The sequence below is a fragment of the Podarcis erhardii genome (assembly GCF_964252035.2).
Source record: "Podarcis erhardii genome assembly, chromosome: W".
Classification (NCBI taxonomy): domain Eukaryota; kingdom Metazoa; phylum Chordata; class Lepidosauria; order Squamata; family Lacertidae; genus Podarcis; species Podarcis erhardii.
Window position 1 is genome coordinate 26,657,480 of NC_138506.1, and position 72,089 is coordinate 26,729,568.

The window sequence follows — 72,089 nt, forward strand, 5'->3', positions numbered from 1 at the left end:
GTTCGGCCCCTGATGGCAGCCAATAATGAAATCTTAAAGGACACAATGAAGTTTTTCCGCGCCATGGACTTGATGTTTTCCAGCGAGATCGAGCAGGGAGTGGTGCGCAGGCAGTTAATGGCGTGTAAACAGGGGAGCCGATCTGTACGTGAGTACTGGACTGAGTTCACCATGCTGATTCATAGACTTGGGTGGGACCTTGCTAGTGAACCTATTCAAATGCTGTTTGAAGAAGGTCTCTCTCCGGCAGTGAAAGATGAACTTTCCCGGGCGCCTAGGGCGGAGTCTATGGATCAGCTGACTAAATCAGCGCTGTCCATTGGGGCACGCCAGGAAGCTAGAGCTATGGAAAAGCGGGAAGGAAAGGGGGAACGTTGGAAGGACTTCCGCATTCCGGAGCAGCCTTTCCCGCCAGCAGAGCCGATGGAACTTGGAACAGCGCGCGCGCGCGCAGTTTCAAACACCAGTGAAGGGCGGAAGAAGGAGGGAAAGAGCGGCAAGAGATGCTATCTCTGCCAACAGCCAGGTCACTTTGCCAGAGTCTGTCCGCAAAGGAAGGAATGGCAAGGGATGGCGGGAACTGTTGGGGGGAAGGAGGAAGAAGAAATCACGGAGCCAGTAAAAGCCAACGCCTGGTTGCCAACATCAGGGCACAGCAGCCAGGCCAGGGAGTAATGAATGTGCCCACGCCGGGACCTCCAAGACCAGCGCTTGTGATAGAGGTGTTGCTGGAACTGGCAAACGGACACCCACTGAAGATAAAGGCGCTATTGGATTCAGGTAGCTCATGTAATTTCATGAGCAAAGAGTTTGCAGCTGCACACCAAATACAGACTATCCCATTGAGTAAGCCTTTGCAGGTTACCACGATTGATGGGAGGGAGCTGTTGGGAGGAGAAGTGAGCCAACAGACTGTACCAATGATAATGAGGGTGGCACGACACACCGAACTGATAGCGTTTAACGTAGCCACCTTGGGAGGAGCTCCTATTATCTTGGGTATGAGCTGGCTGGCGCTACACGATCCGCTAGTAGGCTGGCATCAGAGAGTGGTTTCCTTTGGATCAGCACATTGCCTAGAACACTGCAAGGAGGGAGAGGCTCAGGCAGGCGCCAGGGGCACTCTAGCAGGGATGGAAGTGATGGACAAAGGGAGGGTGCCACCACAATACGCTGACTTGCTTGACGTATTCAGCGAAAAAGAAGCAGATAAACTGCCCCCGCACAGACCCTTTGATTGTCAAATTACCTTACTCCCAGGAGCACAATTGCCAGTGGGCAAGCTGTATGCAATGTCAGACAGTGAGATGCAGGAGTTAAGGGAGTTCATTGACAAGAATCTCAAGCGAGGTTTCATCAGAGAGTCACGAGCGGTGGGGGGCAGCCCAGTGTTCTTTGTGGACAAAAAAAACACGGGCAAGCCCAGGCTTGTATGTGATTTCAGGGCCCTAAATGCAGTGTCAGAACCAGTGACTTTCCCTATGCCCAGAATTGATGACATTCTAACACGGGTGAGAAAAGGGAAAATTTTTACCAAGCTGGACCTTAGGGGGGCATATAACTTGATACGTGTGAGAAAGGGGGATGAGTGGAAGACCACTATGTTCACCCCCTTGGGGGCCTTTGAGTACACCGTTATGCCTTTCGGATTACAAGGGGGCTCCGCCTGTTTTCAATCATTCATGAATCACGTCCTGGGGCCACTGCTCTACAAGAACTGCGTAGCGTTCTTAGATGACGTTCTGGTGTACTCAGACAATGAGGAGCAGCATGTGCGAGATGTAAGAGAGGTACTGAGCAAGCTGCGAGAAAACCGGCTGTGGGTGAAACTGGAGAAGTGTCAGTTTCATACCAAGGAGGTGGAATTCCTGGGGTACCGGTTGTCTGACAAGGGATTGGCCATGGATCCCAGCAAGGTTCAAGCGGTACTGGAATGGAAAACACCAAAGACCAAGAAGGACGTGCAAAGGTTCCTGGGCTTCGGAAACTTCTATAGGAAGTTCATCAAAAACTTTGCCCATTTAACAGCGCCCATCACGGATTGTCTTAGTAGCAAAAAGAAATTTGTTTGGACGGGAGAAGCGCAACAAGCGTTCGAACGCTTAAAGCAGGCGTTTGCGTCGGAAGAGCAACTCTTGCACGTGGATCTACAACAACCAATGAGAGTGGAGACTGACGCGTCAGACCGAGCGGTGGGGGCCGTTCTTCTCCAGCCGGGAAAAGATACGTCTGAATGGAGACCGTGTGCATTCTTCTCGCGGAAGTTGAACAAATCAGAGAGGAACTACACAGTGTACGACCGAGAACTGCTCGCCATTCATGAAGCATTCCGGAAATGGCGGCACTTGCTGATTGGGGCGCAGCACAAGGTTCAAGTCCGAACTGACCACAAAAATCTGGAATACTGGAGAACAGCCCGAGTGCTGAACCAGAGACAAGTGAGATGGGCCCAGGAGTTCTCCAAATTCCACTTTGAGATTCGTTACGTGCCCGGCTCCGAGAACGTGAGGGCGGACGCTCTTTCCAGGAAACCTGAGTACTTAGAGGGGGAGGGAGCGCCTGAGGCAAGGCATGTAATCCCTGAAGACCGCTGGGTGTGTGGGGCGGCATTGGTGGGGCAGAGGGAACTGATAGAGGGTACGGAGAACGATGAATACGCCCAAGAGAAACTCAGAGAGCTCCGGAGGACAGAGGAGAACACAGGGGGGTTCGAAGAAAAGAACGGGGCGTTGTATTACAAAGGGGCACTGTACATACCCGACGGGGAACTGAGGGGCAGAGTACTCAAGCAGTTGCATGACAGCCCCACAGCGGGACATTTTGGACAGCACAAAACCATGTGGTTGGTTACCAGGGAGTTTTGGTGGCCCAAGGTGAGGGAGGACGTACGGGAATATGTCAGGGGTTGCGACAGGTGCCAGCGAGCGAAAGGAGAGAGGGTGGCGCCAGCGGGGCTATTACAACCCTTACCCACGCCCGAAAGGCCATGGGAGGCAGTATCCATAGATTTTATGACGGACCTGCCAAAATCCAAAGGCAAAACAGCTGTCATGGTGGTGGTAGATCAATTAACCAAGATGTGTCATTTTATAGCTTGTTCACATGCAGTCACAGCGGAGGAAACCGCCAAGTTGTTTGTAGAACATATTTTCAAGTTGCATGGCGCCCCCTTGAGGGTGGTCAGCGACAGAGGGAAACAATTTACTTCCAGGTTCTGGAGGAAACTTATGAGCTTACTGCACGTAGAACTCAATTTCTCAACTGCCCGGCACCCAGAAACCAATGGGCAAGCGGAAAGGGCAAATGGGGTTTTACAACAATACCTGAGGTGTTATGTAAAAGACAGAGAAAATGATTGGGTGGATAAGTTACCTCTAGCAGAATTTGCCTACAACAACGCGGAGAATGTGTCCACAGGGATGAGTCCCTTCCTGGCAAATTATGGGTGTCACCCCCGGGCATTCCCAGGAGAGGGAGGGGAGAGGTGGAGCGTGCCGGCGGCGGAATATTTCTTTGAAGAGATGGAGGCGATCCACTGTCAGCTTCAACTTAACTTAGAGAAAGCCAAGGAAGAATATAAGAAGCAAGCAGACAGAAATAGGAGGGAAGGTGAAACTATAAGGGTGGGGGACCGGGTGTGGTTGTCCACCCAAGGGCTACCGTTCAAGGGCGGGAGTAAGAAATTGAGGCCCAAAAGATTGGGACCCTTTGAGGTCATACAGCAGGTCAACCCAGTGGCATTCAAACTCAGGCTGCCCAGTCACATGAAATTACACCCAGTATTTCACAGGTCATTACTGTCGCCGTACCGAGAGGGACGCGAGTGGGGGGAGCGTGAGAGAGAGGCCACCCAAACGCCCGTGATAGAAGAGAGAGAGCGCGACATGAACGTGGCAGGAATCATTGATTCCAGGTGGAAGGGGAATCAGGTGGAATATCTGGTAGAATGGGAGGGGGAAGCAGAGTCGGAAAACACTTGGGTACCAGCAGAGGTAGTCAATGACGAGGTTTTAATAGAAACATTTCATCAGCGTTTCCCAAGAAAACCGCAACCCGTGGCTCGATTTAGAAGGGAACACTTTGGGACCACCGATGAGGAAGGAGAGTTTGAAGGGTTCCCAGAGTCAGGGGTGGGTGAAGAAGCCGACTCCGACGAAGAAGAGGAAGACGGGGAGAGAGACGGTACGCCGTGGCTGGAAGTGTTAGAATCCTCGGACGACGAGGAGAGTTCCTTCAGGGGCTTTTCGCCCTCACCGCCAGTGGGAGAGGAGGCGGGAGGGGGTGAAGGGGGCCCTGGGGGGGAGGTGGATGTCAGGGAACTGCCATCGGAGAGACAGGTGGTGGACAGGCTACAGGAGAATAGGAGAGAATCTGCAGTAGAAGAGGGAACCAGCAGGGGGAGTGCAGGAGTCACAGCGGAGGGGAGGCTCTGGGATGCTTCCAGTGAGAGTAGTGGAGAGGTAACGGGACCCCCGTTGGGAACGCCCACCCTTCGCCGGAAACTGTCACGCAGAGAGTCTCGAAAGCGCATGTCTGTCAAAGAGCTTTTATGTTGGCGTAAATTCCGTAGACGCCCACTGTCAGATCCTACCAGCGACTGACGGAGTCATGCTTTGGGGGCTCCGTTAGTGCATCGGTTTGGATGACCAACCAAACCCCAGAGGGATCAAGCTTTTACGCACAAGCAGCTCACTATCCCATCACAGCTACCTTTGTCGAAGTAGCCAAGACTCTCAGTCTTCCAGAGGGGAAGGAGGAGTCTGTGAGAAGCACCAGGAGCCCCTGAAACTCTTTTGCAAGGAGGGTGAAGCCCCCATCTGTGTGGTTTGGGGCAGATCCAAGAAGCACCGACACCACGAGGTGATTCCTCTGGAAGAGGCTGTCGAGGAATACAAGGTACCTTGAGGGGGAGAAATAGCTGTGTATTCTTCTTGGCAGGTGATCTTCTTAATTCTCAGATCCAAAGTAGGCATGGTATTACTTGGTGGTTGTTTATTACCTTAGGAGCAGCCAAGGGGAAGCCTGAGGGCTGCTGGGATGGCTGGGAGGAGGGAGTCAAAGTCTTTCTCTCTGCCAGGGGGGCCAAGGGATCTTCCCTTGAAATACAGCAGCTTCAAAGATTTGGGTTGGGACCAAGGCAGGGAGAGTCCCTTTGTAGCTTCTCTATCGGTAGGAGAAAATAACAGAGGCCAACCAGAGAATATTGAGAAGCAAAGCAGCTAGTAAGCCAGACCTTTACTACCTGTTGCAACAGGGTGCTCACCGCCCCCCCCCCCCACGCAGGAGGGAGGAGGAGACCCCGAACCAAGTCCTTATATAGACATTTGAAATTGCCCACCTGGAGCCCAAGACCACCCCTCCATACATCATACATACATCACAGAAGGGGCGGCCTACAGCAGACTCCTGTCGGGCAGGAAACCTGTTGATGGGTTTACCTGGCTGTTGATGGGTTTACCTGCATATTCTTTTGTGATGAGAACTACTTACGGTATTTATGTATGTGTTTATATCTTAGACCTTCTAATTCTCCTAACACCAGGAATTGACCAGATGGTGCAGGATGCCCCCCCCCCAAGTATCTGTTGGAAGCAGATTTAGGAGTGGGGGGTGGAAGCACCTACTGGTGGGGAGCACACTTCTTCTGGGGATGCTTCCTCCTCCTCCTCCTCCTCCTCCTCCTCCTCCTCTTCCCACTTCTCGCTGGGGCCTCAAGATGAGAAGTCAGGCTGGAAATCTCCTCGGAGAAGACAAAGGAGCAAGCATGGCTGCCTTTCCTCTTCTCCAGACCAGTTAGTTGGACTAGAAACCTTTCCCATCCCAGTTCTGCAGCTGGGGTGCCGCGGGAGACACTGGCCTCTGTCCCTCTTTCCTTCCCTCCCTCCTCGGATGCCATCTCTGCCTCCCCAAGGCTTGCCCAGCTGTTCTCCCCCAGAGAATGGTGCCTCTGGGGCTGGCCAGGGGGTGGGGGCTGCCAGGAGCTGAGGCGGCCTCAGAAGAAGCAAGCCAACTGGCGAGGGGCCCTTGCTGTTGGGAATGGACAGGCAAGTCCCAGGCCCCTGGGGGGCAGCGGGGGCAGCTCAGAGACCAAGAGGAGGACTCCTAAGGAGAGGGGAGAGGAGAGGAGGCTGAGAGAGCACTCCGCCAGGGAGGCTGTTCGAGAAAGGGGGAGGGGAGGCAAGCAAGGGGGGACCTAACTGGTCTCCTGAGCCCCACAGGGGTGCCGCAGAAAGAAGGGAGTTGGTCCAGGGAGCCGTGGACCCAAACAGGTTGAAAACCTCTGTACTTTTCTTTCCTCCAGTCAATTACTTTGCTATTATAGCAAGGCCACTGGACCCAAGAAGCCAGTAGAATATTCATCGCCTCTCTTTGTCGCCGCCTGGAGATTCGGAGGAAAGAGAGAGGGGAAATTCTGGCCTATCAAGCAGACCTGGACAAGGAAAGCAAAGACCTCCTTGGAAGTGTCCCTATTCTTACTAGTGAGGGAACAAGCACTTCAAGAAGCAAGTCCGGACTGAGGAGGGAGGGGGAAATCTGCCCATTTCAACTTCTCCCCATTTCTCCTTTCTCCATATCGGTTTGCTATTTATTTATTATTCTGAAAATGAATCAAATGCTAGGGTGGCTACCTTCTCGTATAAATATGTTGATACGTGCTTTGCCCTCATAAATACATTTTTTGTGAACACTACCTGGCTGGGTCAACCTTGAGAAATTCAGAGGTGTGAATTTCAAAAGATTGCTGTTTTGGTCTCCATATTTTCCCAATAATAATAATAATAATTTATTATTTGTACCCCGCCCATCTGGCTGGGTTTCCCCAGCCACTCTGGGCGGCTTCCATAAAAACCAGAAATACACTAAAATATCACAGATTAAAAACTTCCCTGAACAGGGCTGCCTTAAGATGTCTTCTGAATGTCAGGTAGTTATTTATCGCTTTGACATCTGATGGGAGGGCGTTCCACAGGGCGGGCGCCACTAACGAGAAGACCCTCTGCCTGGTTCCCTGTAGCTTTGCTTCTCGTAATGAGGGAACCGCCAGAAGGCCCTCGGCGCTGGACCTCAGCGTCCGGGAAAAACGATGGGGGTGGAGACGCTCCTTCAGGTATACTGGGCCAAGGCCGTTTAGGGCTTTAAAGGTCAACACCAGCACTTTGAATTGTGCTCGGAAACGTACTGGGAGCCAATGTAGGTCTTTCAAGACCGGTGTTATGTGGTCTCGGCGGCCGCCCCCAGTCACCAGTCTAGCTGCCGCATTCTGGATTAGTTGTAGTTTCCGAGTCACCTTCAAAGGTAGCCCCACGTAGAGCGCATTGCAGTAGTCCAAGCGGGAGATAACTAGAGCATGCACCACTCTGGCGAGACAGTCCGCGGGCAGGTAGGGTCTCAGCCTGCGTACCAGGTGGAGTTGGTAGACAGCTGCCCTGGATACAGAATTGACCTGTGCCTCCATGGACAGCTGTGAGTCCAAAATGACTCCCAGGCTGCGCACCTGGTCCTTCAGGGGCACAGTTACCCTATTCAGGACCAGGGAGTCCTCCACACCAGCCCGCCCCCTGTCCCCCAAAAAACAGTACTTCTGTCTTGTCAGGATTCAACCTCAATCCATTAGCCGCCATCCATCCTCCAACCGCCTCCAGGCACTCACACAGGACCTTCACCGCCTTCACTGGTTCTGATTTAAAAGAGAGGTAGAGCTGGGTATCATCTGCATATTGATGGACACCCAGTGCAAACCCCCTGATGATCTCTCCCAGCGGCTTCATATAGATGTTAAAAAGCATGGGGGAGAGGACGGAACCCTGAGGCACCCCACAAGTGAGGGCCCAGGGGTCTGAACACTCATCCCCCACCACCACTTTCTGAACACGGCCCAGGAGGAAGGAGCGAAACCACTGTATAACAGTGCCCCCAGCTCCCAGCCCCTCTAGACGGTCCAGAAGGATGTTATGGTCGATGGTATCAAAGGCCGCTGAGAGATCCAGCAGAACTAGGAAAGAACTCTCACCTTTGTCCCTAGCTCGCCGGAGATCATCAACCAGCGCGACCAAGGCAGTTTCAGTCCCATGATGAGGCCTGAATCCCGATTGGAAGGGATCCAAATGGTCCGCATCCTCCAGGCATGCCTGGAGTTGTTCAGCAACCACGCGCTCAATCACCTTGCCCAAGAATGGAAGATTTGAGACTGGGCGATAGTTGGCCATACTGGCCGGGTCTAAAGATGGTTTTTTAAGAAGCGGTTTAATGACCGCCTCTTTCAGCGGATCTGGGAATGTTCCCTCACAGAGGGAAGCATTCACCACCCCGCAGAGCCCATCGCCCAGCCCTTCCCGGCTTGCTTTTATTAGCCAGGATGGGCAAGGATCCAGGAGACAGGTGGTTGGTTTCACGCGTCCAAGCAGCCTGTCCACATCCTTGGGGGTAATGGATTGAAATCGATTCCATGCAACTTGACCAGACAGAGCTCTAGCACTCTCCCGCCCCAGCCCTGCTCCCACGGTGGTGTCTAGCTCCTTCCGAATATGAGTGATTTTATCTGCAAAAAACTTTGCAAAATCGTTGCAGGAGATCTTGGGGTCTTTACAAAGCCCCGGTGGTAAAGGTGGTTCCGTTAAATTCCGAACCACCTGAAAAAGTCTCCTGCTACTATTTTCTGCAGATGCAATAGAGGCGGTGAAGAAAGTCTTCTTCGCCGTCGCTATCGCCACTTGGTAGGCTCGCCGTTGAGCTCTAACCTGTGTCCGGTCAGATTTGGAGTGAGTTTTTTGCCACCGACGCTCTAGCCGTCTCAGCGATTGTTTCATCGCCCTCAGCTCCGAAGAAAACCACAGGGCTGCCCGGGCTCCATGCAATCGGAGAGGGCGTTTCGGAGCCAGACAGTCGATAGCCCTAGTTAACTCCGCATTCCAGCGGGCCACCAGGGAATCAGCTGAAAGGCCATCAACATGGGATAAAGCATCCCCTACCACTCTCTGGAAACCATTTGGATCCATTAAGTGGCGGGGGCGGACCATCCGAATTGGTCCCACCTCCCTGCAGAGGGGAAGGGTCGCGGAGAAGTCCAGTTGCACCAGGAAGTGATCTGACCATGGCACTTCTTTTGTTTCACTTTTACTTAGCGTCAGATCACCCACGTCACTAGAGGTGAACACCAGGTCTAAGGCATGTCCATGACTATGAGTTGGGCCAAACTTATTCAGGGACAGCCCCATGGAGGCCATGCTTTCCACGAAGTCCCGAGCAGCCCCTTGTAAGGCCGTGTCGGCATGGATGTTAAAATCCCCTAGGACAACCAAACTAGGTGTCTCCAGGAGAAAATCCGCCACGACCTGAAGCAGCTCAGACAGGGAATCCTTGGTGCAGCGGGGAGGTCGGTACACCAAAAGGAATCCTGTACTGCCCCTATTGCCCAACTTCCAGAACATGCACTCAGAAAACTGGATCTTCCCAGTAGGACGCCTGGTGCAAGCTAGTGACTTCCTAAAAATCACTGCAACCCCCCCTCCCCGCCCACATGACCTGGGTTGCTGTGCGTAAGAGAAACCTGGTGGGCAAGCAGCGGCAAGGACAGGCCCATCTGCTTCCTCCAACCAGGTCTCTGTCACACATGCCAGGTCAAGTCCTCCATCCACAATCAGGTCGTGGATGGCAGTGGTTTTATTCATCATTGACCTGGCATTACACAGCAACACCTTCAGGTCATGTGGGTTTCCCCTGTTGATTCCAGTATGTTATTCTAAAGCAGCAATGCTGCAGCAAGCAAAGGCTCTAACAGCTCAGACAGCTGCTAGTGGCTGTAAAGCCAGACAGGATGTGTGTGACTGCTGCCATGGAAACAAAGGGGCAGCCCATCCTTATTGAGCACAGGATATGAGCTCAGTGTGTGTCATATGACCTGTGCAGGATGTACATGGGTGGAGTTTGGAGTTACTCTCTGTTTGTTGAAGAGAGCAGACATCTTTACTGTATGACTGCTATAGACAGGAATAAAAGCCATGTAGTAACATTTCTGTCTGTGTCTGATTCCCCTCCCTGGGGATATGCAGGGAGGAGGAGAAGGAGGAGAAGCAGTTGGTGTGTTTTTCTCACAGCCTGAGGAAAATCGCCGGAACGGACCTCGCCGGAGGGAGGTCAAAGGAATTCAGCCGGTGCCTGCAGATAGGCACATCCCTCTGACCGAGCCTGAAATCCAACAGGCCAGACCCGGAGGCAGGGATAGTCTTCAAACAACGACTAAACCTGCCTCCTCGGTAATGACATGGTCTGGTCTTAGCGTAACTCCGCCTCCTGCCCATGATCACCGAGATCGGGTGTCCCAGTGCTTCCCCCCCCCGTGGAACTTGTCCCAGCCATCGTGTTGGCTGGGGCCCCACTCCCAGGCAGCCCTGATCTCGCCCCTTCAAAACAAAACACAAACTATACAGAACCAATAGAACAACAACAACAACAAAAAGGAACAGAACAATTATATTAAAATTAATCCCCAACCAAATATCCATCCCACCCACCCCCGACAATGGAAATAAAGAAATAAAGAAATAAAAATTTAAATTGCCACCGACTGCTTGAGGACATTTTAAAGCACATTAACCCCCTGGAACAGGGAAGCAATGGCAGAACACTTCCCACCCTTCCCCAAGAGTTTGTTCCAAAAGTTTGTTCCTGGGCCAGTTGGAAAAGGCCCTGGAAGGGAGCAGGCCCTGCAGTTCTCACCCAGCCGATGGTCCCAAGAATTGCGAGTTAGGTAAGTTCTCCTTTGAATGCAGCTAAATGGAGTTGATTTCCCATTGTTGTTTATTATGTGAAAAGCAGTCAAGGAGAAGCCTGAGGACTTGTGAGCTGAGAGGGTGGGAGCAGTTCAATTCAAATCCTAATTCTCTTGCTGATGTTTTGAAGGCTGACCCTCTTCCTCACTCCGACCTCCTCAGAAACGGAGAGGCTGAAGACTGTGGAGGAGTTGAGACAACTGCGCCAGTTCCTGGAAGAAGAAGAAGAAGAAAAGCGCCTGCTGAATCATGTGGAAGAGGTGGAGAAGGAGATTGCAGGGAGAAGGGATGAGCAGCTGGCCAGACTCTGCAGGAAACTCTCCTCTCTTGAGAGGATCATCCAGGTGATGGAGGAAAAGGGTCAGCAGCCTGCGAGTGAACTGCTGCAGGTAAGACGGTAGCAGGAGCAGCCCAAGGCTCCAGGAAAAGGCTGCCTCCCATCCTTTCTGTGCCCCTTTCATGTACGCAAGGAGTGTAGGGGCTCAGTTGACGGAGTGTGATGGCCTGGGAATCCGATTCAGAGGCTGAACCGGAGGAATCCCAGCCTGCACAGGAGTCCCCGCCTCCAGGGCCGGCTGAACTGGGGCAGGGCCTTGATTCTGAAGCGCCTGCACCTGTGCCGGATCCTCAGGAGCAGGCACCAGGTGAATCCACTCTGGCTCCGAGGGAAGATGGCCGCCGAACTAGTTGCAGAGCTCTGGAGGCTATCCGAGGCAAGTTCTTAAACTTGTTTTTTAAACAGGCTCGACACCGTGCCAACTTTTGACACTCCTTTTTAATATACTTTAACTCCTCCAGAGTAGTTAAATAGTTCTAATAGTTCTTTTAGCTTGTTGTTTTTTTTTAAAAAAGCCCTCCCTGTTATCTAATGTCCGGAGGGTTTACTCCTCACGCTGCCGCTCTCCTCAAGCCTGTTCAATAATAAGGAAAACGGGCGACAGCAAATTTATTTCCAACCCCGTGTTATGCTCTGAACTATAAGCTATCAAATTACAAACTGCTATCCCAAACTTTGCCTCAATTTGGACTTTAGTCTTCAGTTGGCTGGAGTCCCTGACTTCCTAAGAGACAAGTTTTTGAAATAGGAAGAATAACCCCTGACTGGTAACAAAGATCTACAAATGGTACTTACTAGAAAGAAACGTAGGGACCTGGGGATAGTGACAAGCCCATTGTTCCAGGAGTGCCCTGAGAAACAGAGTAAAATCACGCAATACTTTTCACATACAAGGGATAACGAGAATGGAAATGGAAATGAGCAAAAGATGGCTGAGATGTTTGAGTTGAAGCAGGATGAGGCCCTTCTCTTTTCCTCTGCTGCTCAAGATCACTCAACCCTCCCTAGAGGAATACAGGACTCGGAGAATAACAACCAAAATAGAAATACAATGAGCCTGGCCCATGAAATAGTCTTGGCTGAGATGTTATCCTCAGAGTTACAGGAAGAAACCCAAAACTCCCAGAAAACCCAGACTTCATCTATGGGCTCCCAGACGGAAAACAATGACTGCTATCCTCAGGACTGGCTGCTCTCTATAAATCTGGACCTGGCAGCTATGAAAAAATATTTAACAATAACAAATGGGTTGCTCCTGACACTAGTGGAAAATTACTCCCTCCAAGCTAAAGGCCCAGAATTTCATGGTGCTGATCCACCAACCATCTTTCAAGAGCCAGAACTTATAAAGCAACCAGCAACCAGCAAGTGCACACAAGGATCATCAGCGGAAAATCATTTACACCAAGGAAAGGACATAGGGTTGTATGTCTCTGTCCCCAAAACTGAATCTTCTACTCAAGTAAATCAAAAGAAGCGAGGTATCAGCAAGAGATCCCACAAGAAGAAAGCTGAAACTAAAAAGAAAAGTAAGAACATAAAAACTACAAGGAAATCTGTCATAAACCGACGTGCATGTAAAGTATGTTGGAAAAGACTATATAAGCTGATTCCAACAAAATCAAAAACAAACTCTAACAAACCTACTACACATGGCAGCAGAGAGAATAACAGTGTGGATCCAGAAAAAAAGATCCAGCTGAAGTCTTTGAAAGAAACACCATTGCTGCCTAACAAAACAAGTGAGGAAACGAAATCACTACTCGGGTGCTCTATGCTAAAACCTCAAGGATCCACAAATATCAAAGAAGACTCACCCCATATCATTGATTATGGCAGATCTCAAGGCGAGCCAGTAGCAGGGCAAGATCTGTCCCAGGATAAAGGATGGAAACTGATACTGGCAGATAGGAAGTTGGCTTTTTTAAACTACCCGAAGCCAAAGGGCTTCCTTACACAGAAAGAACGCTCGGTGCATTTTGTGAACACTTTAGATGATATGCTGCCAGGGAAAATAAGATTAAATGACATTACCTCAGTAGATTTCATATTCTACAATGGATACTCCCTGCGAGTGATTGCCTCCTTCAAAGACCAAAACTTGGCCAAATATATATATAGATCAAGACACTTGCTGTTAAAGAAAAGGATAACGGTAACAAGATTTTTTGAAAACAGCACATGTTTGAATTTGCTTCCTGATGATATTACGACAGCTGAGATAAGATTTACTTGTAAATCAAAGGAGGAGAGAGGACACTCAAAAGACAAACTGGAACACATTGAGCAAGGGCCCTTGAAACTAAGACAGGAGATGAGACTGCCTAATGAGGGGACTGATAACTTCTATCCAGAAGAAAAGGCATTAATAAATCAGTTTGGATTGTTGCCTTTCCTTGCCCAATCTGAGATCTTGGGAAGATTGGAGACCCTTAGAAATAAGCTAACAGAGATGAATGCTCAGGAAAAAGCAAGAGAGAAAGATCCGGCAACGGACCAATTAAAGAAAGAGTACCTCTCTGAAAAAGTCAAGATAGACCCCATGAAGGACTACTCCTATAATACCTCTGCAACTGCAGAGATAAACCTATTAACAACAGATCTAACACAGTGCGCAAGGGACAGTAATAAACTACCATCCAAGAAGGGTAATAAACTACCATCCACTCTGGCTCCAGAGGTGGTTGAGGACTCAGTGCCTGCAGGTGAGTCTCCCCCTGGGCCCAGTAACCCTTCAGCCTCTCCTGAACTGCAGAGGCTCAGGGCAGAGAGGCGAAGGGAACTGGTTTCTCCCAGGAGGAGTGCTCGCCTTAAGGCCAGGAGAGGCGGGTCTCCTGGGGGCCGGGACCGCCCCTGGCCTCAGAGAAGATAAAGGCCAGTCAGCCCGGTCCCAGGTTGCGGGAGCAACGTCGTTGATGAGCTGTTTCGGCCAGCATCCAGTCCTGTTTCCCCCAGAGTTCCTGTCCTTGCCCGGCTTCCCTCTGTGGACCCCGCTTCGCCCGAGGAGGACTGTCTGCCGACCCTCAACTCAGGTCCTGGACCTCGCCCCACGGTAACCTCCTCCCCCCCCTCTACCAGCTCAGTTTGCTCCCGCCCCACCCGCTCAGTTTGCTCCCGCCCCACCCGCACTCCCCCTTCGTTGGGGTGCGTTCGGGAAAAGCCAGAAGCCATGGCCGACCAGGCAGCCACGCTGGTGGCATTGGCCCAGGAGAACCAGGCCTTGACTCACACCGTGCAGCAGCTCAGCGATGCGGTTACGGCACTTCAGCAGCGGTTGGACACCCTACCGGCTCCTGTGGCCGACGCCCCAGCTCCAGGCAAGTACCCAGTGGCCTTGCCAGAGAAATTTGATGGGGCCCCGGCCAGCTTTCCCATGTTCCTCGCCCAGGCCAAGTTGTATATTCAGGGGCGAGCCCGGAACTTCCCTGACGACCGCACCAAGGTGCACTTTTTGATCAGTTTGTTAAAGGACCAGGCGGCCAAGTGGGCATTGCCGCTGCTCAGGCAAGACTCCCCCTTGCTGACAGACTATATGGGGTTTTGCAGCCATTTGGAGGCCGCATTCGGCAACCCCCAGAAGGAGAGTTAAGCCAACCGGGCAATTAGGCGTTTGAAACAGGGCAAGTCCACTGCGGCCGCCTACACCATGGAATTTTGGCTGCTGGCGCAAGACTTGTCTTGGAATGACTCTGCACTTCGGGACCAGTATCTTGAGGGACTGTCGGACGAGATACTGGACCAGTTGGCCATGATGGATCGTCCCACCACGCTGGACGCCCTTATTCAGCGGAGCCTGCAGATAGACGATCGGTTGGAGGACCGTCGCCAGGCCCGGGACCGCCAGCACCCCCGGCTCCTGGCTCCAGTCCTTCCCAGCAGTTCCACGCCCACAGCCGAGTTGCCGGACGAGCCAACGCAGCTCGAGGCTGCGCGACCTCGCCTCTCCCCCTCGGAGAAGACGCGGCGTCGGGAGGGGAACCTGTGTCTTTACTGTGGTGGGAGTGCACATTACGCCCGATCCTGTCCCGAGAAGATGCCAGTCGCAGGAAGACCGCCAACCTCGGTAGCCGAAGGCCCTAGCAACCTGGGGTCCCAAACCATGCAAGAGGGGCCCTCACCAGTGGAATTGCGACATCTCTGTTGGAATCCTGCCTCGGTCAGAGGAATGTGCCAGGCTGCAGGCACCGGCTGAATTCCTTGTTGACCTTCCCCCTACGACTCCCGGCAGGAAAACAGGCGAGGCCTGTGATCGGCGATCCTTCCCAGATGTGAGAAGAACACACCACTCCTTCTCTCTCCCCTTTGCTATCCCCAGGGAGGGGAAAGAAACAGACAGAAATGTATCTACATGCTTTTATTTCTGTCTTTTGCAGCCATACAGATAAACATGTCTGCACACTCTTACAACAGCAGAGAGAACAACTAAACTCCACCCATGTACTTCCAGTACAGGTCACATGACACACACTGAGCTCACGTCCGGTGCTCAGTACAGTGAATGGACTGCCCCTTTCTTCCCATGGTAACAGTCACAAACATCCTGTCTGGCTTTCCAGCCACCTGCAGCTGAAGAGGCTGCTGCTGCTCGCTGCTGCATTGCTCCTTTTTGGTAACATCCTCATGGTTCCAGTGCGTCTCTACCCTCCAGGTGGGCCCTGGATTCTTACCCACGCTCTGGTGGATTCAGGGGCAACCCGCTCCTATATGGACGCTGCCTTTGCCACTCATCATCAGGTGCCACTTCAGAACAAGCCAGAAGCGGTACAGGTGGAGGCAATTGACGGACGGCTCCTGCGTTCGGGTGCTGTCACTCGGGAGACCCAGCTCTTGGTCCTGTGTCTCCAGCAGCACCGGGAGGTGCGAACTTTTGACATTGCCTCCATGCCCCGGTTCCCCCTGGTGCTCGGGATGGACTGGCTGGAGGCTCACAATGTTCAGATTGACTGGGTCAATCGGACTGTGCACTTCCCAGACCCATGTCCCCATGCTCAGTCCGAGATGCTAGCAGCCGCACCCACTGAGGAGGCTGCATCCACGCTCCCCGCCGAGTACCGGGACTACCAAAACGTGTTCGAGGAACGGGGGGCAGACCAGCTGCCGCCGCATCGGTCTTTTGACTGCGGCATAGACCTCCAGCCCGGAGCACCCCTGCCGGTGAGTCGCTTATACTCTCTAACAGAGCCAGAGCGCGAGGCTTTGCAGGACTTCTTGCGCAAGAACCTGGAGCGTGGGTTCATTAGGCCTTCTACCTCGCCCACCACTGCGCCAGTGCTCTTTGTTAAGAAGAAATGTGGGGAGCTCCGCCTTTGCCATGATTACCGGGCCCTGAACAAAATTACCATCCCGGACCGGTACCCCTTGCCCCTTATTTCGGAGTTGCTGGAGCGGGTGCAAGGGGCGCAGGTGTTCACCAAGCTAGACCTCCGGGGGGCCTACAATTTAATTCAGATCCGAGCCGGGGATGAGTGGAAGACAGCATTCGGGACCCGGTACGGGCAGTTCAAATACCTGGTTATGCCCTTCGGATTGTGCAACGCGCCCGCTGTGTTCCAACGGTACATCAACCACGTGTTCCAGGACTTCTGGTTTACTCCCGTGACCCAGCTCGCCACAAGGGTCATGTCCGGACCGTACTGCAGCGCTTGCGGGAGCACCGCCTGCATGCGAAGCTCAGCAAGTGCGAGTTCCATCAGCGGTCAGTGGACTTCCTTGGTCACCGACTCTCTCCAGATGGGGTGCAGATGGATCCTGGGAAGGTGGCAGCGGTTCGGGAATGGGCGGCATCTCGGAACCGCAAGGACCTACAGCGATTCCTGGGGTTCGCCAACTATTACCGGACCTTCATTGCAGATTATGCTCATCGCACCACCCCGTTGACCCGGCTACTGCGCCCCAAGACGCCGTTTTCCTGGGACAAGGAGGCAGAGGAGGCGTTTCAGGGGTTGAAGGCCTGTTTCCAGAGAGCGCCGATCTTGCAACATCCTGATCCCTCTCGACCCTTTGTGGTAGAGACCGACGCCTCCAGTACGGCTCTCGGTGCCGTTTTGTCTCAGCAGTACGGACCTGATGCGCCACTCTTACCCTGCGCCTTCTATTCCCGCCAGCTCCTTCCAGCGGAGCGTAACTATACCGTGTGGGAGCAGGAACTACTGGCCATCAAGGTGGCCTTTGAGGTCTGGCGCCACCATCTTGAGGGGGCACGACACCCGGTGGAGGTGAGAACTGACCACCGGAACCTGGAGTACCTCCAGACAACCCGCAAGCTGAACCAAAGGCAGATCCGGTGGGCGTTGTTCTTTTCCTGGTTCCAGTTCCGGATCCACTACATCCCTAGCTCCCAAAACCAGAAGGCGGATGCCCTGTCCCGGAAACCTGAAGACAACGCAGACACGGTACAGCAAGCAGTACCCACCACGATTCTACCACCGGCTGCATTCCTGGCCACCCAGGAGGCTGAGCCACTGCAGGCTCGGGTGCGGGAACAGCAGCGTGTCAACGCTTGGGCCCAGGAACGACTCCGGGAACTGGCCGAAGGGTCATGCCCTCAGTATCCGGGGCTGGTCTTGCATCAGGGCCTTCTGCTGCACCACGGTCGCCTATACATCCCGCCAGGGCCACTGCGGGCTGAGGTTCTCCAGATGACCCATGATGCCCCAGCAGCGGGACATTTTGGGTGGTATCGGACCACCCATCTGGTAAGCTGTGAGTTTCGGTGGCCCCGCCTGAAGGCTGACGTGGCTCGCTACGTCGCTGGTTGTGATGTCTGCCGGCGGGCCAAGGGCCCTACCGGGCGACCCCCCGGCCTACTTCAGCCATTGCCAGTCCCACCACGTCCTTGGCACACGGTTTCGCTGGACTTTGTAGTGGACTTACCCCCGTCTCGTGGCTGTACCTGCCTTCTAGTTTTCTCCGACCATTTCACTAAGATGGTGCACTGTGCCCCCTGCCCATCCGTACCCACAGCTAAGGAAACCGCTCAGCTGTACCTTCAGCATGTCTTCCGCCTGCATGGCCTACCTGAGCGTGTGGTGTCCGACCGGGGCGTTCAGTTCACATCCCGGTTCTGGCGAGCATTGCACCAGACCCTCGGGACAGAGGTCTGTCTCTCGTCAGCCTACCACCCACAGACCGATGGCCAGACGGAACGGGCGAACGCGGTGCTGGAGCAGTACCTCCGGTGTTACTGCAGCTACCAGCAGGATGACTGGGTTGACCACCTAGCATTGGCGGAGTTCGCCTAGAACAATGCGGTGAATGCGTCCACCCAGCAGACCCCGTTCCAGGCCAGTTACGGTTTTCATCCACGGCGGTTTCCGGATGTGCTGCCGGCATCCGCAGTCCCTGCGGTGACGGAGTGGCTTCAGGAGCTCCAGTCCCAGCAACAGCTATTGATGGAGCAACTGCACCAGGCCAAGGAGGCGTACAAGGCCCAGGCCGACTGCCACCGCCAGGCGGGGCCGGAACTCCATGTCGGTGACCTGGTATGGCTCTCCACTCGCCACCTCCACCCTTCTCGACCTTCGCGGAAGCTGGACGCCCGTTTCACCGGCCCATTTCCTATCGTGGACCAGGTCTCGCCTGTGGCATTCCGTCTCCGGTTGCCCGCAACCCTGAAGGTTCACCCGGTATTCCACAGGTCCCTTCTGAGTCCGGTGGCCCCACCCGACGAGTTCCACCCGAACCGTCCCCGACCGCAGCCAGTTTTGGTTCAGGGGGAGCCTGAGTACGAGGTGGAACGCATTCTGGACTCCCGATACCGCAGGGGAAAGCTGCAGTATCTCATAGACTGGAAGGGGTATGGATCGGAGAACCGTTCCTGGGAACCAGCAGCCAACGTCCATGCGCCTGCCTGCCTCCGAGATTTCCATGCGGCGTACCCCAGCAAGCCGGGTCCAGACCCTCGATTGAGGGGGGGGCCTGGGAGGGGGGATGGTGTGATGGCCTGGGAATCCGACTCAGAGGCTGAACCGGAGGAATCCCAGCCTGCACAGGAGTCCCCGCCTCCAGGGCCAGCTGAACTGGGGCAGGGCCTTGATTCTGAAGCGCCTGCACCTGTGCCGGATCCTCAGGAGCAGGAACCAGGTGAATCCTCGCCCCACGGTAACCTCCCCCCCCCGGACCAGCACACAGAGCCTCAAGTCAGCTTTGTAATGGACAGGAACACCCCAGAGACCTGGGATGCTGAACTCACCTGAATGCCGACTAGAGATTCTTCAGTCTTCTTGAGGGAAGGGGAGGGGATTTTCTGCTCCTTGCTGATGATTTGCCTCCAAATGCCTTCCCGCTGGGCAATGCTGCCTTCCTGCCCTGCCCTGGGCTTCGCCAAGGATGCAGTCAGGCCTCCTTCTGACATGAGCCAGTCTCTTGACCAAGCTTCTCTTCCCGTTCCCTCCAAAACTTCTGGGTGGATCCCCTTCCCCATAGATCCTGATCGGCCCAAAATGGTGCTCGGTCACAGTGACCAAAGAGCAAGACAGAGGGACTCATTCAGATTGCGCCACCTTCTCCACTCACAATCCCATATGGCCAGACGTACAAGAGCTTCTGAACGCCCTCTTTAAGGAGGCTGAGAAGGCTGACATACTGGCAAAGGCAGGAGAAGCCCTATTACAGAATGATTACCAGATGTCCCCGTCTCCCGGGGACAGCCTCCCGATTTACAAATCTGTCCCCAACAGATTGTAGATTTGTAGATTTACTAGTAGGGAAGGAATGTTGCGTGATTGGTTCAACGGCACAAGACACATCATATGGGGACTTCCGGCGAGGCAAAATGGCAGGTGCCACGGCAATGAGCAGCTCCTGAAGCCAGCCAGAGCCAAGTGCACTACCAGGCTGGCTCCGGGCTGCTGAGACTGCCGCCTGCGCTGCCACTGCCGAGGGGGAACCAGGGATGCCCGGCGCGTCAACTGGGGGAACCGCTGACACCCCCCCAGGACCCAAATCGAGGCGGGAGCGAGAGCGCCCGGCCACGTGGCCGACTGCCCAGCGGCGCTCCAGGGCCAGTAAAAACCCCGGAGCCAACCCAGGGAGAAGGAGAAGGAAGAGAGAGAAAGAGGAAGGAGAAAAAAGAGGGGAGCCCCGACCTTGCCGGGCTGCTGCCGCTGAGGAAGAGAGGTAGGAGAGCACCAGGAGGGCAAGGACACGGGGCCGAGCCCAGGCCCGACCCGAGCCTACTCCAGGGCAGATAGCACTCCAAGAGATCAGGCTGGGGCCCAGAGGAAGGCCATGCGACAGAGGAGACCCAGAAGAGAAGGTATTACTTCTATTTATTTTTTTTAAAAAATGATTTTTAAAAAATAACATTTGTTTCTCTTTTGAAAAAGTGTCCCCGGATTCTTTGAAAAAAAATCTGGTAACCTTACCTTAAATCCTAACCTTCTAATTCCAAGTCTCTTCTTTCTCAATATCCCCATTCCGTTAACTGCACCAAGCAACAAGCTGTAAAATACAAGTTTAAAACGCAAGCTTTCCTTTGCATCTCGCAGAACTTTAAACGTAATTCCTGGGTTTTTTCACCTGTCCTCCAAACTTAGGTCTTTTGCCATCCTGTGTGAAGAAGAAGAAGAACGAGGAGAGTCTGGAAAGGAGGGTGGGGAGCGCTCCCACCCCAGCCGCTCCAGGATGGGAAGTGCGTCCCGGGGGAAGCGGGATTCAGGCGGAGGAGGACCTCGGGTTGGGTGGGGGTTGCCAGGAGCAGCACGATGTCCCTCCAACCCCCGACTTCCACTCTCCAGGCAGGCGCCCAATGTGGCCAGCTGGCAAGGGCTCTTTCTTACTCCAGCCTTGGCGTGCAGATCCCGGGTTCAGCCCCAGATCTCTGGAGCGGAAAGGCTCTTGGGCGTGAATATGAAAGGCAGCACCTGTCAGAATAGGTCATACAGAGCCAGTACAGGTGACCGTGACTATTGGTTCGCTTCCTCGGCATCCCAGAACTGTGAAGGTTGCCTCAACTGTTGAGCAGCACAGCTAAGGAAGAAGGAGTGGCGTGTCTCCGGGGGGAGCATAGCTCCCCTTCCCTTCCAAACACACAGACAGGACAGTGTGGTGGCACCCAGGGAATAGTTGCAGCAGCCGGATGGCTGGCTGAAACACACACCATTGCACTCTTTTTGCATGGGATTCACTCTGAATCAGCCAGTTAGTGAACTTGGTGCTCCTGTGCAACAAAGCCACTACAAAACTGCTCTTCCCCGCACACTTCCAGGTCCCTCCAGCTGGGCTTTTTGAGTGTGATGGGTTTTTCTCACTCTAGAGCAGTTTGTGTTTAAGCTGAAGGTCACCAGGAAAGCTAGGGAGACTAAAAAAATTGCATTTGTTAATATAAGAAGGTTTTAATAACTCTAATAATGACTAACTGTGTGGAAATGACTGGAAAAAGAAAAAAAGGAAAATCAAGGCTTTTGTCTCTTGGTTTCCTGGAAGAAGATCAAAAGACTCCCCTGGACTAGAAGAGACATCTCATTAACAACTGGAGAAATGCCAAAGAACTTTGGATATCTGCTTGGGGGGTTTCTGATGCAGTATTAATTTCACAAGGAGCCAGGAGTGAAACCGAAAGTAGACTGACCAGCTAGCTGAATCCAATTATATTGCTATGGGGTGGGGGGAACCTCTAACATTTTACTTTTCGATATTTGTACTTCCAGGGTGAATTGAATGGGTGGAGGGGGGGTGGAGGAGAGGCAGAAAGAAGAGCTAACTTGTCCGTGGCTGGGGGCGAGTTCTGCCGGGCCGCAAGATCACCTAACTACTGCTCTGCACCTCTGGACCAGGGGTGGATGGTGCTCATTGGGACTGGGAGGGTGGAAGGCAAGGAGGCCAACAGTAGGTGGCGCCAGAGCCAAGGAGTGGCAGAGCCAATGCGTTCTGTATCTGAGATGGAGTGGGAAGGGGCTGGCGGCCACCGCAGCCATCCCCTGTCTGCCCTCACGGACTGACCAGAATCCACTGGGCAAATGCTCATCTTGCCAGAGTCTGGGTCTTCTGCTGTTGCTCTCTCAGAAACCGTGCCCAGGTGGGATGTTTCGTTTTTCATAGCTGCTTCATCCCTGAGGAAGTTGGAGGTGACGCAACTCCTGCATCTCTGACGTGGGAAGGTTTGGAGGTATTTCAAATTCTCCCTTGGCTCCCTGGAAAGAAGGCATCTTGACATTTTGAGCGCATTTCACAGGCCAGGAGCCAAGCACCCCTTCCTGAGGGGGAGAAGAGGCCCAGAAAAGATGAGCCCTTCCCAGCCCAAAGGCGTTCCCCTGAGATTCAGCTTCCGGGCTATGGCTATCCAGGTTAGGAGCAGGAATATTGGGAGCGGGAAGGAACTGATGTCATCTGCCAGAGCAGCTGGCTAATTGAAGGGAATGAGGTGATAACAAGGCTTTCAAATCTGAACTCTTGTTTGCGGCTGGTTAGGATAGAGGGAGGTGGAGAACAAGGGCAATCGGAAGCAGACTCTGGGTAGTTGGTTCCTTCTCTTTGTTTGGGTTCCTACGTCACACCAGCAGTTTAAATGGCAACACTCCTTTGCAAGATTGGCCGCCTTTTTAATTCTTTGTTATGGAAAATCAATAAAATGATAAGTTGCCCCTGCCAAAGGGTTGCATGACATCTGGCTGAAGACTTTTTGTGCTAAAAGTTGAAGCTATGCTGGGGTGTGTGGGTGTGGGTGTCCGTCCGTCCATGTGGCCGCTGTGTATTCACTCTCAATAGATTAACCATTTCTCTTTATCCGTCACCCTTTTGTCTATAAAAAGTGTCTTCTGGTGAAACCCAAAATAGAGTCTTTGTGTATAAACTAACTTTATATCTATTTTCAGATTCTTAATACGCCACCCACGTCTAATACAGTGGTTCTCAAGGTGCGCATTTACTCTGACTTGATCTACCACAAATATCCAAGCCATCTAACCCTGAAGTCCTAACCTTCTAATTCCAAGTCTCTTCTTTCTCAATATCCCCATTCCGTTAACCGCACCAAGCAACAAGCTGCAAAATGCAAGTTTAAAACGCAAGCTTTCCTTTGCATCTCGCAGAACATTAAATGTAATTTGTGGGTTTTTTCACCTGTCCTCCAAACTTGTCCCCGTGTCCCTATGGACTCCCAAGGGTATGTGGCTGGCCATTGTGGGAACAAAATGCTGATCTATTTTTTTTTTTTTTTAATAAATATTTATTAAGGTTTTTAAATATAAATGCACACATAATAAACAATCTTACTTCTTTTACAACAATTTCAACACTTCTTTGGACTCCCTCACGTCTCCCGCTCCCATTTACATCGTTAAAAATTTTTTCCAAACAAATTATCAACTTGTTTACAATCTCATGTCAACTCATTCAAATATAATCTAGCACTTCTTCCAAAAAAATTTTTTTATATTTTCTTTAGTCTCACTTATCATCAAATTTAAATCTAGTTTAGTGGTGGCCAATTTTTTATAATCTAGCATCCTTCTTAACATTCAACCAAATTACAATGTTTTTGTAGATACATCTTGAATTTCTCCCAGTCTTCCTCCATCTTCTCTTCTCCCAGATCACGGATTCTGCCGGTCATCTCGGCCAGTTGCATATAGTCCATCAGCTGCATCTGCCACTCTTCCAGTGTGGGTAGATCTTGAGTTTTCCAGTTTTTTGCAATAAGAATCCTTGCTGCCATTGTTGCATACATAAAAAATGTTCGATCCTTCTTTAACACCTTCTGGCCGACAATACCCAGAAGGAAGGCCTCTGGTTTCTTTGTGAAGGTATACTTAAATACCTTTTTCAGCTCATTATATATCATTTCCCAGAAGGCCTTCACCTTAGGGCATGTCCACCAGAGGTCCAAGCCATCTAACCCTGAAGTCCTAACCTTCTAATTCCAAGTCTCTTCTTTCTCAATATCCCCATTCCGTTAACCGCACCAAGCAACAAGCTGCAAAATGCAAGTTTAAAACGCAAGCTTTCCTTTGCATCTCGCAGAACATTAAATGTAATTTGTGGGTTTTTTCACCTGTCCTCCAAACTTGTCCCCGTGTCCCTATGGACTCCCAAGGGTATGTGGTTGGCCATTGTGGGAACAAAATGCTGATCTAACCCAGCAAGGCTCCTGTGTTCTTTAGCATGCACCAGCTACTCTTGCACTAAGACTCTGATACAGTATGTGTCATTCCCCACACCAATACTCTCTCTCTCTCTCTCTCCCTCCCTCCCCCTGGGGGCGGGGGGGAGGGGGGATGAACTGGGTCCTAATCAACAGCTGCCCTGGGGATGAGGGGGTCAAATTCTCCATCCTTGCCAGCTCCTTTTAGTGATGGGCTGCTTGCCATTGCTGTGCTCCTAAAGCTCTCTTGCTCCCCCCTCCTCTCTTTCTCTTTCTCTTGAATGTGGTAGCTTGAGATAGAACTAACCACCCTGAACATTTCTGGAGAGGAAGATGGGAAGGAGGCTGGAGGCATGGTTCACCAGCTGCTGTGTGCTGCATTGCCCAGACAAAGTCGTGGGCTGGGGCTCCAGCTGTTGCTCAGTTTCTACCACTGCCTCTGCAACGTGCTCTAGACAAGGGGTGGTGAACATGTGACCCCATCATCTCATCATGCTGGCTGGGGCTGCAGCCCATCAACCTATGAAGGCCCATCCATGTTCTGTTGCTGTTGTTCTTACTTATTTCCTGCCCTTCACCCTAAGGTCCCAGGGCAGGTTCCAGCAATGTAAATAAAATGTTAGCTGTCAGAGCTGCCCAAGGTCCCAGCTCACAAAGGACCAACGCCAGTTCGTTGTTATATACAAAAGTCTTTATTAAGGTTCAGTTTCGATTTCAAAGCCGCGGCGCGCAGCTCTACGTCTCAACTCTAGACCGCTGAAGCTCCGTCTGAATCTCCTCCCCCTAGACACCAGTTTAAGACTCTAGCCTTGCTCCACCTCCTCCTCTGCTCTTTCCTCCTCTGGGTCCGTCTGCCCGCTGGGGTGTTGCCCTTTCTGGACTCTTCTGACGCTGAGTCCCCGGATTCTTCCCCCTGCCTCCGGCGTGCTTTAGGACCTGGCTCCCAATCCGGGCTTCCTGCTGTCCCACGCGCCTGTACATTTGAACTTGGTGCGCGCGCCCAGCCGGCAACCTTCCTTCTGACCGTTTCACTGCTCCTGTCACTGCTTCCCCCCTGGGGGGGGGGGTAGCTGGACCTGACTTCCCCTCCGTTCCCTCACTCTGCGATAGAGGCGTGGCCAGCTCTGACTCATTTTCTCTCCCTACTGGAGAAGACGCTGGCCCTGATTCATGGGACTCCTCCCCCCCACTCCGCTCTGGTGGGGGAACTGGTCCTGATCTCCCGCTGCTGCTTTGGGAGTCCCCGCTGGCCCCTTGTTTCTGGTGTGTCCCCCCTGGGACCCCCCTTGCCCTGGCCACCGGCGCCCCCCTCTGGGAATCTTCTGAATCGCTGGAGAAGCTCATGGAATCTCTCGGGCCACTGTCATACTCCCCTACTCTGCCCTCAGATTCCTCCCCTTCGCTCTCCGTTTCCTCTCTCCCCTGTGTCTCTGCTCCTGAGCCCCTGACATTAGCCAAACCTCATGTCCACAGCTGCATATTCAGTAAGCTTTGGGGTGAACTGCAGATCCGGAGTGGGAGGATTACTAGCTGCATATTAATAGGGGGAGGGGGAGCTTGGATTTGGGGTGCGAGCAATTTGTTTTTTGTTTTCCCACTTGAGATGCTTGCTGTGGCTAGGGCCGGGCGATACGTCAATATAGATATATTTTCAAATCAGCTTCAAGTCTAGATAGTGAGACTGGTTTCATAATTTCTGACCTGGCAATTTATTGCGAATCATGATGTGTGTGTGTACTATGCAAAAAACACCAGATGGGGGGGAAACTGTGAAGCCAGACAATGCTTCTCGAGATTCCTGCAGCCCCTGTGGACTCTGCCGGTTCAGCTTTCCCCTGCCCTCCTGCAGGGGGCAGCAGAAATCACAATGCGGGGGAAACCGTGAAGCCAGCCAATGCCTCTACATAGCTCCATCTTATTTCAGACATCATGATATATTGGTGTATTGCAGTGTTTAGCTAGTGATATATCACCGTGTTGAAAGCCAGCTATCGCCCAGCCCTAGTTGTGGCCTCAGAGGGCAAGACTTGTCCACCCAGCTGGAGCAAGGAAAGAATGCACACAGGCACACATTCTGTCAGGCTCTCAGGCCAGTCCCGCTTGTCATTGGACCTCCAGGAGAAGCAGTTTCTGGATATCGTACCCCAGGATGGTGATGACTCCACTGAGCGGCCAAGGAGATCTGGCTTTTGGTGGACCACCTCTTCAAGAATGCCTGCCACCAGGTGAGCTGAGGGGGACGGTACCATTGAAAGGATGGGTGTGGGCTGGAATCCAGTACCAGTTTTGGGGTGTGCAGGTTCCAAACGCCACAATGGATTTATATCTTAGCTACCGATTCGCTCTTACAAACTCCTGCTGTGAGAATAGTGGCACCTTGGTGGAGGAAGACACAAGATTTACCCACCCGGGAAGAATGGCAGATGAAGTTGATGGACTATATGGAATAGGCAGAAATGACTGGCAGAATCCGACACCAGGGAGAAGAGTTGGTGGAAGAAGATTGGAAAAAAATTAACGATTATTTACAGAAATATTGTAAAACTAATGAGCTATAGAAAAATGGTGGAGTGAAGTTATATGGCTTTGGCAGAAATGTTATAAGGAACTAGGTGCAGTTAGATTGTTAATGTATTAAAGGGGGAAAAAAGGTTAGAATATGGAGTCTATTAACAGAGGAAAATGGAAAGGAATTGCTGAAACAGTTAATTGAAGTGGAATACAAAAAGGGAGGCGTGAGGAAGTCAATGAAACAAGTGAATGAAAGTTCAGATTGAAAATATTGGAAGTGTTTTTAATTGTTTTTGTTTTGTTTTGTTAATTCAATGTTTCATGTAGTGTTTTTGTCTTTGTTTTTTGTATTTTATTATATTGTCATGTTTAATTCTTTTTCTTTCTTTTTGTAATCTTTAAACTCTTAATAATTTATTTATTTTTTAATTTTTTTTAAAAAAAGAGAATAGTGGCACCTTGGTGGAGCGGCAGCGGGTGGGACATCCAGCATACGGTCTTCCTTAGAGCGGCTCAGAAGAACCCAAGTGTTCCCAACCATTGTCTGTCTCTCCCTAGCAAAGCGGCTCTCTGAGACTCGCCACTAGAAGAAGCGGGGAATGATTTCACTCTCCCATTGCCCCAAATCAGGAGAAGAGTAGTAGGAATGCTACTGTGGAAAGCAGGCGGGATACAATTCTCAGCCCTTGTGCCAGCTCTCTTGGTGATGGGCTTCTCTCCATTGTGCCATTCCTCGACCTCACATTATGCACCCCAAGGCTGGATTGTTCTTCATGCTATCCAGGATGTACCTCATCCCTTCCTAACGCATGGGTGATACTCTGCTTCAGGAGGACCTCTTCCAGACGCCGGGGACGCAGGACGAGCTGCAGGAGATAACTGAGTGCCTGGACACCAGCATTCCCGAGACGATCCGTATCCTCTTTGGGGGGCATTGTTGGGGAGCAGGGCTGCTTGGTGGTTTTCTTTTGCCCTTGGCTGGAGTGGACCTCACTTTTATATACCTGGTGGCTTAGGTTCCTAGGCCACCCCACCCTTAAGGCTCTGGGACACAGCACAATGAAATGCCCACAGTCAAGTCCAGTCATGCATCCAAACATCTTCACAGCTTTAACCCCCATTTGAAAACATCAGCCTGGCTAGATAGAGCAGAGGTGGGGAACCTTGACAGGCCCGCAAGCCCCACTTCTAGCATCATACGTGGTGTTGAGGCATCTAATCATAAGCCTGCATTTTTATCAAAGCTTCTATATGTTTAATCAGGGCTTGCATTTTAAAATAAGCTTAAAGATTTTCAAATGTTTCATGCCAGGCAAAAGACCAGCTGCCTAAAAGGCCTTGGCAATGTTTTTCCTCCTAGGAAAGGGGCCCCCTGATTTATAGCAGAAAACAATTCTCAAAGTCATAAAAAAGGGAGTTACAGACCTGACCTTGCATGTTGCAAAGTACTAAATTAAGGGTGGATAAATGGGTAAAATAACACCATGGGCCTCCCATTAAAACTTGAGCCGTATTTTCCTAAGGCCAGGAGCAATGGAGAAGCATCTAGCTGGCTGTGAAAGGAGGGGTGTAAACTGAAGAGGCTTCTTTTAAAGCTGTTTTTTTACTGAGTTCCTTTTTTACTTTACAAAGGCCTTATTCCTTTTAAAAGGCTACCTATGATAATGTATGAAATATATTAGCTTAAATATATTGGCTTAAATGTAATTATGCAAAGGATTTAAGAAATGCTAGATTCTTATTTCATAGAGTCATATTGCAATAGGAGACCAGAGGGGCAAATGAGCCCAGCCTCCTGCCAGACAGGAGACGCCATCGAGCACTCCTGATATATAGTTGTCAGGCCTTTTTGTTTAGAAACCATCAAATGAAGGAGATCTTTCAATGTTGATGTGAACTCAAGATCCTTGACATCTGTTGAAGATAAAAATTTAAGATTAACCATCTGTTTTAGAAGGCAATAGGGCAAGGAGGGCAAGAGGTGAGCTGGTAATTAAGATTCCTTGTTGAGACATATGTAAGATATATTACTACTTATTTGTCATTTATAGATGTAACAATATATAGCTCTTTGTGTTCCATAAAAGGGCGAGGAAATGGGTGTATCTCTTGTGATTGGTTCTAGCAAACAGCCAATAGGAATTTCAACCAGGCTGATTGGACAGAGGCAGCCACAGGAGGAGCAAGGGGGCTGGATTAAGGAAATATAAGTGCTGGCCAGAATGGCAGGAGGCCAGGCCAGAGCTTGGTAACCATGTACCACTGAGCCTCTCATTTATTTGTCTGACAAATAAATTACTATTTTAATTTCTCTATTGCTGCGTTGAATATTTCATTCCAGCTAAGCGTTAACCACAAGCAGGGTGCTACATTTTATGGTGCCCCTGTGACTCGGATAAGTGGTCTGCTGGAACGCAGCCCCTTCGCCCTACTGGGCAGGGTACAAGAGAGAGGATCTCTAAACTGCTTACCCGAGCGCGCACTGGTAAATTTTTCCAGGGGGAACGCAGAAGTCTCGTCTGTCTCATACCCTGCTCACTGGCGGCGACGGACCGGGGGTAAACAGGGAACCAACCAAGGGTAAGTGCACAAAGGGATTTTTGGCCCTCCAATTAATTGGGAGGAAGAGAAGTCTTGATCAAACTTCTGCGTCTCAGTAAAGGGGAACTGAGTACGCTAGGTGGTTGGGTACATCAGATGTTGGTCTGGTGGAGGAAAAGGGAAAAATTGGGAGGTAGAGTGTGGTGAAGTATCCAGCGCATTGTATGTGTGAGAAAGTACAGAGCAATCTGTAGCTGACCTGAGTGTGGAGTGGGCAGTACTTCGGTTCCTAGTAAGGCGACTTCACTAGGCAAGGAAACCCACAAAGCGCGTCTGTGAGTGACTGAGTGGATACTTCACAGGGCCATACAATGGGAGTTGGGGGTTCAAAGGGGGGAAATACACCTCTTGATTGTATGTTAAATAATTTTAAGAAAGCCTTCTCAGGGGCATATGGAGTCAAAATGACGCCAGAACGCTTGAGAACGTTATGTGAACTAGAATGGCCAAAACAAAATACTGGATGGCCATCTCAGGGAACCTTTGATATAAATTTAGTAAGCAAACTTTGGACTGATATCGCCAAAGAAACTGGAGGGTGCCCAGAACAATTTTCATATATAGATTCCTGGCTGAGCACATTAAATAAAAATCCTCCATGGATAAGGAAATGCAAAGTCAAACGATGCAAATTATTGGCTGTAAAAGCCGAAGCTAGGAAAGGAATCTTGCCAAATAAACTCAAACCCATTTTTGAGGGGCCAGAGGAAGAGGTGCTTTCACCTCCACCCTATGCGCCACGTCGAGGGGAGCCTAATCCAAACACTCCACCAGTTGTAACCCCAAGGCAAGAAAGTGGAATGAATAATGGGGGTGGAGTCACAGAACTTGATTCCTTGATAGATTATGATAAATATCTTCAGGAGGCATTGGATTCCTATAATAAAGCCCAAGCAGAAGTGGTTATTCCACCTGTGACTCCTAATAGACCTCCATCTACAGTCTCCTTTAGTGGAACAACTGATTGCCCACCCCAAACCCCTGTGCATCCAAGTCCCAGAGAAATATTACAGAAGTTACAGGGAGACCTTGATCGGTCAGCAAGCAATACAGCCAGGCGTATAAAGCTGCTAAAAGAACGCCTTAGAACAGATACCATCCCCTATGATTTGAGGCCCCTAGAGCAAAGTGAAGAGAAAGGTCACGTAGTAGCCCCTCTTAGAAGAGTATTTGATGCACTTGAGGAGCCTGTGCTGGTTAATGGGCAACCCGGACCACGGCCACCTCGAACTTCGACCCTGCAATATATTCCATTCACGACTACGGATCTGATGAATTGGAAAACACACACCCCATCTTTCGCAGAAAAACCTCAGGCTATGATGGACTTGGTGACTTCAATAGTAAATACTCATAGTCCTACTTGGACAGATTGTCGCCAGCTCCTAAATACTCTTTTCACTACTGAGGAAAGGAGAGACATAATTGAAAAGGCACAGATATATTTGCGTGAGCAGGCCAGAGTGGGAAATATTTTTAATATTGATCGTCATCTTCAGGACAACTTTCCCTTGGAAGATCCTAATTGGGATCCAAACAATGCAATTCACCTGGCCAGACTTACCACCTACCGCCAGACACTTGTGCAAGGTATCCGCAGGGCATGCCAGAAGCCCACTAATATGTCTAAAGTCTCAGAAGTAGAACAAAAACCAAATGAGAGTCCGGGAGACTTTTTAGAGAGGCTGCAGGAAGCCTATCGTATATGGACTCCTTTTGACCCTGAAGCCCCTGAAAACAGCAGAATGATTACTGCTACATTTGTGGCCCAGTGCGCTTCTGACATTCGTAAGGAAATTCAGAAATCAGAAGGATGGGAAGGGATGCTGATGAGCCAAATTATGGCCATTGCACGCCGAGTTTATCGGAATAGGGATGAGGCTGAGAAACAAGAGAAGAAGTAGTGGCAGAAGGAAAAGATGGTGATGCTAGCCACAGCAGTGAAGCAAGACTACCGCCCCTTAAATGGAGGGAGAGGGCGAGGAAGGAATCCAGCACTGGGAAGGAATCAATGTGCAAATTGCAAGAAGGAGGGTCACTGGAAGCGGGAGTGTCCTGAACCCTTGAGGTTGGAAGAAGTACGCCCAGGCCCAGGCCTAGGCCCAGACTCCGGCCCAAGAAACCAGGGACGGGGACGGGGAATGATCCGAGGTGGAAGATATCAGAGACCTGGACAGGGACGGAGTAGAGACAATTTCATTGGACTGGCAGAAGAGGATTTTACTCAAGACTAGGAACGACCGGACTCCATAAAGTTAGGCTTCCAGGAGCCCACGGTCACGATTCAATTAGGGAGCCATTTAATAGACTTTATGATTGATACTGGGGCTGAATACTCAGTACTCCCAGAACTATTGCAGAAAAAGGCATCCAAAAGTGTAGTCATTAAAAGTGCCACTGGACAGTCAGCCAAGAGGTCTTTCCTCCAACCTTTGGAATGCCAGATTGGGGGACATCGTTTAACCCATCAGTTTTTGTATATACCTGAGTGTCCAATACCTCTCTTAGGCAGAGATATGCTGTCCAAATTGCAGGCCCAAATCACCTTCACTCCTCGAGGTCCAGAAATGAAACTGCCATCAAAAGCAGCAGGAATAATTACCCTCTCAGTACCTAAGGAACAATCATGGCGCCTAATGTCAGCCTTGCAGGTCCAACCCACATTGGATACAGAATTAAACAAGCTCCTCCGAACTCTACAGGTGCCACCAGGAGTATGGGCCGAAAATAGCCCACCAGGAATGGCTAAGAATATAGCTCCAATTGTAGTAACCCTAAAACCTATGGCTACCCCTGTATCTGTAAAGCAATATCCCTTACCCCGGCGAGCAGCAGAGGGCATCCAGAAACATTTGGACCGCCTATTAAAATATGGTCTGCTTAAGCCCTGCCAATCAGAATGGAACACACCCCTTTTGCCTGTTCGAAAACCTGGGACAGATGAATACAGGCCAGTACAGGACTTGAGGCTCGTAAACCAGGCTATCGAGACCTTGCACCCAAATGTACCAAACCCATATACCTTGCTGAGTTTGATCCCACCAGAAGCAACATTTTTTACTGTATTGGACTTGAAAGATGCATTCTTCTGTTGCCGGCTGGCACCACAGAGCCAACCTATATTTGCCTTCCAGTGGGAAGACCCTTTGACAGGAACAAAAGGCCAGCTAACCTGGACAAGATTGCCCCAGGGATTTAAAAATTCCCCAACTTTATTTGGCACTGCCTTGGCGAAGGATCTAACAAGTTACCCCTCAATACCGGGAGAAAAGGTGGTTCTGCAATATGTGGATGATCTTATACTAGCGGCAAAGGATTTTGATACCTGTAAAGAAGGGACAGAGGAACTGCTCCACTTGCTCTGGGAAGCTGGCTACCGAGTTTCCCAGAAAAAGGCACAGTTATGTTTAGAAAAGGTCAAATATTTGGGCTTTGACATCTCACACCAACAACGAGCATTGAGACCAGAGAGGAAAGAAGCTATTTGCCTTATCAAGGAACCTACCACAAGAAAACAACTTAGAGGATTCCTGGGAACAGCAGGGTTTTGTAGACTATGGATACCTGATTTCAGCAGTCTGGCCAAGCCCTTACATGAAAGCACTCGAGGTGCAGAAAAGGACCCATTTGTATGGGGACCTGAGCAGAAACAAGCCTTTTTAGTTATCAAACAACGACTTATGGAGGCCCCAGCCCTTGGATTGCCTAATTCGGAAAAACCCTTTCAGCTGTATGTACATGAACAGAATGGGATTGCAGCGGCAGTCCTGACCCAGAGATTAGGAAGTTGGAACCGTCCAGTAGCTTATTTGTCTAAACAATTGGACTCAGTAGCAAAAGGATGGCCTCCATGCCTAAGGGCAGTAGCGGCCACTGCAAGCCTTGTCAAAGAAGCTGATAAATTTACTTTCGGCCAGACGATGTATGTGAATGTACCTCATGCTGTTCTGACACTCATGGAATATAAGGGTAGTTATTGGCTAACGAACCCAAGGATGGCTAGATACCAAGGCCTATTGTGTGAAAATCCCAGGATTCATCTACGGGTAGTGAATATGCTCAATCCAGCGACTTTGCTGCCCCTACCAGAGGTAGATGATGAAGAATCACATGATTGTCTCCAAATAATGGATGAAGTTTATTCCAGTAGACCTGATCTGAAAGATGAACCATTGAAAAATCCAGATGTTGTATATTATACTGATGGTAGCAGTTACCTGCATGAAGGTGCTAGACGAGCAGGATATGCTGTGGTCACCAATGAGGAAGTTGTGGAAGCTGAAGCTTTGCCTGCTGGCACCTCAGCACAAAAAGCTGAACTTATAGGTTTAACTAGAGCTCTGCAATTGGCAGCCGGATGTAAGGCAAACATCTATACTGATTCTAAATATGCCTTCTTAATCCTGCATGCACATGGAGCTCTATGGAAAGAAAGAGGTCTAATCGGAGCCCACGGGAAGGCCTTGAAATATGGACCTGAAGTAGAAATCCTGTTGGAAGCAGTATGGGCTCCAGAACAGATTGCTGTAATGCACTGCAAAGGTCATGGACGAGGAAGGGATCCAATAACCAGAGGAAATCATGCTGCTGACAAAGCAGCCCGAGAGGCAGCCCAAAAGCCTGTGGGAGGATTTATAGCAGCCCTCATACCAGAGGTAGTTCCAGAAGAAGTTAAACCTCACTATACCCCAGAAGAGAGGAAGTGGGCTGAACAGGAAAGAGCGGTTGTGAAGGACGGTTGGATGATCCTGCCGGACAATAGGATTTATGTACCTCATCATCTAGCAGGCACAATTGTAAGAAATTATCATGAATCTACTCACCTTGGCGGTACTGCAACCAGAGAGAGTCTCAGTCGGAAGTTGTATATTATTAATCTATCACAATTAGCAACTTGTATTTCACAGAAATGTGTTCTTTGTGCTAAAAACAATCCCAGGCAGGGACCGGTACAACCTCCTGGAATTCAGCATGTGGGATATGTCCCCATGGAAAGCCTAATTGTGGACTTCACAGAGCTGGTCCCTTCTAAGGGATTCAAGTATCTCCTTGTGTTTGTAGATACTCTTACCGGATGGGTTGAAGCTTTTCCCACCCGAACTGAAAAGGCACGAGAGGTAACTAAGAGACTCCTCACTGAATTGATCCCGAGGTTTGGATTACCTAGATGCATTGGAAGTGATAATGGGCCAGCGTTCATTGATCAAGTAGTACAAGAAGTATGTCGAGTTCTACAAGTGAAATGGAGACTGCATGCAGCATATAGGCCTCAGAGTTCAGGGAAAACTGAAAGAATGAATCGGACTCTGAAAACCCAATTGGCAAAATTAACCCAGGAAACGGGATTGGGATGGGTAGATGTGTTACCCATAACACTGTTTCGTGTTCGGTGTGCACCCACAAAAAGACTTAAGTTGTCACCTTTTGAGCTCCTGTATGGGAGGCCGCCCTCCTTTGTTCAGGATATTCCAGCTGACCTTAAACAAATAGGAGACCATGTGACACAGGAACAAGTGCAATCTCTCTCCCGTGTTTTTGTTTCTCTTAACAGGTGGGCCCTCGAGCGCACGCCGTGCAGCATTGCCGAGCCGATTCATCAGTTCCAGGCTGGCGATAGCGTATGGGTGAAAGAGTGGAAACGCGATCCACTTGCACCTAAGTGGCGTGGACCTTACACCGTCTTGCTCTCTACTCCAACAGCGGTGAAGGTAGCTGAGGTGACCCCCTGGATTCATCACTCTCGTTTGAAGAAGTCTGAAGGCAGTTGGACGTGCAAAGGTGACCCCTCTAATCCTTTAAAACTGACTCTCTCCAAAAACCCCTGTATCTAGCCCTACCGGGAACAGGCTAGGTCACGGGCAACATTTAGACGACCGGCCTGCTGCAGCCACAACCTGGAAGCTGGCTGACCTGCGCACGCCTGAAGCTTGAGGAGCGTCTGAACCAGCGACTGTGAACGGGAAGATTCTCTTATACAATTGATTGACTGCCCCCTTGTGGAACAATTATAAGGGATATTACTCATTGGGGATCCTCGGGATATATGTTTTGGTCTTGGTGGTTCCCCATTTCTGTCACTGGGGGAATCATATTGGGACTAATATTTATTTGCTATCACAATAAGGTAATCTTTTGTGGAAGGAATGCATATGCTAGACATCAACATGATTTTATTATTAATCCTGATCCCTTGGGAAGGGGAAGGGTCCTTGAATCTGACCAAATTTGCTAAATATGGATTCCGCCATGACCACAATATGTGGGTAGGCTTAGCTGAGATGGTAGCCAATGTTGCAAATAGGACTAATTGCCTTGTTAGCTCTCTTGGGCCAGGTGATTCAGAGGGAGGTATGCCCTTATTACCAATACCATTAAGTGCCATTGGTATGGTAAGCGAAATGCCACACCAAACAGAAGTACAGAATTTCCCCGGATGGAACTCAACTAAACCAATACGAGTTATACCTGTGCAAGGGGAAATCTGTGTGCATAAATCATCAGATGCAGCTGATCCTACCATGATAGGCTCCTCCCATTGCCACTATACTTGGGATTATATTAAGAATAGTCAAACCTGGGCAAACGGTACTACCTATCGAACTCGGAATACCTTGCCCTGTGCACCTCCTTTTATTCATGCATGGAAAGTGGTATGGAACATAACTGTGACAGAAAAAGGCAATCTAACATACTGCACTGTGAACTCTCTACCCCTTTTGATATTTCGCCTTTTGCACTCCACGTACCAAAAACCTCAGACCCGATGGTTGTGGTGGATATGTGGAGAATGGGCATACAAGAAACTCCCTTCCAAATGGAGTGGGACTTGTTTCTTGGGATGGGTATTACCACCAATGTGGATTATGCCCACTAGTTCGGCCAAGCGTACACGAAGAAACACTGATATTTCTCATATAGCAGGAGGAAGTACCCAAAGTTGGAGCGATACTGATGATTGGCCACCAGAGCGCATTATAGCCTATTATGATCCTGCCTCCTGGAATCCTGGTGAGCTCATACAAGGGGCACGGGATCCTATTTATAATCTAAACAGAATAATTCGATTGCAAGCAGTAGTGGAACTTGTAACCAATGCAACGGCCCAGAGTTTGAGACTTATTGCACAACAGTTGGATGAAAGTAGAGCCGCCATTTTGCAGCTGAAAATGGGAATGGATTATGTACTTGCCAGGCAGGGAGGCCTATGTGGAGTCTTGAACTTGACAGGGAATGCCTGTTGCTTTAACATTTCTGATAATGGTGAGGCAATCTGTGTGTTGGCCACAAAGATGGAGAATATAGCACATGTCCCAGTACAAACATGGGAAGGATGGGATATGGGATGGCTCACCAATTGGTTACCTAATGTCGCAGGACTCAAAGGGATACTATTGTCTTGCTTGTTTTTCTTGACAGTAGTAGTAATGGTTTTATGTATGATGCCATGTATCATTTCGTGTTTTAGAAGTACAATTAGCAAGATGGTTTCAAATGAAACTTTACCTCATATCATGGCCCTATACAGAGCTTTACCTCAGGAATATGATGAAGGTCAAGCTATCAAGGACACTTGGGATGAAGGTCCTTGAGCTTGAAAGGGGGGAATGAGGCATCTAATCATAAGCCTGCATTTTTATCAAAGCTTCTATATGTTTAATCAGGGCTTGCATTTTAAAATAAGCTTAAAGATTTTCAAATGTTTCATGCCAGGCAAAAGACCAGCTGCCTAAAAGGCCTTGGCAATGTTTTTCCTCCTAGGAAAGGGGCCCCCTGATTTATAGCAGAAAAACAATTCTCAAAGTCATAAAAAAAGGGAGTTACAGACCTGACCTTGCATGTTGCAAAGTACTAAATTAAGGGTGGATAAATGGGTAAAATAACACCATGGGCCTCCCATTAAAACTTGAGCCGTATTTTCCTAAGGCCAGGAGCAATGGAGAAGCATCTAGCTGGCTGTGAAAGGAGGGGTGTAAACTGAAGAGGCTTCTTTTAAAGCTGTTTTTTTACTGAGTTCCTTTTTTACTTTACAAAGGCCTTATTCCTTTTAAAAGGCTACCTATGATAATGTATGAAATATATTAGCTTAAATATATTGGCTTAAATGTAATTATGCAAAGGATTTAAGAAATGCTAGATTCTTATTTCATAGAGTCATATTGCAATAGGAGACCAGAGGGGCAAATGAGCCCAGCCTCCTGCCAGACAGGAGACGCCATCGAGCACTCCTGATATATAGTTGTCAGGCCTTTTTGTTTAGAAACCATCAAATGAAGGAGATCTTTCAATGTTGATGTGAACTCAAGATCCTTGACATCTGTTGAAGATAAAAATTTAAGATTAACCATCTGTTTTAGAAGGCAATAGGGCAAGGAGGGCAAGAGGTGAGCTGGTAATTAAGATTCCTTGTTGAGACATATGTAAGATATATTACTACTTATTTGTCATTTATAGATGTAACAATATATAGCTCTTTGTGTTCCATAAAAGGGCGAGGAAATGGGTGTATCTCTTGTGATTGGTTCTAGCAAACAGCCAATAGGAATTTCAACCAGGCTGATTGGACAGAGGCAGCCACAGGAGGAGCAAGGGGGCTGGATTAAGGAAATATAAGTGCTGGCCAGAATGGCAGGAGGCCAGGCCAGAGCTTGGTAACCATGTACCACTGAGCCTCTCATTTATTTGTCTGACAAATAAATTACTATTTTAATTTCTCTATTGCTGCGTTGAATATTTCATTCCAGCTAAGCGTTAACCACAAGCAGGGTGCTACAGTGTCAGGTGTGGAGACAGGTAAAGGCATGGCTGCAAAGGAGCTTCAAGGGCGCGTTCAATTGTTCTTTGGCAAGCAGGGTTTCTTGACCGCACTTTTGGAGTTGACCACCAGTATTTGTTGTTTGGATTGAAACCATGCCTGCAGAAGGACATTTCCTCGGCAGATCAGCTTTGCAGGCAGCTTCGTCAAGAGGGGAGGTGTGGGATAATTACAGTGGGATGGCTCAGCTGGTAGAGCGTGACACTCTTAATCTCAGGGCTGCGGGTTCAAGGTCCACCTTGAAAGGGGGAACTTGCAAGGTGGGCCCAGATGTATAAGGACCAAGCTTCTTGCTTTGGACCAGCCTGGGAAGGAGGCAGGCTGCAGGTAACAGGACAGAACACTTCCCTTGCCAGGCTGTCAATAGCTGGCAGTGACCACTCGGTGGCCGAAGCTCTGCTCATCTTCCTGGAGGCAGTGCCAGAACCAGTCCTTTGCTATGAACTGTATCAGCGCTGCCTTGAGTGCTCACATGACAGCCACCTCTGTCGCCAGGTCGGCCCCAGAGCCCCATCTCTTCCTGGCTGGTCTGTGGTGTGTACAGAAGCATAGAATCAGAAGGGATTTCCAAAGTCATCTAGTCGAAATGTTGCCGCAAGTAACAGGAAATCCACTAAAACATCCCTGAAAGCCAGTAAACCGGCACACTGGCAGGAGGGCTAGTCTGGTCTGGGAAGCCTTGTTAACTGCAGAGGTTGCTGATGTCTCCTTCGATAACCATCCCTCTCGGTTGTGGAGGGGGGTGGGGTGCGCACATGTTGCCTTTTTGCTTTCTGACCAGGACTTGTAACAATAGCCCACCTGTTTCAGTGAACCTCGCTTGAATTTCCAACCCAGGAAGCGGCCATATACTGGGCCATCTAGCTCAGTATTGTCGAAATTGACAAGCAGTGGCTCTCCAGGATTTCAGACAAGGGATGTTCCCTACCCTCCTGGGAGATGCTGGGGGTGGAGCCTGAGACTTTCTGCATGAAAAGCAGGTGGTTTACTGCAGAGCTATGGCCCTTCCCCCAAGATATCTCAGTTGGTAGAGCATAAGACTCTTCATCTCAGTGTCCTGAGTTCAAGCCCCACCTTAGGCATTGCAGGGGGTTCGATTAGTTAACCCTTGTGGTCCCTTCCGACTCTACAGTTGTATTATTCCCCAAAGTTCCCAGCAGAGTTCTAGTCCGGTTACCATTTTAAACATTCTTTTTTTTATGCCAGGTCTAAACCTGCAAACATAACAAGTACACCGTGCTAGTGATCCATGCCCCTCCTCTAGCAAAGCTCTGCACTGAAACTCCAAACCGCCCCTCCCTGTCTTGCAGGTGATCTGCCAGTTGCCGCGGTCGCATCAGAACGTGTTCCGCTTCGTGGTGGCTTTCCTGCGGGAGCTGCTGAAATACTCTGAGAGCAACAACGTCAGTGGCAACATGAAGAAGAAGAAGAGTTTGGATTTGATATCCCGCCTTTCACTCCCTTTAAGGAGTCTCAAAGCGGCTAACATTCTCCTTTCCCTTCCTCCCCCACAACAAACACTCTGTGAGGTGAGTGGGGCTGAGAGACTTCAGAGAAGTGTGACTGGCCCAAGGTCACCCAGCAGCTGCATGTGGAGGAGCGGAGACGCGAACCCGGTTCCCCAGATTAGGAGACTACCGCTCTTAACCACTACACCACACTGCCTGTCCTGGCTGGGAGCTGGCCTTCCTCCTGCTCCCGCCTCCTCTCATGCAAATGTTTTCGCTTCCCTGCAGCCACCCTCTTCGCCAGCCTCCTGCTACGGCCTCTGCCCAACGTTCTGCCGAGTGCCATCGGCTTCCTCCTGGGCTTCCTGCTGGGGGCGGATGACTACGAAAGGTGCCAAGCGTGACTGGAGACGAAGTGGGGAGGGAAGAGGCCTGCCCTTCCCCTTGTGCCATCTTGCCATGTGCCAGCTCCCTTCCCTGTGCTTCGCCCTTTCCACCTTTTCCTCTTGACTCCTGACACGGTTGCACACTTGGCTTTCCACATGGTTCCAGGGCATTGGCAGCAGGTTCAGGGTGCTTGGGGAGGGACCCTGTTGGAGGACAGTCATTCCCCTGCCCATCCTACTACCACCACTGCTGCTCTCAGTCCCTGCGCAGTAGTCCACGCTCTCCCCTTCTGCTGCAGCTGAGCATGTGCTACTCTTGGTGGGTACCAGGCATAAGGATTCCTGGCCTGTCCTGGGATTGCAGGACCTCTTTCTCTGTCCCCCCAGCCTTGATGCTCATCAAGAAGGGGCAGGGCAGCCACTGTGGCCCACGTACGCCTTAGCCTGCTCTCTATAGTTCAGCTATCTGTCCCCATTCAAGTAGAGTTCTAGGGTGTTCATTCTTCATGAAACACTAAGCACTGCCTAAAGGGACCAGGGAGGAGGGGGGGGCACAGGCTGGGCAGCAGGAGGGGAGCTGAGGCAGTGGGTACAGCTGGGTTGGGTTGGGCTCCCCACCCGACCCCAAGTTCTGCAACTTTGTCTTTCTGCTTTTCTGTCCTGGGTTCCTGTACTTGGTGCACACACACTCTTAATTTATTGGGAAACGGTTGTTTCAAAATGAAAGATCCGTTGTGCAGAGATTGTTCTGGTGTTTGGAGGGGAGCTACACTTGCCTTTGCTGGTTTCTCCACTGCTCTGAAGCTCAGCCAGACTTTCCAAATGTAGCCGCCTTGGGCCCTCGCAGCACACATGAGGGAGAGGCTGTGGGGCATCAGGTCGTGCAGATACCATGGAATCTGACTTGGCTCTTCACAACAAGGCTTGCAGGTGCAGAAAGAGGGCTACCTTGCTTCCCCAAGGTGTTTCTCAATTGCTCTCCTTCCTCATACTGCTTGCAGCTTGCAAGTTTCAGCCCAGCAGCAGCTGGCTGCGAATTCTTGCATAGACTCTTGAGGGGAGGTCTGCCCTCCCCTCTCCCCATTAAGCTTTGTCTCCAGGGCTCAGTGGTAGGAGGGAGAGCAGAGGAAGAAAAAGAACTGGGCTTGGCTTGAGGGGGCTATGAGAGCATATGTGCACCTGGTGCCAAGGGATAAGGCTGCAGAACTGAGCAGAACACACTTAAGAGCAGGAGGAGCTGAGCCCTGCTCCCGCCGCCGCCACCACCAACAGCAACTCCTAGATGTCCACTTGCTCTTCTCAAGGGAGTCCCCAAAATGACCAAAGGAGACTGGAGCTCTGAGAGCAGCTATGGAGACTGCAGAGTCTGGATGGGAGCTCTTTTATTATTTATTTTCATTTGAAGTGGGATGGAGTGGAGGCTAGATGGGTCACTTTGAGGGGGGGGGGAGCAGGCGGAGAGCAGTGGAACGGGATTGGGAACTTCCCCCTTCCCCACTGAAATAATCCAACTGGGCACCCTAGGAATTGGCAGGGCCAACCTGCGCATGAGGCGTTGCGAGGCCATTGGCTCGGGCGGGGGGGGGGGGCAGATCAAGGTCCATAGAGCACCATGCTTGCAGCCATGCCACTATTGTGACCACGGTCAGGCCCTTGTGAGGGTTTTGCCAACACAACCTGCTCCTCTCCAGCCTCCTTTCCTAAAGGAGAAGCAGAGGCAGGGCTCAGGGTGTTTCTGCCGCAAGCAAAAACATCCTCAGCTGGTCCTGGCAGTGGACATTAGAAATTGCTTTTGATATGGAAAAGAGTGGAATGAAGGAAAGTGGGGGGAGGGGAGTGTGTTAAAGGAAAAGGGAGGAGTTTTCCAAACTAAAATTGGGGTTAAAGACAGAGCTCTATTGAGTCACAAAAGGGGCTTCTGCCCGCCCAGTGGAATTTCCGGCTCCCCACATCCCAGCGTCTTAAAACACAAGAAGAGCTTGGGGTCTGTCCTTGATGTGAAAAGAGGATCCTTTCAATATTTACTTTGGTGAACTACAGCTCCCACAACAACAACAACTCTGAAGGTGACGCAGATGTTCAGAGCGGGGTGCTGATAATGCCAAGGTCATAAGTTTGATCCCTGTATAGGCCAACTGCATTATTCCTGCATTGTACGGGATGGAACTAGATCAGTGGTTCCTAACTGGCTGATTACTGAGGACCCCTTATTTTTCAAAAGCCAAGCCGCAGACCCCCTACTTTTGAAAAAATTGATAACTCTATGGTAGTTACCTCTGCAAAGCAATTTTTTGAACAAAATGTGGGGTAATAAGCAAAGGATTTTAGGTATACTAAAAACAACAAGACCACCCATAAAATGTATGCTATTGCCATGCCAAAATGAGAGAAAATTAGTTGGAGGGAGGCAAGGGATGGGGCCACGGACCCCTGATTGGGAATAAGGGAACTAGATGGTCCTCGGTGTCCCTTCCAACTCCACAATTCTATGATCCTGTGTCTTAAACACAAATCTTGAGGACTAGTGTGTGTGTGGGGGGGGGGTTCTGTTTGAACTTTCCCAGCCTTTGCTTTATTCTGATTTGCGCTTGCGTCCCTACTCCCCACGTGTAGAATTGCTATACCTTTGGATTTTCCTGGACATTCAAGCGTTTCCCGCATGGACACTTGTTTCCAACGGCCAAATCCCGGTGGATGGCAACCCTACCCACTTGTGCCAGATTGCCTGGCATACATTACAAGCATCTAGTCACATAGATTCTCCAGAATCCCGGGGCTAGCCGACCTGACGGGAAGAGTCCGCGACCAGAAGGAGGAGGAGTACCAGGAAGAATGGACAAAATTCAAAGATTATTTAGCTAAATATGTCAAGATAACCTAATTGGAAAAGCTTGCAAATATGAGATAGGCTTAGGATTTAAATATGTAAGGATAGGAATTAAGATGTTTCAAGCTAGATTAGAAAGAATGAAAGATGTGAAGTGATCAAGTTAATTTATTTTTTTTGAGAAGATTGATTTTGGAAAACTGTTAAAATGAAACACAATGAAATTCAACCAGGGGGATTTGAGGAAGTCACTTAACAATGTTATCAAGATTGGTTTAATTACAATTAGGATGTTTGTTTGTTTGTTTGTTTGTTTGTTTGTCTAATTTTTTTTGGAAAATTAATTTAAAAAACTGAAAAGAAAAACACCATAGATTATCCAGAATCCCAAGCAGCGACATTGTGAAACTACTAGATCTAGGTTTCAAACGGAAGTGATTGAAGGGAAAGTGAAACTAATGAAGGCCGCATATAGCATACTATTAGAATGGGAGACGAAAGATGAAGAGGTAAAATCAGTTATGATTAAATGGGCAAAAGATGTAGGTCACAACATCATGATGGAGGATTGGGTTAAATTATGGAAAACTGACTTAAATTTTACAGACTGTTCCCTATTGAAGGAGAATTACATGAAGATGAGGTACAGATGGTACACAACACCAGTGCAGTTAGGGAAAATGTACAAAACTAGTTGAAACATATGTTGGAAGTGTAAGGAAAAGGAGGGAACATTTTATCATATGTGGTGGGAGTGTAAGGGAATTAAAAAAAAATGGGAAATGATATACAATGAACTGAAGAAAATGTTCCATCTAACATTTGTTAAAAAACCCGAGGCATTTTTGTTGGGGATCGTAGGGAAAGACCTGCCAAAAATTTGAAAAACTTCTTCATGTATGCGACAACGGCCGCGAGAGTTCTGGTTGCGCAAGGATGGAAGACTGAAGAAACCCCAACTAAAGAATCATGGCAAGAAAAATTGATGGATTATGCAGAAGTGGCAAAACTGACATATAAGCTACGGGACAAGGATAACTGTGACTTTCAGGATGAATGGGAACCCTTCACAAAGTCTCTGAAGACGCAACAAAGCGAGCTGGACTCCTTGGCAGGTTTTGAATAGACATCCACAATTTTTATTTTTTTTTACTGATAACAATTAGCTAAACAGTTGGAGGATCTATACAACTCTGTAACATGCAGAAAATAGCATTACTGGAGAAACCAAAGACTGGAACTGAGGGAAGTCGGGGGGTGGGGTGGGGGGATGGGTTTTGTGGGGGGAGGGGGGAGGAAAAATGGGGAGGGAATAAGGATATGTTTTTGGAAAATATGTTTTCTTATAACTTTGAATAATTTTTTTTTTAAAAAAAATTGGAAAATTAATTTAAAAAACTGAAAAGAAAGACACCATAGATTATCCAGAATCCCAAGCAGCGACACTGTGAAACTTTCATAGGAATAAAAGGTAGGAGGAAAGGAGGCACAATGTCAAGCAGGCAACAGAATAAACCCGAGCACTGTGGGTCTAAAACCGGCCCCTGAATCTCTTGCTCCCCACTCTGCCCTTCTCACAAGAACATTTTTTTGCTTGCTGGATGGCTGTGTGCAATGAGCTCAGTCACTGAGGAAGGGTGCTGGCCCAGTGGGAGAAGCATGTGCTTGGCATGCAGGCGATCCAAAAATCCATTCAAGAGCAAAATTCCAGTTCTCATGTTTTCTGTATGCATGGCTAATTTAAAGGGGAATAGCATGGTGTCTTCCACAGAGTCAGACCATTGAGCCGCCTAACTCCTTAAGGGAGGACCAGAGCTCGCTGGTGATGCAGGTCCCAGAACAGTCTCCAGCCTCTCCAGGTGAAACTGAAAACATCACCTGCCTGGAACCTTGTAGAGCCACTGCCAATCAGTACAGACAGTGCTGAGTTAGGTAGCTATGATCCATCCACCATCACCCTTTGCCCGAAGCAAAGGCACATCGCTGGTCCAAATCTTTGAAAGAAGTTCCCTGCTCACCAAGCCACCTGCCCTCCTTTATGCATTGCCGATGGCTTATCAAAGGGATCCTCACTGCAAGTCTCATCAAGGCAGACAGCTTGATGAAATCTTGGTGCCCTTTCTTACAAAATGCTAACAGGGACAATGGCACCAGTTGCCCTCTGGACTCACAGGGTGCAGCTGATTTTGGAGCCATCAATTGTACACATTTGGAATGGCCCTTGAGAAATGATGGTCTGCCTATATTCAGCAGCTTACCACCTTGTTGTTTGTTAAAAACTTGAATAAAAAGCATGCTTAAAATAAAACAGGAAAAATGAAATTTTGCTGGCTTCTTGAGAAAAGAATAATGCCTCATTATTTGTATCTGCTTTTAAATGTTGTTTCTCTTCTCTTTGTAATGAGTTTTACTGGGTCTGTGGTCATTTTAAGTTGCTTACCTTCACTAAAATATATAAATCTACTCGACTGGAAACTTTTATTATCCAAATTCAAACCCACTTTGGATAGCAAAATTCCTGGAGTGGGGAGGAGGGTTCAATGTTCTAATAGATTAGATATGGACAGTCCTTCAGTACAGCAAAACGTGACACTTAGAGACCTTTGAGTCCTTTCCAAAAGGACTCCACCCACTATTTAGGGGGGAAGTATGTCAGACCTGACCTTCTGCAGTACTGATTCCACATTCTTGGACTCCTAATCTTACACGTAAATTAGAGCTGGAAGCATCTCAGGCCCTATGGCTCTTGAAATGACCACGACCTATTGAGCAAAACCACAGAACCCACCTCTCTGGTGACTAAACCCCACTTGCGTTTACAAAATAAATTAACAACAGAGGAAAATCATGGAAGAAATAAAATGGCTTTTGAAATTAACAAAGGCAATTCCTTTTATCCACATGTATTACGGGACATGTTCAAAGTGCCCCTCAGGAGAAATTCTGTAAGCAAAGGTAGCAGGCTTTGAAAAGCTTATGCAGATACACAAGGACACATTGCTAAAAGAAACAAAGGGATTTGGAGGGACCATGAGTGAACAGGTAGTACCAGAATGTACAGAATTGTACCTAGAAAAAGGTTACAACTGGATTACCTTTTTGTAAACAACAACAACAACAACCCCCAAAATAAAACTCGGAAGCAGCAGGACTCCTTAGGAACTCTTCAAAAGACAAAACACAAAACTGCATATCCCTACCTAGTCACCAAATGGGAGGGGAAACGTAAACCAGCATCTTACACTGTTTTAAATGATAGCCAGATTCTGCAATTTTTTACCACACCAGAAGTAAAAGCACGGGGCATTAATAAGTTTTTGAAAAATCATGCACTTCATTTGTAGGCAAGGGAAAGCTTTCTGAAATGTACAAAATCTTACTAAGACACACAATCTGTTGAAATGACCAAGCAGCGGACGAGATTCGGGGCAGTGGTGTGCCGCCTGGGGAAATGTTCCTTTCCATTCACCTCAAGCAAAGATGTGGTGACCTTGTGCATCCATAAATAACTTTCAGAAATGTATTTCATTACTTCCCAAAGCTTCTCAATGGGCTACCAAATGGCATTTCTTTCTATTTGGGATGAAACTGGGGAAGCAGCTTTAGAAGAAGGGGTTGCTGACATTCACTGGCCTGGAAAACACCTGATGCCAATATGATGGCAAATTGTGGGAGGTGCATTGATGGAGAAACTAAGGCAACAAATGGGGACATGACGCCATCGGTGTTCTAAAGATACATTTCATGTAAAGATTATGATGGGCTTCTTCAAATGCCCATAGCCTCTTACAAGCAGAGGTTTTAGATCAGTTTTCTGTAAACCTCTGTCATAAACAGTTGTCACTGGAAATACGACCAAAACAATGCAATGCTGGACTCATCCCTCCCATCAGCGTGCCTGGAAAGCACGGGTCCCAGTAGGTTCCGCCTTACTCTGCTCCTTTCTCTGTGAAAGCCTGCTCTTTAGCCTTCACATCGGAGCAAACCTCAACCCACCCCCTCCCAAAGAAACCTTTTTTATGAGCCCCCCTACTCTGCGTGTGCTTTCTTTGGCTCCTGTCTCAATGTGCAGAATTTGAGCACATGAATTTTCCAGCATCGGGAGTTTCCCCCAAGACAGTGTCGAGATCAGGCGTGTTTGTGTGGCTCCACGCTTGCAGTTATTGGGGCTTTGGCTAAGAGGAGTGCATGCACTTTCAGCAAGACATAGCTAGCTAGCTAGCTAGCTAGACAGTTTACCTCCCTTTGCTACAGTTTAAATTTCTGCATGCCATCTGCTGTTGTGGAACAAGTCATCCCCATGATCCCTCTAGCCCAGTGTTCTCTAGGGCAGCCCACAGAAGCTCTCAAGGGTTTCAGACAAAACATTTGTTCACTTCAGCATATAGCAGTCCCAGGAAATGTATGCTCTAGAAGGTCACAGGCTCCCCCGTCTTTGGGGTAGAGGTTTGACGTCTGAGACTAGATCTGCAGGACTCATAAACATTTCACTCTGTAGAGATGAGTAGTCGGCACCGTCCGAGTATAGGAGGAGGGGGGTGGGGGTGGAATACAGGGCTGAGAAATAGAAGAATGCGTTCAATCTCCTACACGAAGCCAGAGCCAATTATGAAGATTGACCAGTTGCTTATAGATCAAATGCATGGATCATGCAGCTGCAAAGAGGTCTACCCAGCCGCTCCCACAGGCAACATGGAATTCTTCTGTGCAATTTACTGTGTTGTTGTTGTTGTTAAAGATGTAAGACAAGCCTATATTGCACTTCATTAAAAATGCCAGGTCACTTCACAACAATATACTGATGGACTCAGTAGAATCAGCAATCAATACTGGGGCACGGGCCTTGGCTGGCCTTCGGTTGCCTACCCCTGCTCAAGGCAATCACTTCCTGCACTTCACGTTAACGCAGAAGACGGCCCAGTTGTGCTCAGATGCTCAAAATTCCCTTTTCACCTTTGAATCTTTGGAGGGTCTGTTTCAGTTGGCATCGGGACAGCTCACCTAGCAGTGCAGCTGCCTTTATTGCAGAGGCAGGAAGTTTCCTTCCTTTCATATTCAGGATTTCTGTACTCACATAGAAATAATAAAATGGTTTCTGCTGTTTGTTAAAAGTCATGAATGAACTCTCACAACTCGTTGATAAGGTAGCTTGCTTGTGTTTCGAGAAATCGCATAAGAGGAGCATTCATAGGAAGTGGCACTTGACAGAGTCAATCTAGCCTAGCACTGCCTACACTGACTGGCAGCAGCGCTGCAGGGTTTTCAAACAGGGGGCAGTCCCAGCCCTGTCTGGTGGAGATCCTGGGCTGAACCTGGGATCTCCTGCATGCAAAGCAAGGCCTCCCTCAACTCGGGAGGCGTGAGTTCTCTACTGTATTTCAGCAAATGCTTTCACTTTATCATTTCATTTTCATCTGTATATTTTGTGCACATATTTTCCTGTATATTTTAGACAGAGAGGAGTAGCAATAGGGTTAGAGGCAAGGTTCAGAGTTAGTGTTGTGTGAGCATTTTAAAGCAGTTGAGTTTAAACCGGAGGGGATTTCACCTGAAGAGATGGCCAGCATTGTGAATCTGTAAGTAGGATTTCTTCTGCTTCGTTTTTGTAATCTCCTGGGGCGAGGGCTTGGGGTCCCCCACACGGCCAGCATCCCCATGGAATTTAACCCCTTCCTGAACAGCTTAACTTCTCTTCCCACCCGCCTTCCCATTCTCCCTCAAATCTCATTGCAGCTCAGCTGGTTAGAGGGAGCTGCAGATAGCACCAAGGTTGCAGGTTCGATTCCCATAAGGTACAGCTGCATATTCCTGCATTGCAGGGGGTTGGACTAGATGATCCCCAGGGTACCTTCCATGATCATTATTTGGGGATGCTTTTTATTACATTCGTAGCCCACTTTTCATCCAAGCAGTTCAAGGTGGCATTGATGGCTTGCCTTTCCCCCCGTTTTCCCCCTCACAACAAACCTGTTAGGCAGGCTAGGATGAGAGTGACTGGACCCAACATCAAACAGTGCACTTCATGACTGAGTGGGGATTTGCACTCGGATCTCCCAGGTCCTCCTAGTCCAGAATTCTAGCCACTATACACCCCCCTCTCTCTACCCCTTCTCCCTTTCTCAACTCTTCAGCCATCAACTGCAACAGACAGGCGTTCTGTCAGTCTTCCTGTCAGTCACTCTGGCTCTAAGAGAGTATTCATTGCATTCTTTGGCTCATCTATGCCTTGATGCTTTGATGACCTTCCTAGCAGCCCCCTTCCCTCTCCAGGCAGGGCTGCTGTCCTAAAAGCATTATGCTGAGGGCTCTTTTAAATGCTGGAAATGCTTCCCTTATCTTTGCTTTGCTTTGCTTTGCTGGGGGTGGGGGTGGGGGGAGTGTTGGAATCCCCCCCCCATACATGAGATGCACCACTGTGTTCCTGTGGAGAGCCGTTTGGGGTCTGTGGGTGCATAAAAAAAACAAAAAGAGCCCTGTTGCGTGGCGAGTTCCCGCCCCCCCCCAAGTGGAAATAAAGACACATGACACAATTATTTAAGGTTAATGGGCTAAATATGGCCACAACTTTATTGGTTACAGGTGATGAGTGGTATTGGCTTAGGCATTGGTCCTAACCGACTATCCGGCTTCAGCCCGTCCGCTTGAAGGGTTAACCACCAGTAGGGGGAGTCCTGCTGATGCACATCAACTCGCAACCCGCCCCCCCCCCCAGGTAGGCGCAAAACCAAGTCCGGCAAAAGAGGGAGATCCCCGGCCGCGCCAGCGATCAATAGGGCTGGTCACGCCCCCTGAGCCAGCCGATTCCCTCAGTCGCACTTTCCAGACTAAGGAGAGCCCACTCAGTAGCTGCAGCATCCTTGCTTGATGCAGACCTCCTGGGTCATGTGGCTGTGAAATCCTGCCACAGCACAAAGATGGCCAAACTGCAGGCTTGGAAGGAGTCGTTGCCACCAAAGACAGGATCCATAAAGCCTCCTTGTAAATAGGGTGGAAGGGGGGCCAGGTCAATTTGGTGAATCAGTAAATGTGGCAGAAATTCATCTCTCTTCTCCTTCATTCTCTTCCAGATGACATAAGACTTGATGTCAGTTTCGATTATGGGGAGAAGACACAAGTTTCAAGGCTCAGCGATGATGGAGTGGCAAGTTTTGCTTGCTGTTTCATTGTGTGTTGTTGCTAATTGTGATCATTGCTGTTGTTTTAGAATTCTTTCCTATGCAATATTACTTTTTTATTGCTTTTAAACTGTCCTTGTAAAGGAAAGTGTTCTGCTGATGTTGATTGTATTCTGAATTGCTTCAAGAAGCCTCATAGCAATGAATACTATTAAGAGTAATAATTATTTTACCTGCCTTAATTATAATAAAGCATTGACATGCATATTTTAAATTAGCGGTTAAGGTCTTAAACTACACATTTTAATAGTTTCACATCTGTATTCTTTTCTGTGTTCTAGCTTATAGATTTTGATTTTAACCTACATATATATGAGAGCCAGTGTGGTGTAGTGGTTAAGAGCGGTAGTCTCGTAATCTGGGGAACCGGGTTCGCGTCTCCGCTCCTCCACCTGCAGCTGCTGGGTGACCTTGGGCCAGTCACACTTCTCTGAAGTCTCTCAGCCCCACTCACCCCACAGAGTGTTTGGGGGGGGGAGGGAAAGGGGAATGTTAGCCGCTTTGAGACTCCTTAGGGTAGTGATAAAGCGGGATATCAAATCCAAACTCTTCTTCTTCTTCTTCTTCTTCTTCTTCTACATTTTCTCTATCTCTGTAGAAGTCCATATTCTGGTTTGTGACTGTAATAAATTGATTCGTTCATTCAATAAAGCTTCGGTGGTTTTGAAATTCAGTAAATTGTCTCTGCCTCCATTTTTTGGTATTGAGGGAAACGCTCGATAAAATAATCAGAAAACATCAGGGTTGTAGTCAACATCAGTCCTTTCCACAGCAGACCTATTTAAATTGATGGGCACAAATTACGTGGCTGTGTTGATTTTGACGCATCTCTTCTGAGTAAAACTCAGTTGACTACTGTAGGGATAATCGCGGAGTGGGCAGTGGGGTCTGGAGGGAGCACACTCCCCACCAGCAGGCAGCCACAGTCTGCCTGCACGCGTGACCCTGGGGTGCGTAGCATACTCCCCCTCACAGACAAAGTCATGGCTGTCTGGAACATTGTTCCCTCTGCCTGACCTTTTGCGGTCTCAGCAGTCTGCGGTGTCCTGTCTGTAACCTTTGTCCCTGAGACCTTTTGTCTCCTTCGTCATACACTGTGCAAGGGGAAAATGACGCGGTGGAAACAGGTGCCAAAATAACTTTGTACCACCCCACAATCTCGGGACCAAAGGTGTGTAAAGGTCACAGCCCAAAATGTATCTGCCTAGCTTGCATATTTGTCTCGCTAAAAGGAGGCTCCACAGGACTGGTCAGCAGCTCGCTTCAGCCCACCTGTGCGCAGCTCACATGATGATCAACTCCTGTCTTGGGCCTTCACTGCAGACTACTCCTCACAGGATATCATGGAATTGTAGAGTTGGAAGGGACCACAAGAGTCATCTAGTCCACCCCCTGCAATGCCCAACGTGGGGCTCCAACCCACGACCCTGAGATGAAGAGTCTCACACTCTACTGACTGAGCTATGGGCAGATATCTTGTTTGATAAATGTGTCCCTTGGAAACATTTTGGTTTTATCCTCTCTGCCTGCAGGAGTTGCTATGCCTGATCATTCCATCTAGTTCTGTCGAAAGAGAGGTGGGGGTTGTTTTCTGATTTCTTAATTGTGAATATTTGGGGGGGAGGGGAGGCATAGGTGGAAAGGAGATACTCAGATGGACCAGAGTGAAATGGGGGCTTCGGGATGGCTTGGGGAAGTCTAAAAGTGTCACATCCAAACCAAAACTCTGGCTTGTTGGATGCCCCTGCCTTCTGTCATCATTTGAGTTTTCCTCTGCTTCCCTTTCAAGCTGCTGTCTGGAAGGAGGCCAAAGCCCACTTAAACATAAGAATGATTATAAGAAAGCATTCATTCAACAGCCAGAGTTGAATGAAGACAATGTGCTAGGAGGAGAATGAGCTAATTAAACCATTCTGCAACACACACACACACACACACACACACACACACACACTGCAATCCGAACCCCAGTGCTGTTATGAGGACAATGGTCACAACCACACATTTCAAGAAGCATTGCACTAAGAGTCACAGATTCACCCAACACATCCTGGGAACCTCGGTTTGCTACAGTCTAACATCTCTCAGCACCCTTGGCAGACTACAGTTCCCAGGATTCTTGAGGGAAAGCCTGGACTCTTTCAAGTGGTGTAAGAGCTTTAAATGTGGGGTGTGGAATTCCTCCAAAATAATCGGGGAACTGTGCAACCCTCTCTCTCTCAGGCTATGGTCCTGCCCCAGGCTCAGGAGGAGGAGGAGGAGGAGGAGGAGGAGGAGGAGGAGGAGGAGGGCTCTTTATTAGATTAGGTTTGTATCCTGCCTTTCTATTTTCATGCTCAAGGCAGCTAAACCGTCAGAACTACATAAATCAATTATAATAATCAATACAATAAGAATAGCAAGAAGAATTATTTACCAAATCTAAATAATCTGATAGAAAATTGAGGGAGGGGTGATCTCTCCATCGGCTGCAGTCTTTGGACACAACATTTCAATGAACATTATTGTTGTTGTTATTATTATTATTATTATTATTATTTATTTATTTATTTCATTTCTATAGCGCTTTATATTTTCAAGAAAAAATTAAAAGCAGTTTACAGCATATTACAACATAAATAAAACAATCTGAAGAATGTCAAATATAGAGTATACAGTTAAAGCAACATAGTTAACCAAAAACTGAAATATTAAAGATTTCAAAATAAAACATTACAAAGGAAGTCAACTACAGAATACATATTTAACACAAAGTTAACAAAAACAAAACAAAAAACTTAAGCATTCCCCCCCCCCAAAAAACCCCCCCAACATTGCTAAGTAAAGTCAAATATAAAATGCACATTTAAAACAGCAGAATTCCCAAGAGAATAAAATATTATCATAAGCATGACACGGCTGTTTAGCAGGCACAAAAGGATGGGGCAAAAGAATCCAATAGTTTGGGTTTCTTGTCAGGCCGAGCGATGTCCCTCTGGTCTCACCAGGAGCCTCTTTAGTAGAGCTGGTGTCTGGGCCCTGCCCCCCAGGCCAGGTGGAAAGGGCCTTGCAGGAAGCGGCCTTCACAACTCACAACCGGCCAAGGCCATCATGATGACACACAGTTCCATAGGGCAAGGTTTCTGGCAGGTGGGCATCTAAAGCCTACCAGACTGTCCACGCAGACCTTGTTGGTCCACTTGCAACCTCTCTAGGTGGAGCAAAGTACTTCATGGTATTGATTGATGCTTTTTCCAGGTACATTCATGTGTTCATGCTCAAGCAGAAATCAGAAGCGTTTCCGAGGTTCAAGGAATTCTGTGCTTGGTTGCAAAATGTCCATGGAAAGCAACTGCAAAACCATTGGTTGGCTTTGTGGGAATGTTCAGGGATGCGGGAGAGGATATATTGTGAGATTATATCCTAGTCCAACTTGTGCTAACAAGTTCCCAAAATATCAGCAGAGTTTATAACATCCCCCCTTTTAAGTTCGCAACGGTAACATCTGCACAGGTTCGCTAGAACCTCTATAATAATTACTCTGGTAATTTCCCCCTTTTGATCCCTCTTAAAATACAAGACACGACACAGTCTTTATAAAAGTATAAAAGAGTTTACTCACGTTCTGTTCACAATGTGATCCCAGAAGGCAGACAGGCTTAAAAAGGTAAAATACAGTTAGAATCTATCTTATAGGAAGATAGTCCTTTCCTCCTCTCTTGGCTGAGAGCCAAGAGGGCATCCTGCTACTTCGAAAGATGAAGATGAGAGAGGCAAGAGGCAAGAGAGAGAGATGGCTGCCTGCCCTGTGCTTTTATCATTTACCTGCACAGGTGAGGCCACACCCACCTCTGGTCACATGCGGAGGAAGTCCGTCCCCAGGAAGTTTACCTGCTTGCTGGACAGACATCCCTCCCCATGTTCTAATATGTACACTCTAGGAATGTTGTCATTGACTGCTCCTGTGTTTACATCCCACAGGCTTTCATTGAATTCTGTGGACACAGTAAAAAAAAGCTGCCATCTGGTTTCTCTCGGGATGTTCGGATTGTGGAACACAGATTTGCTCTCCACCGTAACCATGTCTCTCAGCATACCACTTTATTTCCCCCCAGATAGGTGGCCACTATTCACTTGTAGGAAGATGTGCTTATTTAGATTACAACATTGCAGTGGGAGCAAAAGCCACCTTTCTTCTCTCAAGAGGGTTAGTCGGGTTTCTGTTGTTACGGAAAAATCCAGGTGGGAGGATGCTCAGAGCCCGTGGGTCCCTGCGGAACAAAGAAGGAGTCCAGCCACCAACCGGAGCAAATAGCGCAACAGGTTCAGAGAGGAATTGAACCCCGAGAACGGGGTGACAAGGACTTTTTAAAGTTCCTATCTTATCCCAGCAGACAGTTCGCTAAACATCACCACTCCATCAGAAAAGGGGAGGGTTATACATGGTTAACATAGGAGGAATGTGTTGTGAGGAGAACCTGAGCTTACAGGGTTAAACAGCTCAGAGTGTACGCACTGCCCACTGTTGGGAGGAGGGAGACCCTGCGTCATTTCCGAGTGTCTCCAGTCTTTGTTCTTTCTCTCTACTTTCGCTTTTGAGGAGAGAGGACGTGTTTCCACGATGCTGTTTGCTGTGGACGATAATGCTAATTGTTGGCTTTTTGCAGTATGGTAGCGCTGCAGAGAGCTTGCTGGGGAGACCATGCATTAAAAAGGGACTCAAAAATAACTTAAACAAGGTTTTAATTACAAAAACAAAAACTCCTTATACACTAAATACATTAACAACAAACCAGACCCAACCACCAACCCAACCCCCAGGGTAATGGGAGAGCTAGGGGCTGCTCCTTATATACTACATGCAAATGCTGACACACCTTTAATCAATGCAACTCAGCAGCACCTGCTATGTTTCACAGCTGCAAAGCTGGGTCTCGTTATCTTGCTCTGGCCCTTGCTCTGGCCCCTTAAAGACATACACATTAGGTGGAACAATGATGAACCTTTACATTTAAAGAAACCATTCAACATTTCCCCTGCGGTTCATCATTGTGGAACAAAAACATAAAGCATACTTTGTACATGTTTTTCAGGTGTAACCTTTGGAAGTGCTTTTGTAAAAATGTCCGCAATTTGATTATCACCTGGGACATATTCAAATACAATCATTTCGTCAGCAATTAATTTCTTTACAAACTGTAAACGTAATCTTAAGACTCTAGTGCGCTGCGTATTGGTTTCTGAACATAGGATAGCGAGTCCACTCTGGGAATCAAGGTAAACTTTTACTGGTAGTGTTACTTGCATCTGTAGGTCTGCAAATACTTGCAGATACCATTCCACATCACGAGTGGCCTGAATGCATGCACATAATTCACTCTCTGTTGTGGAGAGACAAATAATGGTTTGTGTCTGGGACTTCCATTCAAATGGACAACCGTTATAACAAAACACCATACCAGACACACCCCTGCAATTATTTTGTTCCACTGCATGAGATGCATCGCAGAAAATTTCAAAACCTTTGTCAATACTTGACGTAAACTGCAACCTATAATGTTTGGTATGTTTAAGGTACATTACCACTCTCTTAAGAGCAGAGAAACATTGTGTAGTGGGCTTTTCCACAAATTTTGCCAGAAAGTGAAAAGCATAAGTTATATCTGGTCTTGAGATTCTTTGAATGAAATTTAGCTTGCCTATGGCAGAACGATACAGAGTTTTGTTAGGAAATGGCTTATCTTTACCTGTAAAGGTGAAACCACACACCATAGGCGTTTCCTTCCCATTTGCATTTTCTAAATGTAGCATTTCAACAAGATCATCAATTTTTGCAGTTTGATGAACCAGAAAAGATCCATTTTTGCCTTTCTCAATTTGCATGGATAAGTAATTTTTAGCTATGCCTAATTCGACCACATCAAATTTCTTCTGTAACTGTGAAACTACCTCTTCATATTCCTGTTTAGTTTTTGTAGAAATTAACACGTCATCTACATACACACATATCTTTGTTTCAGAGTTTGCCCTTTCCTTTATAAACACACACTTGTCTGCCTTTCCTTGTGAAAAACCAATATCCAGCAATTCTTTTGCTAAAGTTTGGTGCCAATTCCTTCCACTTTGGTGCAGACCATAAAGGGATTTATTTAATTTGCATACCAAACCTTCAGCAGCGTCTATGCCTTCAGGGACACGCATAAAAATTTGTTCTTTTAAATCTGCAAACAAATATGCAGTTTTTATATCTAGGTGATAAACAGAATGTCCACGTTGTGATGCATCTTTTAACAAAAGCTTAACCGTTTCATATTTTACGCTTGGTGAATAACACAAATCATAATCTTCGCCTGGAATTTGTTGAAAACCCCTAGCAACTAATCTTGCTTTGTACCTTACAACTTCATTTTTGTCATTCATTTTAACTCTATAAACCCATTTTGAATCAATAAGTCTCATATCTGGGGTTTGTGGTACAAGAGACTAAGTGTTATGCTCTTTTAAAGAAGCTATCTCAGAGTTCATAGCTTTATACCAATTTGCAGCTTGGTGCTTAGGTAAATTCTGAACGTCACTGTAGCTTTTTGGCTCAAAAACCACCTTATTGGCATACACAGTATTAAAATGTTCATCTGCAAATCGTTGTGGCTTCTGCCTCTTTCTATCTGAACGTCTTAGTCCAGAAGGAGAGTCAGACTCCTCAGACTTAATGGGACTAAGTAAATTACTAGTTTCAGGTTGTAAATCATCACTGTCAGATTGAAGAGATGCCTGTAGGCTAAGCTCACGGTCAGAAAACTCAAGAGAATCTAACCTCCCCTCGGGTGCCTGTGACTTTAAATCATCAAACAAATTATCAGATTCAACAGGCTTTTTGTCTTTTTCCATTAATTCAGAAGCACCATTTCCTGCTGCTGCTGCTGCTGCTTCTTCCTCTTCTTCCTCAGTACTATCTATACCATCAGTATCTTGGAAAACAGCAACTCCATTCCAATTTACAGTTTGTATCATGCTTCTGGTAATATGAAATTTGCCAGTTGCTGGTATGTAAATTCTGTACGCCCCCTGCTGGTAGCCCATTAATTTTCCCTGAACACTACACTCACCCAATTTTTGCTTAGCGGGATAATGCATAATTACATCTGAACCCCAAATGCGTAGGTATTTCAGATTAGGGCGTTTTTTAAACAGCTTCTCATAGGGGGTGACATCTAAACCAGAATGATAACTGCGATTTCTGACATAACAAAACGCATTAAGCGCTTCAGCCCAAAAGTCTTTGGGCAGATTAGCATCGTGCAGATATGTTTTAACCCCTGCCTGCAGGTCACGCTGCACAACTTCAACAAGCCCATTTTGCCAGGGACTTCGGGGGCAACATAACTCATGAGTAGTCCCCTGCGCTTCCAGGAATTTCTCAAAATCCTCAGAAACAAATTCCCCACCCCGGTCAGAAAACAGGTTCTTAATTGGTTTGTTAAAGTGCGTTTTTACCCAGTTGCAAAAAACTTTGTACTTCTCAAATGCTTGTGACTTTTCAGCTATTGCATAAGTCCAACAGTATCTACTATACTGGTCTATCAGGGTAAGCCAGTACTTAGAACCTCCTAATGATGGTGGGAGTGGCCCAACTAAATCACAATGTACACATTCAAATGGCTCAGTTACTTTCCTATCTGAGCACCTACCCTTGCGTGCAACCTTAATCTTATTCTTGCAACAGGATAAACATTGCATAAAGAATTTACATGGTTTTAAGTTGAGGCCATTAACAATATTCTTTGTCTTAATTACATCAGCAAAATTCAGGTGTCCCAGAATTCTGTGCGCCTCATGGACACACCCAGAATGTGGCCTTACATTCCTCAACCCCTGGCTTGACTGTGCTGCTCTGCAGTTTATAGGCAATTGGGAGTAGGTGCGAAAATACAGTCTATATAAACCATCAGATTCCCGGGCATACAATAGATGTTTGTTCCCATCGAAAAACTCACACATTGACTTTAAGAAACGCACAGTTATGCCTTGACGAGCAAAACACCTTACTGACAATAAATTGTCCACTGACGGGCAGTAAATGCAGTTCGCTATTGTTATGTTTAAAGAGTCAAGTTTAACAGTACCCCTGCCAAGCGACTGCAAGACTTGTGAATTGGCTAAATGTACATTACCAATTTCCTCTTCGAAAGAAATAAACAAGCTTCGATCATTGCAAATGTGCTGAGATGCTCCTGAGTCGATAATAAAAGACTCCCACTTGGCATCTTTAATTCTTTTATGATCTGTTGTCCGAGCATGAAAAGCTTGCGGCTCATTTCTGTCTTTACGGTGCGATGTTGGCTGCTGAGATGACAACCGTGACTGACGATCAGAAACAGGCTTGGGAGTACTTTGCTTTCTTTTGGCTCTGCAGTCCTTTGCAAAATGTCCTTGCTTATTGCAGAACCAACAACGCTTTGCAGCTTTAAATGCAGTCGCATCACCACAAGTTTGCATATGGCGTTCCTCATTACTTCTGGAAATAGGAGTGCTTATGGCACAAGCCTCCCTTCTATCCAACTCGCCCATTAAGCTTGCCGTCACCCCTTCCACAGTTAATTGTGCTGGTGGGATGGCAGATATCTGGCTAGCTATACCATCAAAGTCCTCATTAAGGGAACAAAGAATGATAAAAACATACTGAATATCAGGTATGTTCATGTCCCTTTGAATTAATTCGCCGTGTGTTGCCTCCAGACGTCTCAAGTGTGCTGCCAAATCACCACCAGGCTGCAACTTCGTCTGGTACAGCTGCTTGAAAAACGTCAATGCAGACGCTGACTCTTTTCTAACATGCACTGCTGCAAGACTGTCCCACATTTCTTTGGCAGTTTTCTTATTCCTTATATAGACTACTTGCTGGTCGCTGACTGCCAAATTAATTATCGCCCTGGCTTTTGCATCTCCTTTTGACCAAGCATTAGTTACAGGGTCAGGAGGGTCTTCAGTTACATAGGTCCATACTTCCCTAGAGGTCAAAAGCGCCTCCACCCGAAAAGACCATAAACTATAGTTCTCATCTGTTAGCTGTGGGAAGACCAGAGCCTTCTCAGCTTCAGGAACCCGGTCAACCATTCTGGAAATCTTCCAGACCCACAAAAACTACACTAACAGGAGAAGGAGTTTTCAAACCTTTCTCAGAGTCCAAAAATATGCAGTCATCCACTCAGCAGCTGGGCCCATAACCAAAGATGTTGGCTATTTGCAATATGGTAGCGCTGCAGAGAGCTTGCTGGGGAGACCATGCATTAAAAAGGGACTCAAAAATAACTTAAACAAGGTTTTAATTACAAAAACAAAAACTCCTTATACACTAAATACATTAACAACAAACCAGACCCAACCACCAACCCAACCCCCAGGGTAATGGGAGAGCTAGGTGCTGCTCCTTATATACTACATGCAAATGCTGACACACCTTAATCATTGCAACTCAGCAGCACCTGCTATGTTTCACAGCTGCAAAGCTGGGTCTCGTTATCTTGCTCTGGCCCTTGCTCTGGCCCCTTAAAGACATACACATTAGGTGGAACAATGATGAACCTTTACATTTAAAGAAACCATTCAACACTAATATCCTGAGTGGACTTTGTTTGGGCACACTGAAGAAAGCATTTGAGCTTACAGCTTTCTCTTAACGCTGCTTCAACTCTGCGTTTACTCAGAACCTTTGGAATGTGGCCTTTGAAGTCCAGCGTAGCTGCGCAGCCGAAGCGCACTGGACACCAGGATTTATCTGAGCAATAAATCTTATCTTAAGATGTGTTGGGGTAACATGCAAATACAGGATATGTCTTGGGAAATCCGCTCCACTTCCCAGTGGGGAGGAGTTGCGGTGGACCACGTGGCCACCCACTCCCCACCAGGGGCGGGGGACTCTGTCCCCCATTGCCTATGGGATCCCGGCCACGTCAGAGCCCGGCCAGCCAACCCCCAGAGAACTTCCTCTTTGGCTCGCTTCCTCAATCACCCGCCCTCCCTCCCTATTTTGCAGGTTAGGCAATGGCCTTGCTATGGACTACGGTTGGTCGCCTTGGTTGTCCGAGGGGCCTGGTAGGAATTTTTCCACTTGGCAAATTGGCACTGGACACTTGGTTTTCGCCTACCTCGTAGCAATCGTCACAACTTTGTCAGGCATTGTTTGACCTTGTGTGGGGGAGGGGAGGAGTGGCCGCCACCTGCCCCTCCATGCTTAAGGGTATTCCGTTAAAGGAATCCGGGGGTGTTGATCTAGTCTGAAGCCCGGCTGGGGGACTAAGGCCTTGACACGACCCCGACGGGAGCACCAGGGGGAGCTTGAGTTGGTTCGCATCGACAGGGCTCCCCCTACCGGTGGCTTACCCTTACTGGGACTTCCTGCACAATGGGCAGGAGTCAGATATAGTCAGGTCCAATCAATCCCTAAGCCAATACCGCTCACATTCGCCGAAGAATTGATGCTTTTGAATTCTGCTGCTGGAGGAGACTCTTGAGAGTCCCATGGACTGCAAGAAGATCAAACCTCTCCATTCTGAAGGAAATCAGCCCTGAGTGCTCACTGGAAGGACAGATCCTGAAGCTGAGGCTCCAAGACTTTGGCCACCTCAGGAGAAGAGAAGACTCCCTGGAAAAGACCCTGATGTTGGGAAAGATGGAGGGCGCAAGGAGAAGGGGATGACAGAGGACGAGATGGTGGGACAGTGTTCTCGAAGCTACCAGCATGAGTTTGACCAAAGTGCGGGAGGCAGTGGAAGACAGGAGGGCCTGGCGTGGTGTAGTGGTTAAGAGTCACGTAATCTGGGGAACCGGGTTCGAGTCTCCGCTCCTCCACCTGCAGCTGCTGGGTGACCTTGGGCCAGTCACACTTCTTTGAAGTCTCTCAGCCCCACTCACCTCACAGAGTGTTTGTTGTGGGGGAGGGAGGGAAAGGAGAATGTTGGCCGCTTTGAGACTCCAGAAGGGGAGTGAAAGGCGGGATATGAAATCCAAACTCTTCTTCTTCTTCTTCTCTGGTCCAGGGGGTCACGCAGAGTCGGACACAACTAAACGACTAAACAACATCTAGTTTTAATTGGATTAACAGGGTAACGAGGTTCCGATTGACTCAGTCCGTTGTTCTCGCAGCGGGAGCTGTCATCACCTTGTCAGCGCTCAGTGGAGCGTGCAAAACAGCTGGAGCTGAGCTGCCTCTGCAGAGCCATGGCATTGCTGCGATTGGCTGAAGGGCTACATTCAATGCCACCTGATTGGCTAGAGCGCATCCTCATGCAAATACACTGTTCATTCATAAAATACATCGATCGTGTATAGCATCGGGATACGGGGTCAGAAATGGCGCTTTCTTCTCGGGGTTTTGGACTTTTGTGCGGTGCTTGGTGCAACGTTGTGACGGGGCGAGGGGAGTCCTAGTGTGGCAGGGTTCCCTTGAGGTCATCGCCTCGGGCTCTACGACTCTTACTCAGGAGTAAGACTTCCCCCTCCATTCCGTAACACTCTTCATATGGACTTCATGGAGTGTGCACTCTTGCAGGGTCTGCTTCCAGAAACTACTATTGCAGATGTAGATATTTTGGCAGAAATGGTTTACAAATATGCACGATGGCAAGCAGGCAGACAGGAACAGTTACAAAGCAACCTTGGTCCTGCCTAGCCTGGAAGCTGTTTCCAACTAGTGAACTAGAAACCTTTCAGCGACCTTTACAGCCATCTACAAACCCCGAAGTTTGTATTTTCTTGAGCTTTCTCTAGAGAAGGGGCTGTTTTGTATATTGGAGCAGAATAGTGTATTAGCTCTCATGTTTTGTGTAAAGCAAGCCCTTGTTAAGTACCGTCAGCTGAATTGGGCTTGTGCCCAGATCTTAGCACACTAACCGATAAAACAGGTGAGGGTAACCTCTGGCCCTCCAGACGTTGCTGAACTACAAGTCTCATCATCCTGCCCATTGGCAATGCTGGCTGGGGCTGAGGAATTTCAAGGAAGCTTTCGACTTGCCCCTACCTACACCTACCTACCCACTGAACGAAGGAGCAAGAAAGCAAAAGGCAAGTTCAGCATTCCAGAGTTTTCCAAATGCCATGGCATCTCAATGGGGCTCCCTTGCCAATTGATGGTAAAGCAAGCCATTGGACAGGCCACCATGCATGAGGACGGTTTTTCGAATGGATTTGAATCACACTTGGACTTTTTCCTAATTCAAGATAGTGCCTCACGGAAGCAGGGAGCTTTGCAGAGTCCTTGGGAGACTGTGGAAAAGATTGCGCAAGAGAGAGGCTTGGCACCAGAAGAAATTCAGAACTTGCTGAACATCGCACTCAGTGCCCAGCTTGGTGTTTTGGCTTCTCTTTCCCCTTGGCAGCAAAGTATGTCAAAGGAGCTGCATTGCCCTGCCTTCTCCCTTAACAAGAACCGGGGCTGCTTCGAGCTTGTGAGAAATTATCAAGAGTGAAGATGTTCAGCATGCTAAGCAGTGTCTTTCAAGGTCTTGCAGGCACAGTGATAAGCACTAGGCTACTGAAGACTCCGATTCCCATTTCCGTAATAACAGAGGATTCTCTTCTGTCAGCTGTGTCTTGGCTCTGTGCTCGCAAGTGTTCTAGTGACTTTCAGGTAACTTGGAAAGCATGGTAATGATGTCTTGGTTCTGAAGAATGATATTTCCCCCAGTCTGACTTAGTTATCCTGGTGATGATTCAGCTAGATGTTGTACACGCTGACCATATTCCAGAAGGGGTTGGTTGTCTTGGCCTTGCTTGGGCTTACTGAGATCGGTCTTCTCCCTATAGGTGCTCATTCTAAAATGGATAATTGTAACGTTTGACTTCATTGATCAGAAGGAAAATATGAATGCTCTCTATGGTTTCTTCTTCCGCTTCTTACAATGTGAGAAATTGGTAAGATAAAAAGGAATGTGTTAGGGTATTTTGAAGGAACTCGCTTTTATTCTGACATTAACCCAAATCAAACAATAAAGAGTACTTTCCGACCACACAACAGGACACCATGTGAAAAGTGGGGCCTTAAATACATTTGAATCAAATACATTTGGAACAAGTGATTGTTACATTTAAGGAACATTCTCTAGGCGATGAGATTGGGGGGAAATACAAAAACCCATTCGGATACATTTGGATACATTTAGAAAAGTACAGCATTTTGAGGAAAAATACATTCAGATCCATTCTTAAAGTCAATGAGAAAGATACAGCAAAAACGATACAATTCGATACAGCGAAAAACAATACATACATCACAGAAGGGGCGGCCTACAGCAGACTCCTGTCGGGCAGGAAACCTGTTGATGGGTTTACCTGGCTGTTCATGGGTTTACCTGCATATTCTTTTGTGATGAGAACTACTTACGGTATTTATGTATGTGTTTATATCTTAGACCTTCTAATTCTCCTAACACCAGGAATTGACCAGATGGTGCAGGATGCCCCCCCCCAAGTATCTGTTGGAAGCAGATTTAGGAGTGGGGGGTGGAAGCACCTACTGGTGGGGAGCACACTTCTTCTGGGGATGCTTCCTCCTCCTCCTCCTCCTCTTCCCACTTCTCGCTGGGGCCTCAAGATGAGAAGTCAGGCTGGAAGTCTCCTCGGAGAAGACAAAGGAGCAAGCATGGCTGCCTTTCCTCTTCTCCAGACCAGTTAGTTGGACTAGAAACCTTTCCCATCCCAGTTCTGCAGCTGGGGTGCCGCGGGAGACACTGGCCTCTGTCCCTCTTTCCTTCCCTCCCTCCTCGGATGCCATCTCTGCCTCCCCAAGGCTTGCCCAGCTGTTCTCCCCCAGAGAATGGTGCCTCTGGGGCTGGCCAGGGGGTGGGGGCTGCCAGGAGCTGAGGCGGCCTCAGAGGAAGCAAGCCAACTGGCGAGGGGCCCTTGCTGTTGGGAATGGACAGGCAAGTCCCAGGCCCCTTTAATATATCAATAACAAATCAACACAATGACGCTATAATGATACAATCTGAATCATTAGGGGTGGATTGCAGCAGTCATTGCAAATCTCCACGAGTCGCCTTTCAGCCAGAAGCTCTGCAGCACAGGTGGTTCTGATGATTCCCCTGTAAGGAAGGCTTACAATGTAGGAGGCTTTGGGGCTTTGCGAGAGGGGGGAAAGTGGGGACATCATAGAAGTATGCATGATGTGGGAAAGGTGCAGAGCGATGTTTCCTCCTCATAATATCAGAACCTGGATCTCTTTAAGAAAGCGGAATGATGGCAGATTCAGGCCAGACACAGTGCCTAGTGGCACTGAAATTTCCTCCTTCCAGAGGCACTGACGGGGATGGCTTTAAGAAAGGATTCGTCAAATTCATGGAGGGTTAGACCATGTTGCACCTCCAGCCGCAGAGGCAGTCTACCTCTGCATACCAGTTGCGGGTGTCCCCAGTGGGGAGAGTGGGGCTGCATTTGGAGTCTGCTTGGGGCTTCCCTTGGACATCTGCTGGGCTGCTGAGAGCTGGACTAGATGGGCCTTGGTCTGATCCTGCAGGGCTGTGACAATAAGAGCCCGAAGTATGGCTGCTTCGTGAGCAATTCGGGGAACAGTAGTGCAGAGTTGCATCTCCCTGGGAAGAGGCACGTGCTCAGCAAAGCTGTCTCTTGCTTCTGGTCCTAAGAGTTGGGGGGGCGGGGGACATGGAGGAAAGGGGTGCAGCCTTCTGTAGAGGCCGGAGTCTCTCCCCTGCCTCTCTCTGCCACCTCTGAGGTGCCCGAAAAGGCAGATAGCAGAGGAAGCGAACCAATAGTCACGGTCATCTGTGCTGGCTCCGTATGACCTATTCTGACAGGTGCTGCCTTTCATATTCACGCCCAAGAGCCTTTCCGCTCCAGAGATCTGGGGCTGAACCCGGGATCTGCACGCCAAGGCTGGAGTAAGAAAGAGCCCTTGCCAGCTGGCCACATTGGGCGCCTGCCTGGAGAGTGGAAGTCGGGGGTTGGAGGGACATCGTGCTGCTCCTGGCAACCCCCACCCAACCCGAGGTCCTCCTCCGCCTGAATCCCGCTTCCCCCGGGACGCGCTTCCCATCCTGGAGCGGCTGGGGTGGGAGCGCTCCCCACCCTCCTTTCCAGACTCTCCTCGTTCTTCTTCTTCTTCATGCCTCGGGTGTTTTCCTGAGTGTATCTTCAGAACAACCCTCTGTGAGGGAGGCTAAGCTGACCCAAGGTTGCTAAGCCAAGTTGCCAAGGCCAGCATTTAAGACTGCGCATCCTTTCCCCTCAGATGAGTCATGCTAGCAGCCTGTGGCCTTGATGGGCTTTGAGGCAGCCCAGCCCCCTTGTCTGCAAGCAGGCTGCCTCCGGGGAGGAGCAGCACTTTTCTGACGGGACAGAAGCGCACGACTTCCCCCTCCCACTTGCCGCCCGCCCCAGTCTTTCTCCGGCGGCTCAGTTTAGCGGCTCATCCCAGGTGGGAATTCGGGTGGCGCTGCTTGCAGAAGGAGAAGCGGCTGGCGCCAGTGGACACTCCCATTGTTCTTCTCAGGTAGGACTTCCGGGATCCAGACGAACGTTTAAAGGATGGGAAAAAGACCTAAGTTTGGAGGACAGGTGAAAAAACCCACGAACTGCATTTAAAGTTCTGCGAGATGCAAAGGAAAGCTTGCGTTTTAAACTTGCATTTTACAGCTTGTTGCTTGGTGCGCTTAACGGAATGGGGATATTGAGAAAGAAGAGACTTGGAATTAGAAGGTTAGGATTTCAGGGTTAGGTGGCTTGGATATTTGTGGTAGATCAAGTCAGAGTAAATGCGCACCTTGAGAACCACTGTATTAGACGTGCGTGGCGTATTAAGAATCTGAAAATAGATATAAAGTTAGTTTATACACAAAGACTCTGTTTCACCAGGAGACCCTTTTTATAGACAAAAGGGTGACGGATAAAGAGAAATGGTTAATCTATTGAGAGTTCTTAAAGTGGAAACGGGGAATTGTAAAATTAAAACAAGGGGTTTCTCTTTTACACTTAATAAAAGAGGGTTGGGGTGTTGTTTATGGGTTCTTTTTCCGGGGGGGGGGGGTCCTGCACCACTGGGTTTTTCAGGTATTCAGAGAAATTGTGGATTTTAGGACTTAGAAATGGGTCAGTGGCTTTATTTGGCACTGCCAGAAAAGACTGCCCCTTCAAATTCTGTTTCTAACGCGTATAATAATTTAATAATTATATTTTTTAATTATTTCTACCCGGCCCATCTGGCTGGGTTTCCCTAGCCACTCTGGGCGGCTTCCAGCAAAAGATTAAAAATACATGAAAACATCAGTCATTACAAGCTTCCCTAAACAGGGCAGCCTTCAGGTGTCTTCTAAATGTCATATACTTGTTTATTTCTTTGGCATCTGGTGGGAGGGTGTTCCACAGGGCGGGCGCCACTACCAAGAAGCCCTCTGCCTGGTTCCCTGTAACTTTGCTTCTTGCAATGAGGGAACCACCAGAAGGCCCTCAGCTGGACCTCAGTGTCCGGCCTGACCGATGGGGCTGTATTGAAGCACAATAGGGGGTGGCGTAGGGACTTTGCACAGGTGATTGATGGTCAAGAAAAGGCAACCTTTGTGCTGTTTTATGTCAGGAGTTGGGAATTCTAGAAGTAGTACTCCTTTTTGCACGTTCTTACTTCCTGTACTGCTTGAATGGAAGAGGAAAACTTCACTTACTAATTAATTATGTTAAGCGAGGCAAATGTTAGGTCAGGAAGCTCAGCGCAGTATACCTGAAGGAGCATCTCCACCCCCATCCTTCAGCCCGGAGGTCCTCCTCCGAGGGTCTTCTGGTGGTTCCCTCCCCGCGAGAAGTGAGGTTGCAGGGAACCAGGCAGAGGGAGGGCCTTCTCGGTGGTGGCAGCCTCTCTGTGGAACGCCCTCCCTACAGGTGACAAGGAGATGAGCAACTATCAAACCTCTGGAAGGCAGCCCTTTATAGGGAGGCTTTGAATGTCTGTTGTTTTAATATGTGTTGGAAGCCGCCCAGAGAGGCTGGGGAAACCCAGTGAGGTGGGTGGGGTACAAATAACACAATTACGCTTATAGCCCCCATTTCCTGCAAGGAGGTCCAGTTGGTGTGCACAGTTCTCCCCCCCCCCCCCATTTGATCCTCACAACAACCCTTTGAGGTAGGTTAGGCTGAGCGTGAGTGCCTGGCCCAGGGTCACCCAGTGAGCTTCAGGGCTGAGTTGGAATGCCTGCCCCCAGCATTCCTCCTCTGCAAGGCCTGCCTCCTCCCATGACAAAGTCTGCTCACACACTCTCAAGCCCCCATGGATGGCTGAGGCAGGTAAGGTTGTGTGTGTTGGAGGAGGGCAGGAGCAGGCAAGGTGAGCCATGCCCCCAAAGGAGGCAGCTGCAGCAGCCCCCTCCTCCTGCTGCCCTCCAGGAACAGGGCGGGGAGGGACCAGCCCCCAGGAAGGACATGTTTGCCTCCCTCTGCAGTGCTCAGAACAAGAGGGGAATGAGGCCACCCAGGCCCTCTGGAGCACAGAAGGGCTCGCCATCCTTGACTTTCCCCCTTCAACTGCCTTTGTACCCAATCCCTCATTTTGAGGAAGTCTCCTCTTTTGAAGTCAAATGTGACTGTTCTGGATTTCCTTAGCAATTGTCCACTTCCATACTGTGTATGTTGAATTTGATAGCACTGTGGTCACTGTTCCCATTTCATTCAACCACACCTACATCTTGTCAGTTGAGAGCATCAGGCAGAGCACCCAGCACCTACCGAATCCTTTTTTTATTCCAGCAGGTCTTTTTAACGGAAGTCTGATGTCATCCATGTTAACTTTTTCTGCAATGTATTTCTCGTGTGTCACTTCAGAGATGATTATAGTCAAGTGGTGTATAAGCTGTTTGAATGCAATTTTAAAAATAATAATTGTATAACAAGGGGGAAAGCATACTTGTATCTGACCATATCTTAACGGACACAGACTTTGATAAATAGCATCCTAGCCACAGGCTAATTTTGTGGAGTTTAAAGCTAAGCATACAAGTTCTCAAAGCATGCTTTGAAATCCATATGAACTCTAGTATGCTGTCGGGGGAAGAGGAAGGATGTGGTTGGCTGAAATGAAGTCCGATCCTGTACAGATAAATCACTAGTGGAAGCGCCAACAGAAACGTGTACAGATTCCACACGATCATGAGGAAGCCTGAATCTGGGCAGGACCTTGTCTCTTTGCCTGTCATTTGTGGCTGCTCCACCCAGGTCTGAGACACCTTCCGGAGTGAAACAGTGATCGGGGGGCGGGGGAGGCAAGAGGATGGAGCCGTCTAAACCCCTCCGCGGGTACTTTGAAAACAGACTCCTTTTGTCTGGATCTTCCCCGCGCAAAGATGGGTCTGTATGCATTTTGAGCAGAGGAGGAGGGTCTGTGGAACTGCCCACCACTGCGGTGTACTGTTCCCAGAATATTTTTTTAAAAAAAAAATATTCAAAGTTATAACAAGACATATTGTCCAAAAACATATCCTTATCCCCCCCCATTTTTCCTCCCTTCCCCCTCCCCCCCAGAACCCACCCCCCCAGAACCCACCCCCCCACCTCACCTCCCAACTTCCCTCAGTTCCAGTCTTTGGTTTCTCTAATATTGCTATTTTCTGCATGTTACAAAGTTGTATAGATCCTCAAACTGTATAGCTGATTATTATCAGAAAAAAATAATAATTGTGGATGTTTATTCAAAACCTGCCAAGGAGTCCAATTCACTTTGTTGCGTCTTCAGAGACTTTGTGAAGGGTTCCCATTCATCCTTAAAGTCACAATTATCCTTGTCCCATAGCTTATATGTCAGTTTTGCCACTTCTGCATAGTTCATCAACTTTTCTTGCCATGATTCTTTAGTTGGGGTTTCTTCAGTCTTCCATCCTTGCGCAACCAGAACTCTCGCGGCCGTTGTCGCATACATGAAGATGTTTTTCAACTTTTTTGGCAGATCTTTCCCTACAAACCCCAACAAGAATGCCTCGGGTTTTTAAACAAATGATAAATGGGACATTTTCTTCAATTCATTGTATATCATTTCTCAAAATGTTTTAATTACCTTACACTCCCACCACATATGATAAAATGTTCCCTCCTTTTCCTTACACTTCCAACATATATTTGAACTAGTTTTGTACATTTTCCCTAACTGCACTGGTGTTGTATACCATCTGTACATCATCTTCATGTAGTTCTTCATGTGCTGTTCCCAGGATAGGTAAAGATCATTCAACAGTTTTCAAATTGAAAAACGGTGTTTCATTTTGAGATCCTTTGTAACACCATCCACTTCATTTAACCACAACCTACGACCCTTGAGGTTTTTACTGAAGCAAAAGGATTGATTCCATCCCTGTATCAAACAGCTGTGATTTGAGGATCGTCTGTTTCATAGCAGCTCCTGTGCCCCTTCCCTCTGCTGCATTTGGCATGAAATTGCCGGTGATTTCCCCAGGAGTCAAAAGGCCTACCTACTCTGGGCTTATTCTTGGGAATTACTTTGCAACAAAGAAGAAAGCTTTTCGTCTTCTGTTTCTTTTCATTTTTATGTTTTCAAAATGCTTGATATCTGACACTGATTTCTGTATATTGTGTTTTCTTTGTTTTTCAAGCTTTCATAAAAAATAGCCTTTGAAACCAGCTGGTACAGTGGTCAGAAGACTTGCCTTCGTGTCCACAGAATGGAGAAGAAAAGTTTGCCCATCGAATCCCTGGGTGCGACCACAGAGACCTCCGGCTCCCACCTGGCTGAGCCTTCTCATTGCCAGCTCACTTGGATGCCCTCTGTTCCCAGAGATACCACTGGAAGAGCTGCTTCCCTTAGCCAGGAAGAGTCGGGGTCCCAGCAGCCTTCCCAGCAGGCCTCCCACATTTCCTCCTCCTTGGGCAGTGCTCCATTGCAGGTCCCCGAGCAGCTTTCCGAAGAAAGGCCCCATGGCACTGGCCAAAGTGCTTCCCTCCCATCTCTGGATGAGGTTTCTTCTTCCCAGTGCACCACCCAGGGAACGGGTCACCAGCGTGCAGCGACGATCTCTAGCCTGCAGTCTGGGAGTAGGAAAAGTGTGATCACCTTTGCGGGGACCCAGGCTGTTTCCTCTACCTCTAAGTCTCCAGAGGGGTCTGTCCCAGCTCCGAGCACAGCTGATCTGGCTAAAGGCGGCCAGGGGCAAGGCCAGGTAAGTCCAGATTGAGAGGTAGGGAAAGGGCTTTGAGGCTGTAATGCCCTCCTTGAGTCTCTCCAGCTGCTTTGGACAACTGCCCCCATCCCTGACCCCTGGCCATACCGCCTGGGCCTGGTGAGAGATGGAGCCCCAGAACACCTAGAGTGCACCAGGCTGGGGAAGGATGTCGTGAGGTGGAAGGCAAAAGGAAGGCAGACAGCCCATCCCGGGGTCGGTCCTTTTCTTCCTTCTAGCTTAATGGCTCACCTGAGCCGCCATCCTTTAAACTGGGGAAGCAGCGGCGGCTCATCAGAACTCACAAGTTAGGAAGTCCTATGTTATAGTCCCCATCTTCTTGTTATGTCCTGTTGGTGGGGAGAATCGTGCCCTTTTCCTGTGGCAGGCTGGCAGGTGGGCCCAGGGAAATGGCTTTGTTGGGGGTGTGGGATGTAAACACAGGAGCAGTCAATGACAACATTCCTAGAATGTACATGTTAGAACATGGGGAGGGATGTCAGTCCAGCAAGCAGGTAAACTTCCTGGGACGGACTTCCTCCGCATGTGACCAGAGGTGGGTGTGGCCTCACCTGTGCAGGTAAATGATAAAAGCACAGGGCAGGCAGCCATCTCTCTCTCTCTCTGCCATCTTCCTTTGATGAGGAAACATCTAAGGATGCTCTCTTGGGTCCCAGCCAAGAGAGGAGATAAGGACTATCTTGCTACAAGATAGATTCTGAATGTATGTAACCTTTTTAAAGCTGTCTGCCTTCTGGGATCATATTGTGAACAGAACGTGAGTAAACTCTTTTATACTTTGATGAAGACTGTGTCGTGTCTTGTATTTTAAGAGGGAGCAAAAGGGGAAATTACCAGAGTAATTATTATAGAGGTTCTAGCGAACCTGTGCAGACGTTACCGTTGCGAACTAAAAGGGGAATGTCATAAACTCTGCTGATATTTTGGGAACGTGTTAGCACAAGTTGGATTAGGATATAATCTCACAATATATCCTCTCCTGCACCCCTGAACATTCCCACAGGGGGAGCCTCAGAACTCGTCCTCTGCATGTTTGTTCCCTGTTGCCCCAAAGTGGGAACTGTCTTGCAATTCAGGCTTGTGGCACACAGGTAGAGAAGGGGAGCCGTTTGTCTCTTCAGATGCCTGGGAGAAGAGAGCAGTGGGTGGGGGCAGCCTCTGCTCCCCCTTCTGGAAAGGAGGCCTTTGCCAACATGGGTGCAATTCTGCTCCATGTGGGGAAAGTGTTTATCCATCATGGACTTGGGGGGATGCTGCTGCCAGCCAATATGGCCTTTGAGGGATATTTTTTTTACTGGAGGCCTGTTTATTCTGCTGCATTTCAATGTTTGCCTATTTTCAGACCTAGTTGTAAAGTACCTTGAGATTCCCACATAATAGTTTGCAGGTAAATACTCTAAAAATAAGAACTCCCCCCCCCCCATCATGTCACAAAGTCAATTGACACCGAGCCTAAAATAATGCCAACGAGCTCTTCTACCTGGAAGTGCAACATCAGCCCTTCAACACATCAGCATGAGGTGCAGTTGTCACACGGCTACGACTCATAAGCCATGAATGCAGGTCTGAATAGTGCCCCTTTGGAAACCCCCACCCTCCATGCAGAAAAAGAGCATCTGCCCCTGAAATCCTTTCAGTATAAAGTGTATGAATGACAGGCAGCTCAAAAACTGTCTCCTCGGCTATTTGGCTCATGTGTCTCATAGAACAAACTCCGTGGACGAAAACAGCCTTGCCAGGAATGTGAGCCGACTTTAATCCAGCCTGCCCTGAAATATCTCAGAAGTGAAGCAGGAGAAAGAGGCCCAGTTTATGGCGGTGAGCTGACTTGGTTTTGAGTAGGAGGGTGTGCGCTGCAGGGGACTGGTCTGCTTATGTGAATAGGCTGGACTACAAAATATCTGGCTGCTCTTATATTCTTTTCCTGCAAGGCTGCTGCAGTTAGGTTAGTGAGTGGCAGGCTATTGCCTATCTTGTGTATCA

General features: G+C 48.6%; 1 long non-coding RNA gene across 1 annotated transcript; it reads left to right on the forward strand.

Moving 5' to 3' along the window:
* Positions 1-26,359: 26,359 nt before the first annotated feature.
* On the forward strand, positions 26,360-39,507 carry LOC309333274. Its single transcript, XR_014152437.1, has 4 exons — positions 26,360-26,412; positions 27,529-27,613; positions 38,479-38,606; positions 39,422-39,507. It is a non-coding gene; the product is annotated as an uncharacterized lncRNA (long non-coding RNA).
* The last annotated feature ends 32,582 nt before the right edge of the window (positions 39,508-72,089 follow it).